The sequence below is a fragment of the Monodon monoceros genome, unplaced genomic scaffold, assembly GCF_005190385.1.
Source record: "Monodon monoceros isolate NGI ecotype Baffin Bay Population unplaced genomic scaffold, NGI_Narwhal_1 Super_Scaffold_18, whole genome shotgun sequence".
NCBI lineage: Eukaryota > Metazoa > Chordata > Mammalia > Artiodactyla > Monodontidae > Monodon > Monodon monoceros.
Genome location: NW_021703774.1, coordinates 161,199,792 through 161,269,536, shown reverse-complemented (window position 1 = coordinate 161,269,536; position 69,745 = coordinate 161,199,792). Strand labels below are relative to the sequence as shown.

The following is a 69,745-nucleotide window of genomic DNA, read 5'->3' as shown; positions in this document are numbered from 1 at the left end:
AGTAACTATGTGCATTATTGATTACTACCAATACTGTATTAGTCTAGGAGGTAACTGCTCATAGGACATCTGATCCACCGCAGGGGCCAGTGGAGCTGAAAAGCAAGAGAATTCTACCTTTCAAGTCACCTGTGCAGCCTTTTTGAACTATCAAAAATAGCTTTGGGAGAGCATGTTACAACTTCCCAGGCCTCTATATAGCTGGGCCCCCGGGGGTGGGAACTGACAGCCTAATGTGCTCCCTGTTCACTCCATCCCGGCCGCCACACTGGAAGCCAAAAATGTCCTGAGAACCGAAGGAATTAGCCCAGCAGGGGCAGTGCAGGCAGCGTGGCAGGCGGTTCAGCAGATACCAGGGCCTTTGTGGGGGAAGCCCTGTGCATAAGGCTGTCTGCCCACTGATGAGCCCTGACTCTGAATAAACTGAATTCCTTGTGAGAGCAGCAGGGGGTGATGTGACACCCACCTGCTAGGATGCCTTCGGTTGGACAGAGCTTGGACCAAGTCACCTGAACTCTCTGTGCCTCACTTTCCTCATCTGTCAAATGGGGGTGATGAAAATGGTCCCCAGGTCACACTGTTGCTGTGAGAAGTCAATGAATAGGTACCTGCCGGGCACTGGGCTGGTTCACACTTCACCTCACCCATCACGTCACTAGTCCTCCCGGCTGTTTTAGGAAGAACATAAGAGAAGTAGGCTGGGGAGTTTGTTGCAAGGATGATATGAGCGAAGGCATGGGAGTCTCTAAGCTTAAATGGGTGAGTCTCTAAGCTTAAATGGTGGCAAGCACACTCACATATGTGTGTGTGTGTATGTGTGTGTGTGTGTGTGTCCACGCCTGAGCATTCACCCTCCCTGCCCCAAGGTGATCCCACCTCCCCAGGTTTTAGAGTTTAAACTTTTGTTTCTTTGCTGCTGACTCCAGCATCATTCATAATCTTCAGTTTAGGTCTCTCTCCTCAGCTCCAGACTTGTATTTCCAGATGCCTCTTGACAACTCCTCTAACTCAATCTGTTTAAACCGAGTTCCTAATTTCCTCCCAAACCTATCTTCCTCCATCCTTCCAGTTGCTCAGGCTACCCCTGGATCCTCCCCGACTGCTCTCTTTCTCTCACACTGCACATCTAATCTGTCAGCAAATCCGGTCAGCTCTCCCCCTGGAAAAACAAAATATTTCCAGAATTTGACCTGTTCTCACCTCCTCCACTGCTACCATCCTGGTCTGACCCACTATCCTCTCTCGCCCAGACTTCTGCAGGAACCTCCTCACTGGCCTTCCTGCTTCAGCCCTTGCCCCCCTCCCCATGGTCCAGTTTCAACAAAGCAACCAGAGAGGTGCTGTTAGATCACAAATCAGATGATGTCAAAGACTCCTGGTGGTTCTATATACTCCTCGCAGCAAAGAAAGGAGTCCTTACACTGTCCCACCAGCCTGTACACCTACCTCTCTGATCTCCTCTCCTCCTAATCTCCCTCAAGCAGTACCTCCTTGCTAATCCCACCAGGCACACTCCTGCCTCAGGACCTTTGCACTTGCTGCCCTCTCTTCCCCCATTTTTGGATAAACATTTTATTTTAGAACAGTTTTAGGTATACAGAAAAATTGATAAGATAGTACAGAAGTTCCTATACTCCCCACCCAGCTTCCCCTGTTATTAACATCATACATTAACATGGTAACTTTGTTACAATTAATGAACCAATATCGATACATTATTATTAACTAAAATCCACACTTAATTCAGATTTCCTCAGTTTTTACGTAGTGTCCTTTTTCTTTTTTTTTTAATTTATTTTATTTTTGGCTGCGTTGGGTCTTCGTTACTGCACGCAGGCTTTCTCTAGTTGTGGCGAGTGGGGACTACTCTTCGTTGCGGTGCGCGGGCTTCTCATTGCGGTGGCTTCTCTTGTTGCAGAGCACGGACTCTAGGCATGCGGGCTCAGTAGTTGTGGCGCATGGGCTTAGTTGCTCTGCAGCATGTGGGATCTTCCTGGACCAGGGCTCGAGCCCATGTCCCCTGCATTGGCAGGTGGATTCCTAACCACTGTGCCTCCAGGGAAGCCCTAGTGTCCTTATTCTGTTCCAGGACCCCATCTAGGACACCACATTACATTTAGTCATCATGTCTCTTTAGGCTTCTCTTGGCTGTGACAGCTCCATTCTTTCTTTTCCAAATGTCTGACTCATTTCCTTACCTTCTTCCTGTCTTTACTCAAGTGTCACCTTCTCAATGAGCCCTTCTCTGACCAGCTAACCAAATAGTCTCTATCCCTCTTCTCTGCTTTATTCTTCTCGGTATTTATTACTATCTATCACATTTAAATTTTTTACTTATTTTGTGGTTTGTCTGTTTTCCCTGACAGAAAAAGTCAGTTCCATGAAGACAGGGACTTTTGTCTGTTTTGCTCACTTCTGTATCCCTGGCACCCAGTATCATGCCTGGCACATAGCAGATGCTCCATAAATGTTTGCTGGATGAAAGAATGAGCACTAGAATCTGTCAGCCTCCGGATCCCCTTTCAATCCATATTCTGCACTCCCTCCCCAATAAACAAGAGAAAATCTCTCTGAGTGCTTCCCTCCTGGGGACCTAGGTCCACCTACCCTCATTCACTTCCACAACAACCCCAGGGGGTTGGTAGAGTTATCTTGTCCTCACAGGTGAGGAAACTGAGGCTCAGAGAGGCAGGGTCACACAGGCAGGGAGTGAAGCCTCTGGCCTCCTTCAGTCCACCAGCCTCCCTCAGATGCACGCCTCCTGCAGCCTGGGATTCCTCTGGCAGTTAGAGGGAGGGGCTTTTTCCTCCCATTATGGTTTATCACAGGATATTGAATATAGTTCCCTGTGCTATGCAGTAGGACCTTGTTATTTATCCATCCTATACATCATAGTTTGCCTCTGCTAATCCCCAAACCCCCAGTCCGTCCCTCCCCCCACCCCCTCCCCCTTGGCAACCACAAGTCTGTTCTCTGTCACTGTGAGCCTGTTTCTGATTCATAGATAAGTTCATTTGTGTCATATTTTAGATTCCACATATAAGTGGTATCACATGGTATTTGTCTTTCTCTTTCTGACTTACTTCACTTAGTATGATGATCTCTAGGTCCATCCTTGTTGCCGCAAATGACATTGTTTCATTCTTCTTTATGGCTGAGTAGTATGCCATTGTATACATGTACCACATCATCTTTATCCATTCATCTGTCAATGGACATTTAGGTTGTTTCCATGTCTTGGCTATTGTAATAGGGCTGCTATGAACATAGGGGTGCATGAAATTTTTGAATTATAGTTTTGTCCGGATATATGCCCAGGAGTGGGATTGCTGGATCATATGGCAACTCTATTTTTAGTTTTTTGAGAAACCTCCATACTGTTCTCCATAGGGGCTGCACCAATTTGCATTCCCACCAACAGTGTAGGAAGCTTGAGGGAAAGATTTGTGCATGGTGTTTGCAGAGAGAGAGAGAGAAAGAGAGAGGATGATTCAGCCTAGTCAGAACATCATGCACGGTCAAGGAGGGGTCTAGTGGGCAACTGCTTTCCTGGGCCCTGCCTGGGTCAGGCCCTCACCACAGCTCTGTGCAGGCGAGCAGACTGAGGCCGTGTCCGAGTTCCCACAGCCAACCAGAGCAGGAGGGGGCAGGAAGGCTGGCCTCCTTGATTTGGAGGGGCCAGCTCCCTGAGTGAGGTGAGAATTTATGGTTCTCAGCTTCAGGCGACAGGAGCGAGTAGGTGGAGTCAATCCACCAATGGCATCCTTCAGACCACTCTGATTGGTTCAGGGATGGAAACTCTAATGCATGAGGGCCAATAAGAAGCGAGGAGTCATTACCCACCTCCCACAAGAGCACTTCCTTTCTCTCCCACCCAAATTGCCACGTGGCGTGAGGATGTGGCATTCAAGGTGGCCTGTTGGCGGGTTGTCCACGAGGTGCTGGGTGAACAGCCTCACTCACAGCCTGACCAGGGTGAAGAGGGGAGACAAGGCAATGCTCGCCCACCGACCACAGGGCCTAGCACGCACTAAGGATCCCGTAGATACGGGGCATCTAGCTGCAGTAAACTTCTCCTGAATAAATGATCGATGGATGAAGAACGATGCCTTCCCTCAGCTCCCTATCCCAAATGAGCTGCTGAACTGGACTTATGTCTCCTTCAGTTGTGCCCCCATCCCAAATGTCTCTAGTCTCAGCTTCCTAATCTGTTTACTGAGTGTAATAATAGTACCTACCTCCTAGAATTATTGTGAGAACTAAATGACTGAGTGTAATAATAGTACCTACCTCCTAGAATTATTGTGGGAACTAAATGACTGAGTGTAATAATAGTACCTACCTCCTAGAATTATTGTGGGAACTAAATGAATTTAATATATGTCTGGCACATAGTCGGTACATAACAAATGTCAATTATTATTGTTACCATCATCATCATTTCCCTCTGGGAGCCTCAGTTTTCTCATCTGTGAAATGGGAATTCATCTGTTCATTCAACAAACTGTTGATCATCATCCATGTTCCAGGCATTGTGGTTAAGATCTGGGGCAGCTATACAGATGAATACGTCAAGGTCTGTGTCTGGAGGAATTAACCTTCGGGTGTGGCAGGCAGTCAGAGTTAAAACCCAGTGGGAGGAAAGCCAGGGAATATGGAAAATCTACTGTATAGGTGTGGGGTGACCTGGGGTGGTGAGACGCTAGCTCCAAAATTGGACTCATTGAGGTGAGGGATGGAACTGATTCCATGTCCCCTGCTCTTTCCAGTATGTTGAGTTGGCATGAAAACGTTTGGGATGGGCTCCAGTTGTTGACCCGAGCCAGACAGAAAGGGGAAGTTAGACTACCAGAGAGCCCAAGGTTTACGGCAGGCCTAGATAGATACAATTAAGGGTCAGGGAAGAATGAACCAACGTGTATCTCAGGAATTTTTCTCCTAAAATATTATCTTAATTTTAAAAATTATGTGAAATGATGTATAAATTTAATTCTTTAGATTTTTGTCCTTTTTGAAAAAAATGAGTGAAATTTTTATTTTAATGGAGGTCAATATCTGATAGGAGCAGCCAAATTATACCGCCACCTGGTGGCAGCATACTAAAATCACAGGTTTGTTTTATTTTGTTTGAGATGAACAAAACGCTGCAAGCTCGATTTTTGGATATGACCAGAGATATCAACGCCATTCCCCCCATTCCTCTTCTCCCCACCCCTTTACTAAAACCCAACTTCTATAGTTGATGCTCCCAATTTCCCAGCTTTTTGCCTGAGCCACACCTACAAGCCAACCAGCTCCGTCTCCCTGTCTCTTGCCCTTCACCAGGCCTGGAGAGCCTCAGGCCCATTTTCTCTCCAGCTCTACATTTGTGCTAACACATCCCCAAGCCCTTAGCCCAGCCTGAAAAGGGAATGTGAGTATATGGAGAGAACCTAGTCCAAGCGTAATGGCTGAGTGCAGATGGTACACTTGGACTGTTGTGGGCTCAAATCCCTGCTGACCACTTACTGGTTGTGGGTCTCTGGACCTCTCTAAGGCTTCTCTGAGCCTCAGATTCCCCATCTGAAAAATGGGACGGAGTCTGGATTCAACAAGAGACTTCTTGTTCTTTCTACTATATGTCTTTCTACTTCTCTTTCTACAAGAGCTGGAGTGGGTGGAGACCAAGCAATGATGGGGAGGAATGGGACGGAAGAGGAGCGCTTCCGCCTCTTGGGGCACCTATCCAGAAATGGCTAAGGCCTAGCCTTGCCTGCAGCTCTTTCACAGTCTCCCTCCCAGGCTCTCCCCATCCTAGTCTACCCAGTCTTCTCTAACAGATTCCTTCAGAGCCTGGCCCTAACACCTCGCACCCTCTTACAGTCAATCCACTTAGCACTCAAGGGGCAATGAATGAGCAAAGGTCCATTAGCCCCTCCTTGGGGCCCAGAGAGGGCAACGCTTAACCCTCTAAAATGGCTCACAAAAGGTAGTATTGCAGGCGCTTAAGAAGGGGAGAAGTTTTGGAGCTGGGCTTCCCCAACCGTGGCAACTACCAGAGCCCTGTCCTGAAGCACAGGAAACCAGCCTTCTGGCTTGATGCTGAAGCTGCCTGGATCTTGTTGTGTGGCCTTGGATAAGGCTTAGCTCTGTTGAGTCTCATATTCCCCATCTGTAAAACAGAGCACCGCAATCTACTTCAGCCCCAGCAACATGGCTGCTGGGGCTGCTGAAGAGGTGGGCAGGATCGGGGCATCCTCCCTTCCCCTGCCTCCTTGGGGAACCCCAGGACCCTGCTCAGAGGAGGAGGCGCCACTTCCCCTGGGCAGGTAGGTCCCAGGGGACTCTGTGATCCTCTCCCACCCTCGCTGTGGGCAGCCAGCACTAAGTGCTGTATTAATTGTTACCAACTCTCCCTTGGGAAGCAAATTCAAAATGAGGTCACCATGGTAACCCAGACGGTTGCAATGTGACCAAATTTTTAAAGTGCTCAACGTGTTCCAGGCACCTTACCTCTCAGTGGAAAAGAAAATACTGGGGCCTCAGTCCCATACTTCAGTGGTCTGGGGAGCCCTGGAGCTCTCCTGCACCAAGAAAGGGTGAGGAGGGGGCAGGGCAGAGCTGGGAATGACATCCCGGTCCCGAACGAGGCCTGACCGGAGAGCCAGAGGCCCTGGGTTTAGTCCCGGCTCTGGCGCCATCTTGTCTGCAGCTCCAGGCTGGCCTCGTCTTCTCTGGGCCTCCAGTAACGCTTCACCCAGCAGTATCTCTTCAAAGATCAAATAAATGAGCCAGTGGGTTGTTAACCTCACAGGTCGGGTGGAGGGTGATGGATAAGGCCAGGGAGTTTTTTGCTTATCAGGCCTCCAAGGCAGAGAGACCACCTGGATTCAAATGCTACCTCTGCTGCCACCAGCTGCGTGACCTTGGGCCCGGGATTTCACCCCTCTGAGCTTTGGCTTCCTTACCTATAAGAGAGGGGCTAACAGTAGTCCCTTCCCTTTGGGGCGGTTGTAAAGTTTAAATAAGATAACCCATGGAAAGTGCTTAGCATGGCGCCTGCACACAGTAGGTGCTAACGTCATCCTTGCTGCTGTGCCCGATGTGCCAGGCCCTGAGTTCAGCAAGTTACACATGATCTAGCAGTGAATCCTCACCACGTTCCTCCCATGAGATGCTTGCTGTTATTAAGCCCATTTTACAGATGTGGAAACTAAGGTTAGCAAGGTGAGACAACTCACTGAGGTGCAGAAACACCCATGGAGTGGGGCTTGGATTCTGACCCAGGTCTGTTCTTGAGTCTGAACTCAAACCCCTAACCACTCCCTACACAGCCTGAGGATGAAATGAGACGTGTGTTGAGTACCCAGCAGTTGGTGCTTATTAAGTAGCGTGTGGCATACAGCTGGTGCTCATTAAATAGTGGGCAGTCACAGGCACAACCAGGTTTCGTGTCATAGCCACTGTATTGCTCCAACCGCTGTCTTCTGGAGCTTGGGTACCGGATCTGGGGGGTTCAGAACTTCCATGGCTCAGGCAGTGATGGGGGAATGAGCAGGCCTCTCTTTAGGCCACTGCATCACAGTGGCCCTGCCTGTCCCTGGGGCCCTGGCTGCCCTCACACTGTGGGGACACAGACGGCCAGAAGCTGCCTCTGACCTCATCCCACCCTAGCTACTCTCTGGCCTTCACGGCCCCCACCTAACCCCTTCCTGCTGGGTCAGGCCCCCACCCCACCCTCCCCTCCCAGCCACCCCCAGGCAAAGCTGGCTTTCCCAGGACAGAATGGGGTCAGGCCTGCTGAGTGGTAGATGAATTTAATAACCAGCCATTCCTACCACCAGCCCATTTGCCCTCCACTGTCCCAGGCCCACAGACGGGCCAGAGTCAGCCTATCCGTCAGGGGAGAGAAGTCAGAGGGGTGGAAAACACCCTCCCAGCCAGCTCAGGGCACTCCAGGAGCCCAGAGCAGCTCAAAGCTGAAAACTTGGGATACGGACACCCTGGTTTTAGCCCTTCTCCCCGATGCTGGTATGGCCTTGAGCAAATCATTGCTATTCTCTAAGCCTCAGCTTCTCCATCCACAAAATGGAGTGGATAATCCCCACTGCCTGCCTGCTGGGGTTGCTGTAGGGCCTGAGCCAGTAGCAGATGTGTTCTCCCTTTGTAAATCCCTGTGCCCACATAATACATGATTCTGGTTATTGATAATCTTGGCTGCTATCTGGGTTGGGTCCCCCCAGAAGCAGACCCTGAGACAAGGATGAGAGAGGTGCCCTTGGAACTTCTTGGGCAGTATTGCCCTGGTGGGGAAGTGGGGAAGTGAGGCAGGGAAAGAAGAATCCAATTCAGGGATTCTGCAGGCTACAGAGAACAGGCTACATAGGATCGGCCCGTCTAGAGACTTCTGCGAGATAGGGTAGCACGGGCCTCAGATTCGTCCTACTCAAGAGGTGAGAAGCTGGGCTATTATCCACCAGCTCTCATCACCTTTGGTCGAGGACTGCTCCCTAAGACACTTTGCTGCTTCCCAGCACTCCCAGATGCCCTGTGAGGGAGCCAAGCATGCCCTCTGGGCAGGGAAGGCCTTCAGATAGGTTGCAGGTACTTAGATAGGAGGCCATCATGTGTACAGGAATGGTGATGCTGAGGGGATGCAGACAGGGTCCCACATGCATGATCTCATTTATTGTTATCCTCACATCAGCCTTATGTGGGAGGTACTATCAGGAATGGTGATGCTGAGGGGATGCAGACAGGATCCCACATGCATGATCCCATTTATCGTTATCCTCACATCAGCCTTATGTGGGAGGTACTGTTATTGGCCCCATTTTTCAGATGAGGAATGTGAGGCTCAGAGAGGTAACGTTCACTTGCCCAAGGCCACACAGCTCAGAAGGGGTGAGGCGAGGATTAGAATTGGTTGCAGGGTCTTTGGTCTTTCCACTGCCTCCCAAGTTGGCAGGACTCACTTGCATGTGGGTTGCAGCCAGTAGCGTGCTGATAAATGTTTAGCCACGGGAGAAAAAAAGCCCTGGCTTATAGTGTTTACTGGTTGCCATGGTATAAATACTCCCACCATGGCCAATTTCAAGCTACCAAAGCTATGTCTGTCACTGAACACAGAGCTGGGAAAAGATGCTAACAATTGGCTCTCATGAGCTGGTATGAGCTGGCTCCAGCACACCGCTTTTGGAACATTTTTGGTCTCACCTCCTACCAGTGTAGCTCTCAGTACTGAGCAGACTGAATTTCTCTCTAGGGTGAAAACACATCACACCTGTTCTAGCTCCCACCCCTTTGCCCTTACTATTCCTTCCCTCTGGGATGCCCTTTTCTTCTTCTCTGCGTTTCCAACTCTTATTTACCTTTTAAGAGCCTGCTCTGGTCCCACTTCCTCTAGGTTGTATTGGTCAGGATAAGTACCACTAGCTGCTATAACAAACAGCCCCATAATCTCAGGAATTTAACACAATCTAAATTGATTGCCCCTTCGTCCTGTAGTCCAGGGGAGGTTCTTTTCACCCTGGAATGCAGATTCCTTCCATTCTTTTTCCTTCCATTTTTAAATGCTACCATCATCAACACTTCATATCCAAATTCACCACAGAATGAGGAGAGATCAGAAAGGATCCCACAAGAGTTATATGGCCAGCCCTGGAACTGACGCTCATCACTTCTACCTATTTTGTTGATCAGAACTGCCCCTCCTGACTGCAAGGGAGTCAAGAAATATGGCTTAACTGGAAATGTGATTTTCTTACAAGGAGAAAATGAAACCACGAAAATGAAACAAAGTCAGCTTCTGCTTCTACTTCCCCAACTTCCACAGTCCAACCAACTTCTTTCTCTTCTAGATTTTTCCAGAACATACTGTCCAGAAACTGTTTTCTTTGGTCTTTGACTCAGACTGCCAGGCATGGTTAATGGGTCGGTCTTCTCTGCCTCCGTAGACTCACAGAGGCTGAGCTATGGAAACTCCCAGAAGCAGGGTTCCCAATTCTTGTTTCAGGTGTAAATCACCTGTGGATTCAGGGTTCCTGATAATGCAGGTCTGGGAAAGAGCCCAGCAATCAGTATTTTTAACCAGATTGTTAGGTAGTTCAGATATGCAGCAAACACTGGAACCAGTGATCTAGTCCAAAGGTCCCATTCCATGGATGTGGACACTGAGGCCCAGAGAGGGGGAGGAGTTTGCCCTAAGCCATGGAGTAAGTTAAAGCTGGATCTGAAACTCAAACCCAGGGCTCCTGACTTTTAACCCTGGGCTCTGTTTATACGCCATGGTGTGTTTCCACAAGGAGACCTGACCGTAAACTCTAACACAAGGCGCTGGTCGATGCTGAGTCGGTCATGAGTTATCAAGATGACTTTTGAGCTGAATGTGAGCTCTAGAGGTAAGCAGACCTGGGTTCAAATTCTACCTCTTCCACCTGCTTGTTTTGGGATCTTGGACAAGTCTCTCTACCCCTCTGAGCCTTGGTTTCCTCAGCTGGAAAAGGGGGATGATAAAAGCACCTATTCCATAGGTTAGGAGGAGAAAATGTATGAAAAGTGCTCAGCACAGCATCTGGTAAATTCTCAATAAATACTTACTGTTGGCTCTGGTTATCTGCCGAGGTGAGTTGCTGTTCTCAAGGAGCATGAGGAGCATCTGGAAACAACCTCTAGGATGAGGCTAATCCAGAAGAGAGCCTCTCCTCCTCTGGGTAAAGTTTCAGTCACTGTGCAGATCTTTCATGAAAATCAGCTCTCAAAATGTACATGCAGAGCCCTTGGAAACTCAAGCAGCACAGCTTGATCTTGGTTTTTATCCAGTTGGGCGCATAGCTAATTGCTTCAAAAATATACCCAAGCTGCATGGGTGCCTGTGCAAGCCTGGGCCTTGCTTCCGAGCACAGAGGCTGTATGGGTCCCAGCCCACAGGAGGGCCATGTCAGTCAGGGCAGGCCAGGCTCTGCTGCAGTAACAAATACCCTCACAGCTTAGAACTACAAAACTTGCTTTCAGGCACTCTGTGTGTTTATCATGGCTCGGCTGAGACTCTGCTCCTGGTAGGCCCTCAGGCACGGGGGCTGAAGGAGCAGCCACCAACTCAACCGTTGCTCTTCCCTGTGGCCAAGAGAAAGAGGGCTCTTCGGGGCTTTCCTCAGGCAATAAAGTGTTCTGCCTTGGAACGGAGTCACATTACTGCTTGAGTCCAGACGTAGACACCACCTCACTGAGGCAAGTCCCTGAGCCCATCCCCTTCCCAGTCTGCATAAAGGGGTGAGAACAGTACCTACCTCATTGGTGTGAGGGGCTACCTGACATGACACTGTGGAATTCTTAGAACAGAATGGTGAAAGAACTTGATAAATGATGGGTTTTAATAGCCAAATAGTGGAAACAACCCACACGTTCAACAACAGATGAATGGATAAACAAACGTGGTCTATCCACACAATGGAATGCTATTCAGCCATAAAGAGGAGTGAAGTACTGATGCATGTCACAACATGGATGAACCTTAAAAACACTTAGGCTAAGTGAAAAAGACAGTCGTAAAAGTCTTCTAGTATACGATTCTATTTATGTGAAGTATCCAGGATAGGCAAATTCATAGAGACAGAAAGTAGACTAGCGGTTGCCAGGGGCTGTGGGGAGGAAGGAACTAGGAGCTAATGGATACAAGGTTTCATTTTGGGCTGATGGAAGTGTTCTGGAATCAGATAGTGGGGATGGTTGTACGACATTGTGACTGTACTACAACCCACTTGAAAATGGTGACGTTTACGTCATGTGAATTATATCTCAAGACTATAAAAAATTAAAATAAATAACTAATGATAATAATTAATAAGGGAAGGATAAGAAATACTTCCCTCCCCCTACAGAGTTGTTTGCGCGCCCCCCAAACTGTGAGCCTGGTCTTTAAGCTGTCATTTCTGTGGACTGGCCTGTCTCCACTGGCCCAAGAGCCCTTCAAAGCCGCAGTGGAGCCTGGCTCTTTTTGTTCTTTGTGGTCCCTGATCCCGGCAGGCAGGGTCAGGTGTGTAAACTGTGCACTCTCACTCACAAAGCTGTGCCCACGCCCTGTGTGTGTGCGCGCTTCTGTGTGTGTGTGTGTGTGTGCGCGCGCGCGGGCACGCAGCTCGGTCCTGGAGCCTGCAGGGAGCTGGTCGTACACTGGCACCCGTGGCAGGCGCTGCCTCCCCTCTCTGGTCTCCCCGGGCGCTTCTCCTGCTGCCCCCAGGATCCTGGGGGATGCCTGCCTGGGAGGGAAGAGCCATCAGCGGTCCAGCCCCTTCCATTCGGTCGTAGGGAAGCCGGGCCCAGGGAGGGAGGGCTTGTCCAGTGTCACACCGTGAGGTAGCAGCAGAGCTGGACGAGGCCCCCAGGTGCCCCACAGCCCGCCAGTGCCCCTCCTGCGGTGGTGGCGTGTCAGAGGGTAGGCAGCGGGGCTGGACGAGTGCTGAGAGATTCCTGGGCCTTCTCAGAGCTCCTCCCGCCAGACAGGTGACCAGCGGTGCATGAGGATATGGAAGGGACAGAGGGCTGCTGGGGTCAGGCAAGGCTGAAGTCAGGCGGGGAAGGTCCCAGCCACTCCGTACTTCCTGTTTTTATCATTGCTCTAGTCGTGGGACACAGTTGTCACCACAAAACCACAGCAGCAAACCCTCTGGCTTCCCTTCGCACGTGCCTCTCCCTCCCAACAGTCTCTCTCTGGGATTATGTCCCTCTCTGTCCCCCTCCAGGCCCACAGAAGTGGGCCCCCCATGGCAGGGATGAGGCTGGACCCTGAGACGAACCAGCCCCTGGGAGCCATCGCTGCAGTCACGCCCACAGGCTCACTGAGGTTGGACCCATCCCCTCTTCCAAGGGCTCTATATTCATGCATTTATTGAGCACCTTTTGTGTGCCAGCTCCTCTACCACATGCTGAGGGCATCAACACCAGCCTGTCCAAGACTCACTTGAGACAGGCTTAGCCAGGCTGAGGCTGGGGGTACAGCTCGGGGCCCAGCCCGTACCCAGAGCCCCAGCTCCACCTCGCCCAACTACGAGAGGTCACTCTTGCTGTCTTAAGTTCAGGACTCCAGGGGACAGTCTTTCACAAGGAGGGGACACATTCATGAGATGGGCTAAGTGGGCGCACAGGATACGGACTCACCGAGGGAGAAAGTGATTCCATTTCTGATGAGAAAGGAGAGTCTCGGATGGGTGCTCTCCGTGTTTAACACCTTTCTGACCTCCGCTGACCTCCCTTCAAACACAGAGACTGGCCCTCAAATCCAGAACCCTGGGGGCACCAGGGTCCAGCTAGAATTTAAGAACACTGGTGATTAACGTCGTACTCATGCCATTACTTAGCTCCTGTTTATGGCAATCATGCAGTTTTCCATTTACGTAGTTTCCTTTGAAAATAAACTATTTAAGTGAAGATGAGTTGATTTTTCAAAAAGCACCAAATAGCTATCAGTACAGGCAAAAATGAAAGTGGTTTTGAATGTTTGCATGGTTTGAGAAACACAGTTCAAGGTTTCGGGATCTGGGAGGTGGGGCGATTTAATCCCGGTATCCTCCTGCTGGAAGGACCCTGGACTGAACGTGTCATAACTGACTCCCGGTGGCCTGAGTCCTTGTCTTCAGAGCATCTGGCTCCCTGACTCCAGAGCAGCTCTGGGGAGGGTGCTGGTGGCCCTGAAGGCGAGCTCCTGGGTGGAGGCCACCCTCCCTCAGGTGCTGCATCCTCCCTCCTCGGGTGAGCTCAGCCAGCCTGGCCCCGGGCTGCTGTGTCACCTATGGCTCAGGACCCAGAACCACCGTCCTCCTCTCTTCCCACCCCTCCCCCATAGCTCTTCCTACAACGCCCTCAGATGACAAACGAGGGGTCTGACTACCTGGCCCTCCCTCTCCCTCCCTACCTTTTCAGGTGAATTTGAGATTCCCAGCACAGAGCCTCTCCCAGCACCCGGTTCTCTGGACCGTGCCCCTCCTGCCCTGTGCCTCTTCTTCCAGGTTCACCGCCTCCATGACTCCTGGGTGTAGCTCTCTGCTGCTGAGGGAAGCTGCCCTCAGATGGTTTTCTGGCACCTTCCTTTAAAACACCACCACCTAGATCTGTGGGCATCCTGTAGGGCAGAGTCAGGACTAAGGTGAGGCTGGTGAGGTACCTAGGGCACAAAATTTATGGAGGCGTGCATTCTTAGTGGTCACCCTGAAAGTGAGTGCTTCGTTAACCTATGTGCCCCAGATACCTCACTCGCCCTATGCTAGTCCCAGCAGTGCCACAGAACATGAGGGAAAGAACCCTGCTGGTTAGAAGGATTTCCTGGGGGTCACTGGGGTTCTGAGTCCTTCTCACAGCAGTTGCCTCCTTGGGATCATGCGTGTCTCAGGGAGGCTGGTTGGCAAGGCGGCTGCCTAAACACGGCTGTGCCTGGTATGCACTTCAAAAGGGTGTGGAGTCAAGAGGTAAGGGTGGCTGAAATCCAGCCTGTCCCCACTCTGTGTGTCACCCTCTGTGTCGCGGGGCCTGCGTCAGCCTGCTGGAGGCGGCAACTTTCTGCATTTTGTCCACTGGTGAGGACGCCTTTCAGTACTTCCTACGAGGATATCAAATGCGCAAATGCGCTCGCAGCGGCGGGATTAGAGAAGGGGATTAAAGAGGGGCGGGTACTTGCCCTAGGACACAAAGCAGCAGGGCTGGGATTCAAGTTTCTTGATTCTTTACTCAATCTTCTTCCCTTTACTTTTTATCGCTCTAGTAAAATGCGTTAGAGAGCTATTTCCCACAGGCAGAGGTAAACCTAGAATATGGGGTCCCTGTTATGCCCTTTCTCGTCTGCCCCTCCCCCACCAGCGGTAATTCCCTCCTTGATGTCTTTTCAGCCGCTTGGATTCGCCTCTAATCCCGGGTCTGTGTGCCCCACTGGCCTGTGAATTCCGGAGCGCAGAGAATGGATCTCTCTCGTAGCCCAGTCTCGGCAGGCACAGTGCGCCGAGCATGGTAACCCACGTATCCTGGGACCCCAGGAGGCCCCCGTCTTGGCTCCAGGAGGGCAGAGCACTTCAGAAGACATAGACCATTAACCAAAAGTCATTTAAAAATAACTCCAACTGTGACTTGCGTCTAGTACTCTTCAAAGCTGCTTCCCTCCATGTCCCTGTCCCTTTCCTCTCACTTTCCCCTTCAGGCTCTCTCCACCCATTTTCTTGGTCCTGTGACACAAAACCTAGAAACCAATTTGTCCCAAACCCAGACTCTCTTCATAGAGAGAAGGCAGGTGTAAATCAGCTGGTCGTCTTCCCAAACCATCCTCTTCTTCCTCCATGGCAGGTGGCCATGCTGCTGGACAACATTTCCCAGCCTCCCTTGCAGCAGTGGCCATTAGAACGTGAATGGCAGTGATGGAGGCCACGTTCAGGCCTTGGCCTTCAGTCAGTGGGTGCCCTCTCTTTCCTCCCTGCTGGCTGAGACCAGACGTGGTGACAGTAAAGCCTGACAAGATGCGAGAGCCATGCCCTGGAAGGAACCTGGGTCTCTGCACGCTTGTGTGCCTCCCAGGCCTGGAACATTCGCCGAAGAGGTTTTGTGAGAGAGAAATACACTTCTGTGCTCTTTAAGCTGCTTTGTTTGGGGGTTTCTTTGCCTCAGGAAACAGGAGTTGAGCCTTATCCCTCAACAACAGAGAAGGAAGGGGGAGAAATGGCTGAATATCAAAACCAGAATTCTCCTTAGGAGAAGGGAGCAGAGTCTGGACCACTCCCACCCGACGAGCTGTGTCCCATCCCACGGGTGAGGAACGGCTGAGTGGCCGGGGTTGGTGGCAGCTGCAGGCTGTTTCTTGTGTAACTAAAGAGGGAGGGGAGAGAGTGGGGTCAAGCGGCACCGGGTTGCAGGACAGACGGCGACTCAAGTGTGAAAGAAGTAACCTTCATTGTATCAGCATCGTTCTTCCAAAGGACCCAGGCCTCTGCTGCCCTTCCCTGGGAGGAGGGCAAAGGCAGCCCCCCTCATTTCACAAGGGTCTCCCCAGAAGAGGGTGGCGGGCTTGCCCAAGGTCACCTTGGCCATTAGAGGCAGAAGGGGCCAAGGAAACCCCAAGAGGGGATTTGGAGCCAAAAAGGATTTGAACCTGGCAGCAGATGGGGAAACCAGCAAGGGAACCTTCCTGAGGTGGAAAGACCAACTCAAGAAGCTGCCGCCAAAGACAATGGATGGAAATGACCTAAGGAATTCCAGGAAGGAGAGAAACCTGTGGCCCAGGCATCTGGGGAGCTCTTACTGCGGCCTTCAGGGCAGCTGCCATTCACACCAGCAATGCTGGGACTGGCAGGAGGCAGAAAGGCTGAAGCACTGAGGTCTGAAAAGGAAATGCCGGAACCACAAGGCTCCGATGTGAGTCGTCTGAGCCAAAATGGGCCACGGGAGGGCCTGGAGCCCAGATGGCCAGGCAGTGGAAAGACTGATGGGCCCCAGCCTTCCCAAATCACATCCATTCATTCAACATTCCCCAAACGTTTACTGAGCACCTGCAACGTACTCGGCATCTCTGTACCCGGGGGATACAGCTGCGAACCAAACAGACAGAAGCTCCATCTTCCAGGAGTCCACATTCTAGTGGGAAGAGCAGACCATAAGAGACAACCATAAGAAATAAGCCAATCATGTAGCATCAGGATGCAGTGAGAGCTATTTAAAAAAACAACAAGACCAGGAATGATGGAGGCAAGGCCGACTATGTAATTTGCAGCGCAAAATGCAAACATAGGCTGTTGTTCAAAAAGAAGAGAAAAGGTATGGTACACAGGAAACTTCCTTCGTCAGTGTCTCTCTCTCATCACTGTGTTTCTATTTGCTATTTAATGTCTCTCTGAGTAAAGAAAAATTAAGAATTTAAATTATTAACATGAGTTTTACTATCCATCTTTATATTGGGCAATGCCAGTTTTAAATGCAAATGTCAGAGCATTTCACTCGTGGAATCATGGAAATCACACAATTGGTATTTCATGGCTCATTCCCAAGGGTGCCCCAAGCCCGCCAGAAGAGGCCAACAGGAAGACTGGAAGGAGGAAGTAACCAATGACCCAGCCACAGAGTGAGGGAGCGCTGCCGGCCACAGGAACACCCTCAGGGTGAAGATTCTCACAGGCACTGAGGGGCCCTGCCCCACCAACGAGGACACACCCTCTCTCTGGAGCCTGACAGCTGCCCAGTTCCCCCTCCCAAATCCTCCCTCCCGCCAGATGCTGGACTGAGGCAGACACCCCAGATGGGGGTTGGGGGTGGGGAAGTCAACCCAGGCATCTCCTTCCCACGGGTCCACGGCTCCAACCCTTGGCAGATGGGAGATGTCCTGGGGTCTTTAAATTTCCATCCCAGGATGTTCTTAGTACCTGGATTGGGGTCTTGCCCCCACTGAGATGTGGCCTCTGGCCAGTCACCCACAAGGTGTGCAGTGGTGCTGCCAGCCCAGGTTGGGGATGGCTGATGCCATGCCCTGTCCCAAGACTCTGTGGGGCACAGGGTCCTGCCAGGCACCAAAGACAGCTGCAGGGAGCAGAGGGGGGCCTGAGGTACTAACACACGGGGCAGCAGGCGGTGAGAGCTGGGACACATGTGAGCAGAGGCCAAGGCTCTGGTGCTCCCTTGTCCCATCAGACTTCTCTTACCAAACACAAATTCAAAGATAAAATTATTAAGAATTTCAAAACAGCAATGGAGGAGCAAAAAATGCCAAGTGTGGAGCCCTTCTGAGCACAGGGCCTGGTGTGCTCCCAGAAGCCAGCCCTGGAGGGAGGAAAGGTTATCATTTTAAATGAATGTTCAGAGAAAGTTTTATTCAGAAGGTGATATTTGAGCAAAGACTTGAAGAATGAAAGGGAATGAGCCTCTCAGATTTCAGAGGGAAGAATGTTTACAGCAGAGGGAACAGCAAGTGCAAAGGTCCGGGGTTGGGTACATGCCTGGGATGAACAAGGGACACCAAGCAGGCCCATGAGACTGGAGTTGCAGGGAGGAGGGGCCGGTTGTGCAAGGCCCTGGGGGACAGTTTAAGGACTTGGGGCTTTTAGTCTGAGAGAAGGGGGGAGCCAAGGAAGGGTTTTCAGTAGAGGAGTGACACGATCAGACTTAGGTCTTCCAAGGATTCCTGCTGGGTTGAGAGTAGACTATGGGAGTCAGGAGGGCAAGCAGAGGGCTACTGTCATAATCCAGGAGATGGATGATGGTGACTCGGACCAGCCTGGAGGGTGAGCAGTCAGATTCTGGATATTTAATAGGAACAATCTAACGAATATTTATTGGGCCCCCAGTCTGCTGCCTATGGTCCAAGCAGGAGAGACAAGGTTCCTGCTACATTCTGGTGACGTACAGGCAGGTGATTAGCAAAGAAAGGAAGAACAAGAAAAATATTGGACACGTTAGTGCTCTACATAGAATTAAAATCAGGTGACTGGAATACTTCCTCAGATGGGTGGCCAAGGAGGGCTTCTCTGACATGACATTTAGACCAAAATCTGAGAGACAAAATGGAGCCACTGTGAGAGCAGGGAAAATCATTCCAAGCAGAGGGCACAGCATGTGCAAAGGCCCTGTGTATTAGTCAGCTCAGGCTGCCATAACAAAATACTGTAGACTGGGTGGCTTCAACAACAGAAGTTTATTTTTCTCACAGTTTGGGACGCTGGGAAGTGCAAGATCAAGGTGCCCACCAATTCAGTTCCTGGTGAGAGCTCTCTATTCCTGGCTTATAGACCTTTTTTGCTACGCCCTCCATAGCCTTTCCCAAGTGTGTACACACAAAGAGAGAGAGAAATTCCTCTTTCCCATTTTACAAGGCTACCAATCCTATCAGATTAGGACCCCACACTTATGACCTCATTTAACCTTCATTTCCTCCTGAAAGTCCTATCTCCAAATACGATCACATTGGGGGTTAGGGCTTCAACACGTGAGTTTGAGGGGGACACAATTCAGTCCATAACACCCTGAGCTGGGAAACAAGCTCAGTCAATCCAAGGCAAGACAAAGAGAAGGCCAGGGGCAGGGGGAGAGTGCTTCAGGCTGAGGTGGGAGAGGCAGGCAGCAGGCAGCTCACACAGCCTTTGCAAGCCAGGCATTGGGATTCTCCTCTAAGTGCTGACCATTTCTGAGCACCTCCTATATGTCAAGCATGGTGCTAACAGCCCTGTGGGCATGAACTCATTTAATCCTCACAGTGAACCCAGGAGGTAGATATTATCTCTGCCCATTTTACAGGTAAGGAGACTGAAGCTGGAGCAGCAGTGTTCGGAGAATGGAGACGCCTTCCACTTACCTGTCAGCGCCCAGGCCCCCAGGAGGTGAGGACAGAAGGGCCCTTAGCTGAGCCAGGAAGATGGGTCCTCCAGACACGGTGGCCTCAGTAACGGACACTGGATTCAATACAACCGAGGCCTATGGAGACCTTGGTCCTGATGAGGGTCACTATGAGGCCTCAGTGTAAATCAGGCACAGTCCCAGCAAGTGAGGACAGGGCTTTTCAAGCTCAGGTTCTCAAGTCCTCTAAATCCAAATTTCCTGGGGCACAGATTCTTGGGCCTCACCTGTGGATACAAAAACTCTGAAAGTGTTGCCTAGGAATTTGCATTTTTAACAAGCACCCCAGGGGAACCACAGCTGTAGGGGGTGGGGGCAAGGCCTGTGGGCAAGCAGCCGGTAAAGGGGCCCCCAGGGAGACACGCATCCACCGGGTCCGCTGGCCTGGGAAGTATAGCTCAATGGCTTGGGCTGGGCACTGAAAGGGGAGGGCTCTCCCAGGGTGGAGCTGGGGGAGGGAAGGGGAGGGCATTGCAAGAGGAGGGAGCTGCCTGGGTACAGGCTGGCATGACTAAAGGAGAGAAGGGAAGGAGGTGAGAGGAGCTTGTACACAAGCTTTCTTGGATCCCACTGTGACCAAGGGACACTGGGACCGGGCTTGGTTTCATTAGCCTGCAACAGCTGGGGGGACAGGACTATAGTAAATTGGCCCCTGTTGGCTTCAGAGATAGCCCCCCCCCCTCACTTAGGCCCCCAAGAGCCACTGATGGATGGGTCAGCTGGGCCCACTACCCCAGCTTCTCTTCTTCCTTCTGAGGGAGGTCGCAGGCTTTTATCCCAGAGAACAAAGGGTCTGGAGGCTTGCGGGAGGGGGATGAGTAAGGACTTCTGTGTGGGGCATGACTGACCTTATAGCCCTTCCCCGGGTGGCCCTTGATGTGCTGGCCTGGCGCGGGCAGCCGGCAGGGGAGGCCACCTGTGATGGCTGCTCTTCTGCTCAGAGCAGTCATACCGGGAGGGGCGCTGGAGCTGGGTGGCTCACAAGAGCAGACTGTTAAATATTCAGGAAATTGGCAAGCTGGTTGTTAAACTTTTGGTAACTTAAGGTTGGCCACGGTGGACGTATTTACACCACGGACATTGGCAGAGCTGATTGATCACCACTCCACCGACAAGGGAGCCACAGCCATGGGCAACTCAGGGCAGGGAGCCTGTACCACACATAGCCTCTGGGCAAGCCCTGCACTGGGCCCAGGAAACACCCAGGTACATCAGACGCTCTCAAGTATCCCTGCTCTCAGGGAGCAAGCAGTCTAGTAGGGAGACAGAAAAGACAACCTGGGGATTTCTAGACCATAGGGATAACACTAACAACAGTCTCTCCCATGTGTCATGAGGCTGGGAACTTTTCACACATCACCTCTACTCCTCACCGTACACCCCACTGTACAGATGGGAAATATGAAGCCCGGTAGTATGAAATCATCTGCCCAGGATCACACAGCTGGCAAGGTCAGGTCTAAAATCCTCATTGTTCTGACCCTTGAGCCTGTCAGTAGCCTTAACCGCTGCAACGTCCTGCCTCCACGTTTCACGTTGCACTTGGAGCACAGAGCAGGGAGCACCTAACCCTGCCTAGGGCAGGTGCAGGGGTGGCATGGGAAAAGGTTTCCCAGGAGTGGACATTTGGTCTGGGTCTTGAAGGATGAATAGGAGTTTGCCAGTTTTAGGGCAAAGTGGAGAAAGGCATGCCAGGTGGAAGGAAAAGGCATGGAGTTGTAAGCGGGTATAGGAAGTTTGAAAGATGAGAGAACAGGGTGCTTTGATGAGAGTGTGTGATGGGGAAGGAAGGTTGGGATTTTAGTGAGAAGGGCCTTGAAAGCCAGGCAAAGAGATTGGGTCTTTATCCTGCAGGCTTTGGGAGCCACAGGAGTTGAAAATTCCTAGAACTATGGAAATATTATGGCGGGGTTTCTATGATGTCTGTTTTTACAAAATCCCCTGAAGCAGTGCTTATCAAACCATCTGTGGAGAAGGACTGTTCTTTAAAATTTTCTAATCTGTCACAGACCAATACTTTTGTTAAATACAAGGAAAATGAATTACTAGAAAAATAAAATTTAAAAACTACAAGCCTATTTTTCTCGTTATGAGATTCAAGACAAAATTACTCTATCAAATTGCTCTACAAGTTCTCAACCCTTAATTTCTGCACCCACTTTGATAGAGATGAGCTTGTCCAGGGATCTTTGTTACAGGCACAGGTTGAGGACAACACAGGTTCTCCTAGTAAGAGTTAAGTACTCTCAAACAAATCCCATTCTGGAGATGAGGAATCTGTTGCTCAGAAAAGGTAAGTGGGTGGCCCAAGATCACACAGCTGGTGAGGGACAGGCCTGGGATTCAAACCTGGGGCTTTCTGCCTTGGTGCACTCGACCCATGTGGCAGGTGCAGCCCAGTCGCTCTGCAGAGCCTTGTCCCAGTCCCTTAGCCTTATCCCTCCCCTTAACACGAGGTCAAGAGCCCTGCAGATGGGGAAATGGAGTCAAGGTAAGAAGGGAACTTCCTTGCCCAGGGTCCACTGCAAGAGGGTGGCAGAGGCGGCCAGCCTCCAGGTCTCCTGACACCAGCCTGTGCTCAGTTTCGCCACTCTGCCTACCTTCATGTCTGTGCAATGACCTCCAGGCCAGACAGTGCCAAGGAGGGCAGGGGTAGGAGAGGCAGGAAGAGGCAGGGAATGCCTCAGTTGCTGGCAATTACACGGTGCTTTGTTATTCTTAATTAGCTCAGCAGCTCTATAGCCAGAGACATCCCTATGGATGTCCAGGCTGAGAAGGAGACAGCTGCTGGTCCCGCCCAGGAGGGGGCAGTCTGGGCCAGTAGGGGCCCCTCAGGAGCACCTCCCCCAGCCCCTTTAGGTGCTGCTGCTTCTCCAACTGCAGAGGGTCACCCGCTTGCTGGGTGCACGCTAAGAACCAGAGGACAGAACTTAAGTCAAGCCCTTGGATGTGTACTGAGCACCTCCCCTGTGCCAGGCACTGGTCAGCTGCTCTCAAGTACCCTGGGGTGAGTGACGGTTTCCAGCCCCCGTGCTTGAGGCATGCTCAGCTGCTGGGGAAAGCAAACAGTTTCACCAAAAACCATAAAAAATGAATGATAACCAGTGTTACCATTTGCTGAGCACTTGTCACATGCCAGGCATGGGGCTAAGCATTTCCCATATATTATCTCACTGCAGCCTTGCAAAGCCCTCTAAAACACGTAATATCCTCATTGTACAGATGAGGAAACGGAGGCCCAGTTAGCTAAAGTTGCGTGTATATAGATGGAGGCTCTGATTTTAGAGCCCAGGTATATAGAACTCCAAGATCAAACAGTTGTCTAGGAGTGTGTGTGTGTGTGTGTGTGTGTTTGTGCATGCACGCCTACTGGGGAGGAAAGACAGGTGTGTGGGTAGCTGTGACTGTAGGTGTTGGGGAGGAGGCCAACCAGATGTTCAGGGCAAAGGTGAGGAGGTGACCTGGCTGGATGTTTCTGCACAAGGAAGGAGCATGGAAAATGTCTGAGGAGGGAAGGGTTCCGAGGCGATTGGTTGGGGCTGCTGGGACGGTGGGACACAGCAGGCAGGAGAGGAGGCCCTGTGGGCTGGGTGAAAGGTCAGAGTCAAGTCTTATCAGAAATCCCAGGGCAGTAACCCAGGTTCCCTCAGATTCCGTGGGAAAGGGCTGTCTCCCACCTGGGTTTGAGGGGAGTGGGGGTGGGGGGAGCAATGAGGAGAGGCTGAACTACCCACAGCTCAGACTGGGCCAGGCTGCTTCCAATCCCAAGAGAGCTCCCATCCCCGGGAGCCAGTCAGGAATTATGGTAATAATAACCACTCCATCTTCACTGTTCACCCAGTGAGGAAAGTGATTTTAGTTTTATTAAAATATGTGACATAAATAGCACTTATTATATGCCAAGCATAATTCTAAAGATGTCCCAAATGTTAACTCTTTTAATCCTTACTGCCACCCATTTTTACAGATAAGGAAACTGAGGACTGTGGGATTTAAATGACTTGCCTAAGGTTATAAAGTAGGGAAATGGGGGAGATGGGATCCCAGACTCCAGTGTTCATGGGTTTCACCACTGTGCTTTGCTGGTTGGCGGTGGCGGGGGGCGGGGGGGCGGGCGGCGGAACACACACTCTGCTGTAAAAACTCCCATTTTACAGATGGAAAAACTGAGACCAAGTCAGGTGAAGAGACTAGCTCAGGAAGACAGATTATTTGAGGACATCAGGGCTCCTGATCCCAGTCTAAGGCTTTGGTCTTGGCCTCACTGCAAGCCCAAGTGATAGCTGGAGAGAAGCCGAGAGCCCTCCCAGCTCCCTGGCACCCACTGTCTCACTGGGGTCCCATGAGGGCCCAGTGGGGGAGAAAACAGTAAGATTACAATTCTGATACCACTTTCCTAAAGACAAAAGCCAGTTATTCCCATAGGTAGCTTTTCCCTCCCTTTTATTTATTTTTTTCCTTTCTGATTATTAAAGAACATGTGATCACTGTAAAAATTTTTACAAAGTTAGATCAGATAAACAAAAAAGAAAAGAAAAGCCACCTTAAAACCCTTTCTTGAATACTGGTGTACTTTCAAGATTTCTTTGCTCCCTCTCTGTTTTCATAAGCATCCAAGCTAGGAGGCAAGAGACTTGGCTTCTGGTCCAGGCTTGCTGTGTGACCTTGGGCAAGTTTCTGCCCTTTTCTGGGCCTCAGGCTCCTCACTTGTGAAATGACGGTTTGGACATGGTGACCTCAGAGGAGGCCCCTCGCAGCTCTGACCTTCTGTTTCTGCTTCTGTTTCTGGGACTGGCAGACGGGGCACAAGCAGCCTGCCCCTCTGCGGGGGACGCGTGGCTGACAGCTCCCAGCAGGTCACCTCCGGCAGGAGGAGATGGCCCTGGAAACAGCCTTCACTGTGGCACAGAGTGCCCAGGCTTGCCTGCTCACCAGGCCCATATGGTACCCCCTGCCAGCCGGACACCACCAGCTGCCCTTCACCAGCCAGCCCTGGGTGATTACTTTTCCTTCAGGCTCCAGAATGTTCTCTCTGCCCCAGGGCCTAGCTGGCTCAGGGCTGGGGGACTCAGCCCTGGGGACCTACCTACACATCACCATAGCCCTTTGCAGGAGAAGTTAGCCTGATGTGGTGAAAAGCTCGAGAGAGGATGGAAGGGAGGGAAGAAGGGAGGAAGGAAAGAAACACTGACTGTATTCCAACTCCATTTGGACCCCTTGCTAGGCATTTGGGATTCAGAGATAAATCAGAAAAACGTATTGCCCTTGAAGGACACAAAGTCTGGTGGAAGCAAATAGAGTAGAAATGGGCAGCTGCAATACTGCTGAAAGCTCAGGCCTGTGGCATACCACAAGGAGAAGTCTGATGGATGGTAGTCGGGAAAGCTTCCTGGAGGAGGCAAGTTTATAGGTGAGTTCTTCTTAAGGAGAAGACTCAGACTTTCCAACTCATGTTATTTATTACAGACAGCCCTGTGGAATAGGCATTGTTGCCCCTTATACAGATGAGGCTCAGAAAGGTGAATTCACAACCACCAAAAGGAGGAAAGCTGAGTTCAGACTCCTGGCATTCTACTCTAGCCTAAGGCACTGGGTTTGAGTTCGATCCTGGCCTCTGACTTGCAGAGACCTGCAGTGAGTGCTTCTCTCCCAGGCCTTGGGCTCTTATCTGTAAAGTGGGTCTACTGCTGGCTGCAGTGTTGCTGAAGCAAAGGACAGAACGGCCGAAAAAGCACTTAGTTTATAGAGGAATGTCAGCCTCCCTGTCCCGCTGGTGACAGCACAGTCCTGTTTTTCCCCCAACGTGGGAACAGGACTCCTGCCTTCTGAGCCAGAAGCAATCCCAGAGACGGAAGGTCACCTTACTGATGCAACATGCCCACCCCCCAGAAGCCAGGCTGTGGCCTGGATATATGTGCTCTCCTTTTGACTCCCTTTGGTAAAGCCTGACAAGAAGGTACAGGATTCTAGAGAGAATTCTAAATCCTGGACTTAGAACATCTGTGCTTGAGGAATTCTAGAATCCAGACTCCTCTTGAAGTGCCTCCTATCAAGCAGGGCAGGCTCTGGGTCAAGGTCTGGTAGATTGGAAGGGTCACTAGAGACAGGATTTCATCTCACTTTACAGATAAAGATTAAGACCCAGAGAGGGGAAGGATTTGTCTGAGGTCAGTCACACTGAAAGTCAGTGCTAGAACTATGACTCCTTTCCCCACACCTCAGAGCATAACACCAAGACCACACCACCTCTGAGGCTACTTGGGGAGTAGGGTGGGCAGGGGGCAGCCCAGAGTGCCCAGGTGGTGCCAGGGAGCAGGCTGAGTCTGTTGGGCGAGTAAAGTGCCCAACGGGTCTTGCTAAGGCAAACTTTATACTCCGGCCTGATTCCCAGCAAAGTTCTACCACCGTCAGCTCTCTTTCCAAGCCTCCCACTGCAATGGGCATCACCTTCCTCTTGTACAAGCCCATTCTCTCCCGTCCTCAGTCTCCCCATCTGTAAAATGGCCTCCAAGTAACTTTCAGCTGTCTAGAAATCCTAGGCCAGCGCCTCCCGCGGCGGGAGAAGCGGGTCTCGGACCCTCAGCCTCCTACCTGGTGGGAAATAAAGGGTTTGGGGAGATAGAGGAAAAGAGAGGGCGTCGAGGGCTTTCGGCTCGCTGCCTCAGGGGCGCCCTTTGTCCGGACAGCCTTGGGGAACTGGGGCAGAGACCGGGCGAGGCGGGGCCGGGGGCGGAGCCTGGCCGGCCCTCGCCCCGCCCCGGCGGACGTCGGCGCGGAGCTCGCGCGGGGGAGGGGAGGAGCGCGGAGCCCGTGAGCCACCCGGCCCCGGCTGAAAGTTTTCCCTGACGGAGTTTTGGCTGCGGCGGCGGCGGCGGCGGCGGCGGCCCGAGCGGCTATGGACGCACTCAAGTCCGCCGGGCGGGCGCTGATCAGGAGCCCCAGCCTCGCCAAGCAGAGCTGGGGGTGCGGCGGCCGGCACCGGAGTGAGTGCGTGCGCGACCACCGGGGCCCGGCGGGGGCCGGGCGGGGGTCGGGGCGCACGGACGCCCCTCCTCAGAGTCCCGGGACGGGGCGGGGAGAGGCAGGGCCTGAGTCGCGCCCTGCGGTCCGGAGCGACCTTACCCGGCCCTGCGGGATTCGGGGTCGCCGAGGGTCAAGCTGCGTTCCTACTCCCGTCCCCATTCTGTGCGGCTGGGGAGGAAGGGCAGAAGCTGGGGGAAGAAACCGGAGCTCGGGGTCCCCAGGTGCGGGCTGCAGTCGGAGGGAGGTTGCAGGTCAAAGGAAGAGACTTGCGCGACCCCAGCACGTCCCCTCTTTGGACAGCCAGGGGAGGCAGGAGCTCAGCGTCGGTACCCGGGGAGGGAGCAGGGGGCAGAGGCTTGGGAAGATACCCCCATCCCGCACCCCAGCACTCTGGCCCCGAGGTCAGCGGCCGGTGGGAGCCCCCTTGCCCCCTTCCCCCACCACGAGGTTACCTTTTGACTCCCGGGCGCCCAGAAGCCGACTCAGTGTGAGCCCGGGTTTGCAGGTACCTACTTGAAGTTGGGGGCGAGGCTCAACCTGGGGTCTCGGGAGGTACCTACCACACACCGGCCCATTTAGACCTCGTTGTCCCCTCCTCTGGCTGGGTCCAGGTGCCACGGCCGGCCTCCTGGCTATTTTTGAAACCTGTTTGTTTCTCGCACCTCCCCGCTTGATCTTCCGATGTCCCTGGGCGCCCGGGGGGAATGGCAGACTCTGCCGCCACCTCTCCCAGGGGCGTCTGGGAGCCTGAGAGGAACCTCATCCGGCTCCCCCTCCTCTCCCTGTCTCCAGTTACTCTCAGGGAACCCGTCACCTGGCACCCTCCCTTGAGGCCTGAGAAACCCAGCCCTTTTCACGAGGAGAAACGGAGGGGCTTGTCTGGGGTCACTCAAGCCTTCCTGGCAGATATGGAGCCAAAGCCAGGACTCCTGCACACTGCCCCCCATGCCCCAGCCGCCTGGGACCCTGGCCTCTCCAGGCACCAGGAAGCCGCTGTCAGTACAGTCACACCCCACCCCCTTCCCTCTTGGCCTTCCAGGGCTCCACCAGGGGAGCCCTAGTTCGCTAGGCCCAGGGGAGGCCCAGGAGTGCCAGCGTGTCTGGGCCTAGGGAGCCTGCCCTGTCCCGCCTCTTGCCCGGCTGTGTGGTTCCAGCTGTGCCTGCCTCCTAAACCAAGACAAGACTGGCATTGGGAATGTGGGCTGGTGTCTGTTGGTGGGGGTGGGGTCAGAGACCATTAGGACTGGACTAGGCCAGGGATGCACCCGTCTCCCACATTTATTGACTCCCAAAATAGCTCCTTTAAATATTTGTGGGATTTGATCAGAACTGAGAATGACGGACTGTTCCAGTGGGGGAACCCTGCAGTTTTCTCTAGGGATAAGGGAGGGGTGTGGGGCTCTGGGCAAGGGAAGGAAACTTAGGAGCCCCCCTTCCCTTGGAATCCTTCACTCGATATGGTGAAGGGTGAGAGTTAGCCACCTTGGATGGTGCAAAAGAGTTTCTCCTGCCTGCTCTGATGTTGGACAAGTCACTTTTCCTTTCTGAACCTCAGTTTCCTCATCCGCAAAATGGACATAACAGTTCTAACCCGGTAGGGATGTTGAGAAGGTTGTTGACAGTAACACTTCCTTCTGGCACCTAACTGGTGGTTTCCTTCTCCCCCATTCCCCTTCCCGCTGCCTGTCATGTGGACCTTCAACATGATACTTAGTGTGGTGGAAAGAGTTTTGGGGGCTCAGAGCCTGTCTACGTCTGTGGAGGAAAGAAGAGGAGAGAAGAGCCTTCCTATTAGGCAGACCCCAGTAAGCCCAGAGTGCCATCCTGGAGCCTTCTAGACCCAGAATAAGCGAGGTCGAATCCCCACCTGTCCCTGGTTATTAAGTCAGTTTTCTGATCTGTAAACTGTTAATAACAAGGAGTACCCACCACAGATTTTTTTGGGGGGGTGCAGGTTAGCTGAAATCATGTTTTGCCTGGCATAGAGAAAGATTTCAGTAAATGCTAACTACTGCTTTTGTCCCTCTACCTTTTACATAGTGTTTTTGCCTCCATTAGTGCATTTGCTCCTCAGAGGTGACAGAGCAGGGATTCTTATCAGATTCGTTTCTCAGATAAAGGAGCCTGAGGCTCAGGGAAGTGGAGTCACTGGCCCCGACATGGCCACAAGTAGAGAGAGAAGCCATGCGGTGTGTCTGGGGTGGAAGTGCTGGGGCAGCCTGGCCTGTGGTGGTGTCCCAGCCAGGCCTTGGACCCAACCCTCAAGAAGGTCTGAGCCCTGTGCTTGAGTTTTGGGGTCAGGCTGAAGCCACTGGAGTTAAGGTTAGATTTTTTTTTTTTAATGTTTAATTTTTATTTATATTTTCTTACTAGTCACCCATTTTATACACATCAGTGTGTACAAGGTTAGATTTGATACCTGCTGTCGGCTGTGACTTGCTCCTCACCCCTCAAGGCCCTCAGCTGGGATCAGCGTGATCATTGTTTTATTTGCAGAGAAACTGGAGCCCAGAGAAGGACTTGCCTGAGGTCCCAGAGCAAAGCCAGCGGCAGACAGCTTTCTTTGCCCTGAACCTCATGGCTCCCTGTCTCCCAGTTAGTGCTGACTTTGAAGGAGGGCTCTCTCCTTCTCCCACACATGGCTTTTCCCCCCACCTCTTTGGAAGCCATAAATATTCTGTCTCAGTCCCTGCCCTGGGTATTCCTTTCATCCAGCTGCCTGGAAGGGTGGTTCACCCTGGCCCCTCAGTACCCTTATTTCCAAGAGGAGTCCCTCTGGCCCTCGGGCTCCTCCACGGGTTGTCAGAGAACTCCATGAGAATGGGTAAAAACAAAGCTGGTTTCAACAAAGCTGGTTCATGGTGGTAGGCGCGGGACGGAAGATCTATTCATCCTTATTTATAATGTTTATAATGAAAAATATAAATAAAGCCCAAACCATAATATGTATTGAGCACTGACTGTGTGTCGGGCACTGTTAGAGGTGTGGGCGAGTCTGGGCAATGCGTCCATCTCTCTTCGGATAGCGCCAGCCCTCTGGGGGAGGAGGTAGACAGTGTGGCCAGGGTGCAGATAAGTGGGGTGCTTGTGGGTAGTGGTGACGCCAAGAGGAGAAAGATAAAGCGGGTGAGGAAATGACGGGCGGTGTCTTGTTTGGGTTCTTCTAGAAACAGATGCTGAGACAGGGATCTGAGTAAAGCCACTTATTTGGGAAGAGATCCCAGGAAATGTTCGTAGGAGAAGCAAGAAGGGAAAGGAGTCCGAAGAGTGGACAACATGAAGCCAGTTTCCATTGTGGGCGGCTGGGATGCCACCTGTGGGGAGCTCTGGAGCAGTTACTCCATTTGAGGGGCAGTTCCTGTCAGTGGTGGGAGGGGGCTGCTGGGAACAGGAGCTCTTACTGCCCCAGCCCCCATGGGCATCTGAGTCTCCGGCAGCCAGAGAGTGGCGTGTCAGGTGGCATGTGTGGAAATGGTACCCACCGAGGAGATAAAGGTGGGGCACTGAGAGAGTCAGTGCAGGGGGGTCAGGGAAGGCCTCTCGGAGAAGGCGTGGAACACACATATGAATACAGTACAAGGAGGGAGGAATCTGGGAACAGCATTCCAGCCAGAGGGAACAGCAAGTGCAAGGGACATTTAACTGGAGGCTGGGACGCTGCTTCTCACAGGTCTGGCGGCAGAGGGAGGGGTGTGTGGCTTGAAGGAGTCAGGTCACCCACTGCCCACTGAAAGTGAGCCAGACGCTCCTTTCAGGCAGCCTCCAGGAGAGGATACCCGTTCTTGGATGACCCCGAGCCTGTCCCTGCTCATGGGAAGGGGCTTGGCGGGCTGCAGGAGAGAGCAGAGAGCACAGCTATGGATTCAAGGCCCAGCACTGTGGATTATGAGTCATGGCCAGACACCTCTGAGTGTCTTCATCTGTGAAATGGGAGTCCTAATATATCCTTGACTCTTCTCATAAAGTACTGCAAATGGCTATGTACGCATTAAAGCTCTTTGCACTTGAGCCTTGGTAATGACACAACACTCACACTTGGTATCTACCAGGTACCGTTCTAAGCCTACCTCGTGTATACTAATTTCATCCTCACAGCAACCCCATAGGGTGGGTACAGTTGTTGTCCCCATTTTTAAATGACGAAACCAAGGACCAGGGAGGTAGAGTGACTATGAACCCCACAGCCCGTCTCCAGTCCTCATCATTTTAACCTTGACGGCATATTTTTTTCTTACAGTATAAGTAGGTACTTAGGAATGGTAGCTGCTGCTATTATCTTTTTTTTTTTTTTTTTTTTGCCGTGCCCCACAGCTTGCAGGATCTTATTTCCCCAACCAGGGATTGAACCCGGGCCCCCGCAGTGAAAGCGCCGAGTCCTAAACACTGGACCGCGGGGAATTACCTTTTTTAAATTATTATTTTCTTTCGATAGTCTTAACGACTTCTCAAATTTGCCTAGCACTTTTCACATGCTGAACCTTTTTCTGATGATGCTCCTGCAGGCCTGAGCCCATTTGTCAGATAAGGAGACTGTGGCCTAGAGAAGCAGCCACACTCCAGGTCACAGCAGAGCTTGGGTCCTCTTTTGAGGTGTCACTCTGTGGCTCCTGAGGCCATATCCCCACCAGGCCAGACGAGGCTGGAGGCCAGGACCCCTGCTGGAGGTTCCCCCCTGGCCCATGGGTTTGGCTGCAGCTCTGATGTTCCAGGCACCAGCCAGGCTGGGTCTCCCAGGGCAGCAGAAGGGGCACAAGGGCACAAGAGCTCTGACGCCTGGGCAGGGGCCCGCTTAATAAGAAAAGAGTACATGTTTGCAGCTACAAGTTAGACTGGGCATATGGTCCATCCATCCCCAGCTAATTCTGACAGCAGGTCATCTGTAAAATCGTAAAGTTAAAATAGTGCAGTCATTACCCACGACCCGGCCAAAAATAACGAGGACCGGAACAGCGCTGTGGACTCAGGCCTGTATTTGCCTGGGGGCCTCCGGGAGCTCTTCCTGAAACCCTGGGCTCCTCCTGGGAAGGAGCACATGGCCTCCAGCCTATCCGAGGTGGCTGGATGGTGACCGGGCCGGTGTGGCAGTGAGCCCTACCTCTGTCTTTATTGAGTGCTCTTTGGTTCCGGTTTCTTCAGGGAGGGAGTGGGGTGTGAGAGAACTTACACCTCACTGAAGAGATGAATCATGCCCAGAAGTATGGGCGCGGAGGCATGGTTCCCTGGAGGGGCAGGAGGATCTCTGCTGGGCCTGGGAGGGGCAGGGAGAAGTAGAATGAGACAGCAGCAACATTGAGCGGGGATGCCCCTTCTCCATACTAGCTCCTGGGGGAGGCAGACATGCGTGGCAGTCCTTCAAGAGGAAAACACACAGCAGACAGCTGCTTGGTGGTTGTGATATGGCTGTGGGAGGAAGAGAAGGAGATCCATACTCAGGAGGGGCAGAGAAACCCCTGACAGCAGGGACAGGCCCCAGGAGGCAAAACCATGGGTGGGGCCCTGTGCTAAGCACAGTACATTTTATTGTCTCATTATCTCATTACATTTTATTATCTCATTATCTCATCAAAGGGTCACCACAGCCCTGTGAGCTGGAGACTTTTGCTTCTCCCACTTTATAGAAGAGAGAGCTGAGGCTCAGGGAAAGTAATTAACTTGCTCAGGCTCACTCAGTGGATTCTAGGATTAAGGCCCTTGCTCTTAACCACTAGGCCATACTGCCTCAAAGAAGGCCTTCCTGGAGGAGGCTGGGTGTGAGGGGTTTCAATCAAGCAAAGGGAAGGGCATTTCTGGTAGAGGGAGCTCCTTGAGCAAAGGCAAAGAAGTGGGAAAGTAAATGTAACGTCATGGGAAGAAGCTGTGTCTGATTGGATCGTCTGCTGTGTGCGTGCCTGCATGTGTGTGCGTGTGCTTGCGTGCAGGGATATTGGGGGGGAGACGAGGCTGGGCAACCTATAATTTCACAACAGTCCTTGTGGGAGTTGCCTGTAGTGCTTTGGGAGCTGGGGTCCCTCTGATTGCTGTGTGACCTTGCACAAGTCCCATCCTTCTCTGGGCCTCAGTTTTATCATCTGTCAAGTGAGGAGGTTGGGCAGAGGGTCTCTGAGGCTGATGAGTGGCAACCAGTCTACCAGGGCTCTGTTCCAGGAGGCCATAGAAGAGGGGAAGGGTCAGGCCAGGGAAGGAGGATTGCAGAAAAATGCCGAGTATTTCAGAGGTCAGGGGGGACTGGGGAATGTTTTGACAGCAAAGAGGTCGTCTGTGACCTTGGCAAGCTTTGGCCCTTTTGGAATGGAGGGAGCGGAAGTGGCTTTGGAGAGGGGCCAGGAAAGGGCTGAGCTGGTGGAAATGGGAGAGAGAAGACATGAAAATGGGGAGAGGAAGGATGTTTGCTGTGGGGCAGGGATGGGTAATGAGATGAACAAGGCCACCCCTGATGGATTGGTATTGCCAGCCAGGAGCCTTTTATTGAGAAACAGTCGGAAGGCTTTAAATCAGAGGGAATAGAGCTGCAGTTGATTAGCAATGTCTGCCACGGACACAGGCGACGGGCATGGCAGCACATAGTCTGCCGCCCTTGCTTAGATGAATATCGAGTTGAAAGTGGTGGTCTAGGCATCTCCATACAGAGAGGAAGCCTCAGGAATTAAGAATTATGGGGGGAAGTACCTCTGGCTCTAGGAACTTCTCCATGACCTTTTGCTAAACTGAGGGTAGTTTGCCTCATGGCAAGATAGCGTTTGCCTAATGGTTAGGAACTTGGGCTTTAAGTGTCAAATAGACAAATAATTTGGCAAATTACTTGTCCTTTGAGCCTCAGTTTCCTCCTCTGTGAAATGGGAATGAAAGAATGCCAGCTTGCAAGGTAGCCGTGAGTGTTAGAGGTAATGGTAAGAGCTGCTCCTTTGTTGTTACTGTAGCTCTGTTTTGCCCTGATGGTGGCAATATTCTTGGTTTCTTTGAGAGCAAGGCCCATGTCTGAGTTGCTCCAGGGTTCCCATCACCAAACCCAGGACTGGGACACCTCGGGGACTTTCTGATTCTCTTTGGAGGATCAAATGAAATAGACTCATGGTTGATGGGACAGAGGATGGGGTCACTTTGGGGTCTTCTCAGTGGGGGTTGGCTTCATGTGAGGTGGAGGCCTAAGGGCAGAGGCTGGAGGGCAGTGGTCCAGGGTCCAGAGCTGAGGATGGGGTTGGGGCATTGCAGGCCTGAAAGCCTTGGGGCTATCTGGGTTCCTTCACTCAGGAATGCCAGCTGCATGCCAGGCTCTGGATGACAGGTTAACAAATTCCTCCTCACCTGGGTCTCAGTTTGGGAGACGAGGTACTCCTGTGAATTCTTGTATGACCCCTCCCACAGTGAAGACCACACTTCCCCTCCTGTCCCTCTGCCTGCTCAGGGCCCTCTCTCATGTGGGTGGGGTGAAATGGAGGCCTCTTTCCAACTCTCCCTCCTGGTCTGTTTCACCACCCAGTGAGCCAGGCTCATCCCCTCATTTCCCAACCTTCCTGACCTCAGTCGTGATCAGAGCTTTCAGAGGATCCTTCCCATGTGTCCTGCTGTGTGCCATTGCTGTAGCCCAGGCATTATTAGTCTCAAAGAGGAGAGGGGCCTTCCCCAAGACCATGCAGGTGGGGGGAAGCAGAGCTGGGATTTGAACCCAGGTCTTCCAGATTCAGTGGCCTTCATATGATGGTTTTTGAGCAGTCACCTCCCCCTTTCCCCACTAAGCCTTACCCCACGCCCACCCTCCTTGGGCTGCTGTCTCTTTCCTGGTCTCCCTCCTCCCTACCTTTTGGTCTCTGTGGCTGTGCAGATGGAGGAAAGCAGGCCAGGCTGGGGCCATGGGAACCACCCAGTTTTGAATTCTGACTCCAACCCTTTACTCATTGTATGTGGCCTTTGTCTGACGACTTCACCTCTCTGAGCCTCAGTTTCCTAATCCGTAAAGTGGGAATAATACCCATCTCACCGGATTGCGTTGAAGATTCAATAAGAAAATGGCATGGTTTGCCCTCAGCAAGTGTTAACGTTGAAGTTAAGAGTTTGGGCTCCGGGTTTGAAAATAAGAGTTTGATTCTTGGCTGTTGCACTTGCTGGCTCTGTGGACTTGGTCATGTGATTTCGCCTCCCTGGGCCTCAGTGTCTTTGTCTGTAAATGGGTATGATAAAAGTGTCTGCCTCATAGGTCCTCCTGAGGGTCAATGAGAAGATTTTATGTAACGCTTCCTACCGTGGTGCCTGGTACGTACTAGAAAATGTTATTTCTTTATTAAAGATAAAAGTAATGATAGATGGGGGGACCCCAGTGTCCCTGCTGGGTCTTCCTAGGAGACGGGGCCTGCAGACGCTGTCGCTGTGGTGGGCCCTGGCCAGCGGGGTCTGAGCGCCTATCCTCCTCTACCCAGAGCTACCCGAGAACTGGACAGACACTCGGGAGACACTGCTCGAGGGCATGCTCTTCAGCCTCAAGTACCTGGGCATGACGCTGGTGGAGCAGCCCAAGGGTGAGGAGCTGTCGGCCGCCGCTGTCAAGAGGATCGTGGCCACGGTGAGCCCAGTCGGGGTGGGGTGTGGGAGCACAAGGAAGGGGCAGCTCCTTCTGGGGATTGGGGGTCAGCACTCGTCCCCTGCACATCACCCTGACTGAACGTGTTACAGCTGCCCTCCCCTGCGTCCCCCCGCATCCAGCTTAGAGAGTCGAGAGGGCAGCCGTTGGGCTGGCAGGGTCCGGCCAGTGTCCTCCTCTCCAGCTGCTGTGGCCGTGGCCTCTCTAAGCCTCCCCTCCCTCAGCTCAGGCCACCGGCCTAGGGTTGGTAACTTCGTGCCAGGGAGGGATAGTGGGAGGGTTGCTGGCACCCAGCCACTTGCCCTGTGGCCTGAGGGACTGGATTTCCTCCCCAGCTCTGAGTGAGCACGTGCCCTATGAGTCCACCCCTCTTGGTGGTCTCGGCCCCCTCTGCTCAGGCCCTGGCAGGTACAGTGGGTGGAGCGTGGAGTCCCCATCCTGCTGGGCTGTGATAGCGCGTTCAGCCCTCAAAGTCTGAGGTCCCTCCTAGCTGTGTGTCCTTGGGCAACTCCCTTAACCCCTCTGAGTCCGGTTTCTCCTGAGGCAAATCCCTGCCGCCTGTGAGGATGACTCGAGGTCCCGTGCTTGGCAGACAGCAGGTACTCAGTGAGTGACATTTGTCCCTATTTTTATTAGAAGAAGGTGTTCGCTGAATTGTCTTCCCCGGTCACCTAAGGTGAGGCCTCCCGTGGGCCTCGCGTCTGGGGCTTAGAGCAGCTGGGTGTAGCCCACGAGGGTGGGTCCCAAGTGGGTAGGTAGGCTCCTCTGACCCACGTCTGCCCCAAGGCCAAGGCCAGTGGGAAGAAGCTGCAGAAGGTGACTCTCAAGGTGTCGCCACGGGGGATCATCCTGACCGACAACATCACCAACCAGCTCATTGAGAACGTGTCCATTTACAGGTACGCTCAGCATTGCCCACATTCAGTCTGCTGCTCGGGGCAGTGGATGGAGTGCTTTGTCTGAATCCAGACCCTACCACTTCCTATCTGGGTGACCTTGGGGCGTTAGTTTCCTCATCTGTGTGTGGGGTTGGAAACAGGTCCCGCGCGGTGTGTGGTTTTGAAGCCCTGGATGCCCTGCGCCTGGCTCACAGTGAGCGTGTGGCTCATGGCAGTTGTTGCTGCCATTATCACTAGTTGCAGCCGGCCTGGGACACCCCTGCCCCCCACCCCACCCCCAAGTGTGCTGCTGAGTCAGGCTTGGAGCGGAGAGCTGCACAGTCACTGCCTTTTTCGCCGGGAATGCAGCAGCTCAGCTCTGGACATCTGGCCAGGTGTCCAGGGAGGTCTCAGGCAGAGGCTGAGGCCAGAGTGTAGATGATCTCTGTAGAGGGTGGGCGCTGTTCACAGGGCAACAGGCCCGGCCCTTGGAGCCTCAGGCTGTGCCCGCCTCTCTCTTAGCTGGTCAGTTGTAAAATTTCAGAGCTGGAAGAGACAGGCAGCTCAGGTCCATTTTCCAGGTGGGGTCGCTGAGACGCAGAGAGGGAATTGCCCAAGGCCACGTGGTGAGATAGTGGCCGAGCTACGCCCAGGACACCGAGGCCAGAGTTCTGTCAGGCCTCTCGTCCCTGCACTCTCTTGCCTTGTCTCCGAGCAGGTGGCTCAGCTGGCTGGAGCAAAGCCAGTACTGGGGTTGGGGGGGGCGGTGGTGGGAGGGTGGATGTGTGTTGAGGACGTGGTTTTAGAGTTTCTAGCTGGTGTCCAAGTACCTGCTCTGCTGAGGTCTGTGCCGGGTGAGGAATCAGACCCAGCCCCTGCCTTCAAGGAGCTTCCAGTCTAGGAGGGGATGGAGCAGAGGACATGGGAGATAGAGTATAAGTGTTTCCCAAGAGGGCAGAGAAGGAGAGGCCTGCCTGGGGAAACTTGGGAGGGCCTGTCACGGGAGGAGGCGCCTTGCTGGGGCTTGAAGAATAGGATCTAGTTGAGTGATACCGAAGACCCAGGGCATTGAGGACAGGAGGCTGGATCCCCTGGGTTGGAGAAGAGGCAGTTGGGAACCTGGCACCCCCTCCTTCTGCCCACCTGGGGGTTTTAAGTGGTGATGATCCCTTTGTCAATGCCTGTGATTGAAACTGGGGCCACATGAGGTGAGGGCATCTGCTGAGCTTCTGTCCCACCTCTGGGCTGCCAGCTCCTCTTCTGATTGGGATTCCCAGGATGACTGGAGACAGTGGGGAGGGATCAGACAAGGGGGGAGAAGGTGTTTCAAGAGGAGGGAGCTGCTGTGTCTCCCTCCTAGGCCCCCGCCCTACTCCCAGCTCCTTTTCCCCTGGCCACAGCTCCAAGAGAAGCTGTCATTAGTCTCAGTCACCCTGGGAGAGATGGGCCTGTAACTCATCTGACCTGTGCACAGGGGTGTGATCAAAGGGAGGGCAGGTGGGGGACACTCAGGTGAAGGGCACTGTGGGCAGGGTAGTGTCCTGCCCCCCTTTCCAGCTGGTTAGCACAAACTCTTAAGAGGCAGCATGGCAGTGGTTATGGCCTCCGGAAACTAGCCTGGTGGTCTGAGACTCTTAGCCTTAGTATTCTCACCTGAAAAGTGGGGATAGTACTAGAACGCATCTCAGAGGGCAGTGAGGTGATATCTAGAACGTTGCCTGGTGTACAGTAAGGGCTCACCTACTACTATTTAGGGATGTGGCTCAGTAGAGGGGGGATGTGCCCTTCCTCCAGTTTTCTGTTTTTTTTTTTTTGGCTGTGTTGGGTCTTCATTGCTGCATGTGGGCTTTCCCTAGTTGCAGTGAGCGGAGGCTACTCTTCATTGTGGTGCACGGGCTTCCCATTGCGGTGGCTTCTCTTGTTGCAGAGCACGAGCTCTAGGCACACGGGCTCAGTAGTTGTGGCTCGTGGGCTGTAGAGCGCAGGCTCAGTTGTTGTGGCGCACGGGCTTAGTTGCTCCGCGGCATGTGGGATCTTCCCGGACCAGGGCTCGAACCCGTGTCGCCTGCATTGGCAGGCGGATTCTTAACCACTGTGCCACCAGGGAAGCCCTTCCTCCAGTCTTTACCACCACTCCTTCTTGCCTAGCCTGGGCTTCCCCACTCTCCCGCACCCCATGGATGGCCCAGGATGCTAGGCCCAGAGTCCCACCCTGGTGTAGTGGGATGGCAGGCTTTCTGGAACTCAGGGGAGATGCTCTAAGGGGCTTTCGGGATGCAGTCAGGCCCCTGTGCCAGAGTCTGGTGACACTTGCCACTTGCCTTTCAGAATCTCCTACTGCACAGCAGACAAGATGCATGACAAAGTGTTTGCGTACATCGCACAGAGCCAGCACAGCGAGAATCTTGAGTGCCACGCTTTCCTCTGCACCAAGCGGAAGATGGTCAGTGGGGAGAGGCTGGGCTTGAGCAGGCTTTAGCCTCGCCTTGGCAGCCCTGCCTTGGGGGCCCTGACTGGGGGGAAGGCAGGACCCAAAGGTGACATCAGTTAAAGAAAGTCTGAAGTCCCTGGGAACCTCAAGTGGGTGCTGAGAGCTGAGGGCACCGTGTAGGGCTACAGTCAGGTGGGCCACCTGTCAGGATGGGCTGCCCTCGGCTGGCCTGTGGGCAGCGACAAGCCCTCATTCCCAGTGAGTGCCCTGAGCCACTTCCTCTCTATAATGTGATTTGATGGATTTGAGATCTGGGGCGGGAGGGGGTCTCCTGTCACTATAAGGTGCAGGGCCTTATAGGGATTAGTCTCTAGAGACTGGTGATCAGAGGTGCCCAGTGTGATCAGAGGTGCCCAGTGTGAAAGGCAAAGGTGAGGGCCCTCAGAGGACCTGGCTCACTGTGGCCGGAGAAGGGAGGGAAATGGCCATATTTTGGTACCTACTCTGTGCCTGTTTCAGTGGTAATCTTTAAGGTACAGTCTCATTTACTCCTCGGAGCAACTCTGCAAGGTGGGCGCTGTAACTGCGTTCATTGTTTTTATTTTTATTTCTTTTTTATTTTTTGTTAATTTTTTTTTTTATTTTTTTGCTGTATGCGGGCCTCTCACTGTTGTGGCCTCTCCCGCTGCAGAGCACAGGCTCCGGACGCGCAGGCTCAGCGGCCAAGGCTCACGGGCCCAGCCGCTCCGCGGCATGTGGGATCTTCCCGGACCGGGGCACCAACCCGCGTCCCCTGCATCAGCAGGCGGACTCTCAACCACTGCGCCACCAGGGAAGCCCTCATTTTTATTTTTAATGAGGAAACAGCCTCACAGAGGTCAGCTCTCTTGCTGAAGGTGAGGTAGCTAGCTGTCATCTAGCAGAGGGTGCCGTTAGCTAGCCGAGGGTCTAAACCCACGTTTCTTCTCTCCCTGCATGGCTGTGAGGAGCCAGGAGTCCCTCACCCCATTTCCAGGCCGCCCTGACACATCTAGCTGGGACGAGCTGGACCTCAGTGGTCTCTGGGCTTTTGTCTTGAACTTCGTGGCAAGCAGCTGGAGGGAGTCAGCCTTTGTCATTGAAGTTTTTGTTTCTGAGGCCCCAGAGATCTGAGCATCCGCCCTGTAAGGAGGTTCCCGACATTTATTGATTTAGTATTGGCCTCTGTTAACCTCTGTGTACGAAGCCCAGAGCCCCAGTTCCTGTGCCCTGTGGTCCTTGTAGCCAAGGAGACAGGATCCGTTCCCCTCCCCATGTCATCAAGGACATATCCAGGACATCACAGTCTTAAAGTGACCCCCGCCCCACCCCGGCTTTCTGCTACCCCTCAGGGCCCTCTTCTCCAACTTCAGAGCCAGTGGAGCATCTTCCGGTCTCCCTCTCTGCTCTGTCATCACATTGCTATTTCTGACTCTCACCCTCCTGCCTCCCTCTCATAAGGTCCTTTGTGATTGGGCCCGCTGGGTAATCCAGGATAATCCCCCATCTCAAAGTCCTTAACTTAATCACATCTGCAAAGTTCCTTTTGACATGTATAGTAACATTCACAGGTTCTAGGGATCAGAATGTGGACATCTTACCGGGGGTGGGGTGGGGTGGGGTGGGGTGGAGGGAGTACGATTCAGCCTACCACAGGTCTTGTGGGAGGAGCACTGTAGGAGGAGACAGACCAGGGGCCTGATCCTCTGTGACCGTGGATAAGACCCTGACCTTCTTTGGGCTGCATGCCATCAACAGAATGAGGAGGTCACCTCAATGACCTCCAGGATTGTTCTGAAAGGTCTCAGTTTCTTTCGTGCACCTTGTTTCTTTCCTGCAGACTCGATGTCGCCAGCCACTCACCCGGGGCCTCATGATGCCCTGGGTCCCTGAGCTGCGGTGGCTTCTCCCGTGACAGCCTTGTTCCCACAGAACAAGCTCATTATGTCCCCATTGTTTGTCTCTTCCTCCCCACTGACCAGAGCAGGCACTGGGCAGGGGCAGCTGGCCCTCAGCCATTGCTGCAGTGCAGGGGCTCCCAACATGTAGAGGCTTCCTCTGGGATGGGGAGGTCGGGGGTAAAAGAAAGTGGATGCTGGCCCAGCGGCTAAGGGAGCCTTGGGCCAGAGGACTTTAGACAGGCTTGAACAAAACCCGTCTACCCCAGGCCAAGAGGTCAGGTACTGGGGAAAACAGCCAGCCTGCTTGGTGCTGACAGCAGAGCCATCGGGCAGAGGGACGGGCTCCTGCTGGACACCCAGGGCCCAGACTCTTCGCTTTTGGCCCATTCTTATCTGCCTCAGGAGCGGCTGGATATTGGCTTGTCCATCTCCAGCCTTTCCCACCTGGCCTCCCCATTTCAGGGAGCCCTGGGGAGGTCCCTTGGAGAGACAGCCCAGCCCAGGGCGGTGTCGGTAGACCGCCTGATGTGTGTGGTGTCCTTGTGGCTCCCAAGGCCTCAGCTGAGCCCAAGCTGCCAGTGTGTTATGGCCTTGTGGTCTGGCCACGTTGGAGACCTTGAGACTCTCAGGGCGGAGTGGACGTCTCTGCGGAGGAGGCAGGAGGTGAAATGGGCGCCTCAGTCCACATCCTGCCTGCTGGTAGGTCCCTCCACGTGCTTGCTGCTGCCTGTCCCAGGCTGAGCTCTGTGTCGGGCACTGGGGACCCAGGGTGGCCGTGAAGATGCGAACCAGGCGACGGGAGAGAAGAGCCGGGATTCAGTAACGGGCATACAGGGAGCTTGGCTCTCAGGCGGAGGTTTTTAAGTCACTCTGGAGGTGGCACATGAAGCGTTCTCAGAGAAGGAGACATTTTGAGGTGGGCTTTGAAGGATGAGTAGTAAGTAGGAGTTTGCCAGGCCAAGCAAAATGGGGCAGGGTGGTGAGAGGGTGGGTGCACTCCAGCACAGGAATCAGCACGTGCAAAGACACAGAGGTGCAAAATGAAGTGGTATGATTGGGGGTTGGGGATTCAGATGTCACCAGAGCCTGGGTGGATGGCTAGGTAGAGTCAACCTCAGGGGAGCCTTGAATTTGCACGCTGACGTAGCCCTCAGTCGTTCTGGCCAAGGGCCCAGAGTTTCCACATCCCCACCCTTCCTTGCTGGGCTGCCTGAATGAGCAAGAAGCCTAGGACCCACCCAGATTGAGGGGCAAATGGGTCCCTTTCTGGGTCACCCACCAGTTCAGCTCAGCTCAGGCAGCCCAACCACCTGGCCTCTCTTTCCCTGTGGCTTCTATTGGGCATGGCCAGGATAAGGTTCTGTACAAAGAAATGTTTCCATCTGCCCACCTGGGAGGCCTCAGCCAGCACTTCAGCCTCTGGGCTCTGAAGTGAAGGTGCCATTGCTGACATCGGTGGGGAGCCCAGGGTTGCAGTACAGGTGGACTCCCTAATTCTACCTGGGGTCGGGTGCGGCAGGGCTATTCTCCCTCCCAGGCCACTGGCATTCCTCAGGTCATCCTTTTGTGCAGTGATTTATGCTTCTGGGCAGCAGGGCTGTACAGGGCACCTGGCCCGACTTGGTTTGAGAACCTGGTTGGGGTCCTTTATTCCGGGGTCCTGGCCCAGGTCTGCAGCCCTAAGCTAGACCTGGTCCCCGTGAGAAGCTAACAGCCTGGTTACCCAGAACAAAACAGGGACGTCAAAAGCTGGGCAAGGCAGTACCTGGTCAGGGTAATAAGACAGACTCAGAGGCCAGAGGCACTCAGGAGGGGCAGGCTCCTGGCCTGCGGAGTCAAGGAGGGCTTTTCGGTGGGCAGGCCTGAGCAATCCTTCCATCGCTAGTGCCCAGATTCCTGCAGTCGCCCAGGAAAACGGGGCCCACCCCCTCCCGGTCTCTGCCCAGCCTGGGCTTTCAGCCACCTGCATGCATCTGCGTCTTGAGTTATGTTTGGTTTAACTTGCAGCTCAGGACTCCGGGGTGAAAGGGCGGGGATGTATGCAAATGAACAAGCAGATTTATGCAAAAGCAGTGTCGGACTTGTGCCCTCAGATTTCCTGGAGGCAAAAATAATGGCGTTCCCATCTCCCTGCCACACTGGGTGACCAGCCCTTGCTTGGGTGTATAGTGATCTGACTCTGGCTGGTAATTAGCCCATATTTTTATTTCATGGGCAATTCTCAATGGTAACTGGGTCTATTAAACTTGATCCAGACGTGACAGCTTAAATTGTAAACAGCTGTGAAGAGTTTCATCCTTAATTACCATATTTAAGTTTTGCCATAAAGCGCCCGTACTTCCATCAAAAATGTAAATGACAGAGACATTCAAATGAGATTTTATACTTCGTGAAATTTAATTGGCATGGATCAGTCAGCTTGTTTAGGGATTTTAAATTTTAAAAGAATTTTAAAGGCAGTAGCCACAGATTCATTTCTCAATTAAATTGAGTTGTCTGGCGGAGGCGAAGGGAGTGGGGCCGAGGCGGGTTAGGCCTGAACGTGTCATACACTTCAAAGAGTCTGGCGGCTTTCTTCCCCAGGCCGAGCTTGCAGAGGACGCTACATGTCGCTTCCGGCTACAGTTGCGAGCTCTGGGACTTCCACTCCCAGAAGCTGAGCTGATTAACCCTGAACTGGAATCAGAGAGGAAAGGGCTGAGTTGAAGGTGGGCTAAGGGTAGGTCCTGGCTGGAGTGTAAGGCCTCAGGAGACCTGCCCCTGGGCAAATGCAATTCAGCCACCATCCTAGACACCCCTGGAGGGCTCTGGGAATCAGGGGTGTTCAGAGTCGATGCTTGCCTTCAGGGAGCACCCAGGTGGGGTGACACAGGCATGTGAGCTGGTGACACTTTCATATGCGTGACACCAGAGAGAGGTAGGCAGGGCTGTGGAAGCCCAGTGCCTGTGACGCGACATGACGTGACGTGAGAGAGGTGGTGACATTTGAGTTGGGTTTGAAGGAGTAGATGGGAGTCCCCCAGGTTCTTTACAGGTGGGTTATGGCACTGGATGGTTTTAGTCTTCTGCCCTGGGCCCTCATTGACATATTGCTCCTGCCAGGAAATGTAGAAGCCTCCTACTGCCTTTCTGGCATTCAGTTATAAGCCCCTCTGACCCAGCATAGTAGTAACCAGAGTCTAACCTTTGCCTCTCCAGCTGTGGCTCATTCAGGCAGTGGCGGGGCCCTTTCCAACTCTGGCTTTTCTGTTCTCTCATTTTAAGGACTAAGTTACTGTGTGCAGTCCTCAGGTAATTAGAGAGGACTTCTCGGAGGAAATAAGCCTCACAGTTAATTGCATTTAGGGGAACTCCAAGGCGAAGGAAAAAAGTAGAGGTGAATAGCCATTGCCAAGGTGGGGATTGGAGTACCCGTGGGAATCTTGGCTGGGCTCCACGTAGTGAAGATGGGACCCAGCTGCCTGGGGAAGGTGTGGCCTCATTACATCAGCTTTGGTGATGTGGGAGGGGCCAGGACTCTGCCTCTGCCAATCAGGCATTCCAGAGCCTGGGACAGCCAGGGTGGACCTGGCCTGGAGTCCCTGGGCCTCCAGTTGAGACTTGCGTTTACCTGCCTAACACTGTACCCCTCCCCTGACCCCACTTCCTGTTTTTCAGGCCCAGGCTGTCACCCTCACAGTAGCCCAGGCCTTCAAAGTCGCTTTTGAGTTTTGGCAGGTATCCAAGGAAGGTGAGTCTTGTTTGTGGACATGGTGGGTGGGGTGTACAGGGGCGTTGAAGAAGACCAGCAGAGCAGTAGGGGCGGGGAGGACGGTAAAGGCTCTGGAGTCAGGCCTGGACTGATCGTCAGCTTCATCGCCTATCTGGTTTGTGGCTTTGCACAGGCCCCTTCACCTCCGAGTCTCAGTTTCCCCATCTGAAGAACTGGGAGCAGTTGTCTCCCTCCCCCAGGGTCCTTGTGAGGATTAAGTGAAATATGCAGAGTTTCTTTTCTCCATTCTGGAGACCTAACACCTGCCCCCTGAGATTGGCCACAGCCTACCCCTGCCCAGTGATGGCTAGGGATGGAGTGCTGGGGTCGGGGGCTCCAACGCGCTGTGCCTTGGTCCCACAGAGAAGGAGAAGAGGGAGAAAAGCAGCCAAGACGGAGGGGACATCCTGGGGGGGGGCCGCCGAGACAGCACCCCTTCGCTGAAGAGCCGTGAGTCTTGGGCGGGGGAGGGGCTGCATGGCATGGGACCCTTCATCCAGAGGGCCCCCCTCCCTCCTGGGCTGGGGTAAACTCCGGGGTTTTTATCTTTGTTTTGGTGTTAAATACATAATGCTTGTTTATTATAGAGAAATTAGCAAATGCAGGCAAAGGGGAAAAATTACTTGTTTTGGTGCATGTTCCTCCAGATATGTCCCTATACAGGTATATAAATCTGTGTATACATCTCTCCCTATACACTTTACATCTTGTTGTGTGATCTCTTAAAAAACTTAATACCTGTTGTGAATATGGGTTTCAGCCTAAACCATGAGTGGGAGAGAGCTTCCCACCCTGTGGGCAGCTGTCCAGCTGCTTCAGGAGGTGCAAGGGTGGGGCTCTGGGTGGTCTGGGTGATAGGGCTGGAAAGGCCATGCCCAAGGAGGGAGTTGGGACCAGGGTAGCCCAGGAGGCTCCAGGATGGGGCTGGGAGACAGGAACCTCCTCTCCTCCTGACACACCTGACCCCTCATAGTGGTCGCCACTGGGAACCTGCTGGACCTGGAAGAGACAGCCAAGGCCCCGCTGTCCACGGTCAGCGCTAACACCGCTAACGTAGACGAGGCACCGCGACCTGAAGCCTTAAACAGCAGCAGCGTTGTCTGGGTGAGTGGTCGTGTGGCCTGGGGACCCCCCCAGGATCCAGTGAGCCTTGGCCTGATCCCTGGATGAGGCCTAAGGCAGCTCCAAGGTGCAGACCCTGGAGCCCGTGACTTGCAGGCCTCCAGGAGGGCCTGACCCAGCCTAGCAGCCAGACTCAGGGTAGGGGATGAATAATGTCCCCTTTGAACCTAGGGCTGCGTCCCCAACAGCCTTGGCTCCCGGCACAGCTGTCTCCTCACAATGCCTGGCCTCTTGGCCTGAGCATCCGTGGCTCTGCCCACTGCAGGACCAACCAAAGGCCCCCTTGTTCTCGGCATGGGCACTTCGCTCCTGAAGCCTCTCCCCCTCGGCCCCCTGAACGAGGAGCCTGAGACTCAGGCAGGCAGCCTGGCCCTTGACTCACTCTGTGACCCGGGGCAAGCACTCTGACCTCTCTCTGTCTCAGCTTTTTCACTTCTTCAGTGATGATGATGACCTCTGCCTGCAGAATCTCCCAGAGGAACATAATTTTTCAATTTAAAAAATTAGAAATTTTTTTCATTTGGAAATAATTTCAGACTGATAAAAAATTACAGAAATGGTACAAAGAATTCCTGTTCCTCTTCATACAGATTCCTCAATTGTTAACATCTTACATAACCACATTACAAAGATCAAAATTGTTAACATTTATGCAACACTTATATAATCTACAGACCTGATTCACATTTCTCCACTTGTCCCTCCAATGTCCTTTTTCTAGTCCAGGATCTATTGCCGAATGACGTGTTACTTTACTTGTCATGTCTCTCTCTTTTTTTTTTTTTACATTTTTGCAAAATCTTTTTTTTAATCTGTATTAGAGTATAATTGCTTTACACTGTTGTTTTAGTTTCTGCTGTACAACAAAGTGAATCAGCCACATGTATACATATATCCCCATATCCCCTCCCTCTTGAGCCTCCCTCCCACCCTCCCTATCCCACCGCTCTAGGTTGTCACAAAGCATCGAGCTGATCTCCCTGTGCTATGCACGTCTCTTTAATTTTAAAAATCTGGAACATTGATGGACTTGAAAACCTATCAAATCCCATTGCCTGTTGGGGGCCACCCAGTGTCCCCCAAGCAGGCACTGCGAGCCTGTTCTCTGCAGTCTGGGAACCAGCCTTGCCACCTGCCCGTCCTCCCGGAGGCTGTGGAGGGAGCCTTGCCCATTGTTTTCCCACCTAGGCTGTGGCATTCCTGCCATCAGCTATCCCTTGTGAGCTTGGAATTTGGGCTCAGCTTCTGAAAGTGGGTGAAAGCAAGAAAACCTTCTTCGCATCCTCCCTCTTGGAATTTGAAAGCTGTAGAGGTCGTCTGGTCCAACCCCCTCATTCTGTGGAAGGAAAAGCTGAGTCTTAAAGAGGAGCAGTGACTTGCCTAAGGTGTTGCTGAGTCGTGGCAGAGCTGGGAATTGAACCCCCAGGTCTTTAGGCACCTAGGTGCCCTTTCTCCTGTCCCACATCCCAGGTTTGGGTCCCTGTGCCGAGATGCTGGTGGCAGTAGCCAGGTGGAAGGCCTGCCTGTGCCTGTTCCTCTAGGCACCCACCAGACTCCTACGCTTGTGTGCCACGTCCCTATAGCTTACCCAGGGCTGGGACAAGCCCCGGCTGTGAGCACGGGCTCCCCCTCTGAGGGTTCTTATCTCCTGCTTTGTTTTCCCCAAGGAGCTGGATGATGGCCTGGATGAAGCATTTTCAAGGTAACGTTAGGTGGGCTCCTGGTGCTGGGGGAGGAGGCCTGGCACTTGGGGGTTGGTCTCCAGGGCCCTTTGCCATGTCTGAGAATGTGAACTCTGACCTTCCCCAGAGCAAAAATCTCAACTCAGATACCTCCAGGGGTGGGGAGCTCACTATCTGGCTAGGTCTGCCAGAAAGTTCTTGCTGTTGAATCAAAAGCTATTCCTGGTGACCGCTCTACCACAGGTTGAGCTGAACTGAACACACTACAGCTCAGGTTGGCTTCCTCTTCCTACACCTGGTGTAGCCTTCAGAAATGGGCTTTTTTGCAGGCTTTGTTCCTTCCAGAGGTTTTGCATTTACGGAAAGGGGCAGGGAGAAGGCAGTGTTTTTGTTTTTTTTTTTGCAGTACGCGGGCCTCTCACTGTTGTGGCCTCTCCCGTTGCGGAGCACAGGCTCCGGATACGCAGGCTCAGCGGCCATGGCTCATGGGCCCAGCCGCTCTGCGGCACGTGGTATCTTCCCGGACCGGGGCACGAACCCGTGTCCCCTGCATTGGCAGGTGGACTCACAACCACTGCGCCACCAGGGAAGCCCAAAGGCAGTGTTTAATTAAGCCCATGGAGCATTACGTAGAGGAGGGATGTGAGTCCCATTAGGAGATATTTGGTCTAACCAGAGGCTGGTGGCATTTCCCCTTTTCCCAGGGGCCATCTCTGTCCATGGCTGCCTTCAGCTTGGGGACACGCCACCAAGAAGGCTGGCTGAGGAGAGGCCCAGGCAGCTCAGGCTTCCGAGCACTGGGCCCTGGTCGGCCAGGCCTTCCTTTCTCCCTTGGGACCCTCAGAAGCCCCCTACAGCCCTCCCCCGCTTCCCCATCCCCTTCCTGCCAGAACCAGTGGAAACCTCTCGGTGCAGCCCAGGTCGGGGGAGTGGCGTGTGTGGCCCCTTCATGATTCTTTTTACCATCTTCCCAGCTTCTCTGGCTGACTACAACCCCCTTGATTGAAGGAAATCTTTCATTCACTTTTTCCAGATTACTAAAGTGTCTTGTGCCCTTAATGAACAACTTGGAAAATCAGCAAAGCGTTAAACAGGAAATAACACCATCCCATAATCCCACAGCCCTGACTTTGGGGCTTAATTCACGCTAATCCTATACATATACATTTTTTTTGCATTCATCAGCTCATCGTATTTGCATTTGGGGATCCTGATTTTCACTTACTGCTGGTGTATCAGGAGCATTTCTCCAGGCTGTTAAAAACTCCTTGTAAACACCTCATTCACTGACTGCCTCATGTTCTTTTAAGGACATGGGCCGTAATTTATTTAACTCTCCCTATTCTTGGTACGTTCAGTTGTGCCCCTTTTTGAATTTACTTTGTGAACAGCACTGTGTTGAACATAGTTAAAGCCAGTGGTCTTCCATGGTTGCCCCAGGCTCTCTCCCACGCATGCCCCTCTTGGCGCTGGCAGCGCTGCCCTTTCTCCTCTTTCCTGATGGAGCTGTGGATGGTGTGGGTGCCCCAGCCTCTCCGTGGTGGGAACGCCACTGCCTGCCCCACAGTTTTCTGAGCCCCTTGACCCTCAAGGGTAGGCTCTCTGGTTAGAGGCGCCACCTCTACTGACATCCGGGTCTTGCTTCTTTGGCCATGTGTCCTGCCGTTTTCCCACCCACGTCCTCTCACTTCTGACCCTGGTGCTGGCCAGGCTGGACCGGCTCCTCGGGGCCCCGCCAGCCCCTTGCCTGGGCCCCCAGCTCACGCAGCTCTGCCTTCCAGGCTTGCCCAATCTCGGACGAACCCTCAGGTCCTGGACACTGGACTGACAGCACAGGACATTCATTACGCCCAGTGCCTCTCGCCCGTCGACTGGGACAAGCCTGACAGCGGTGGCGCCGAGCCAGATGACCTCTTCAACTTCTGAGGCCTGGGGCTGGCAGGACACGTGACAAACCAAAGCCACCCATGTCGGGGGCGGGGCCAGCTCCAGGACCCCCAGCCAGTGTCCTTCAGTCGGCAGCGCTGTCAGTCTGCAGATCAGAGCTGCAACCAGTCAAGCAGAGGGAAGGAGAGATTCTTTTTTAACCCCTTTCTTTCTCCGAGAACTGAAAGATGCCTTGAATATTTATTCAGTGACTCCTGGTTCAACTCAGAAGCTGGTTTTGCATCAGGCACGAGCGCAGTGTTATAACCAGCTTTCTGCCCTCTCTTGAGCGAGCTCTGCTCCACTGTGGGTGTCAGGATGGTGGCCAAAGCATTTCTTGTCCCTTCTCTTCAAGGGCCCAGATTTCCCTGGAGGTGCCCTTGCTCCTTACTGAAAGTAGTCGGATCGTTCATTTCTGTCATCCTTTGAGCACAGGAGGGCAACACAGCCGCGGGAGGAGACTGTGACATCCAGCCCGCCTTCCGTGGGGGGCCCAGCGGGCCGGGGCTTGGGCTCCTGGCCCTGGGGGCTCTCAGAGACAGAGGGGCAGACCCTGACCAAAGACAACACGTGGCAGGCACTTTAAAGCACACACAGCAGGTGTGGCCCCCAGCTCCTCGATGGTGCTTCGTTGCGTAGAGCTTTCTTTCTGCCCTTCTTCCGAGAGACGAGGCCCAAAGTCCCCGGCAGTGCTTGGAACCGGTGTAAGTGGCTGCCCTGGACTCCCAGAGTCTGCCTGCGGCCGCGGGGTCATCTGTGTGACCGCCTCCTGCAGAGCTCCCGTCCCGCCCTTCCCCCTCCACGTGGATGAAGGTTTCCCGCGCCGCTATTTGGTCTGAGCCCCACCTCCCCGTACTTCCTGAGATAGTGCGTGAAACCTAACACCTAGATTTGTTTGCGAATGTTTGGTTGCCAGTTTCTAGATGAGGAAACTGAGACCGCACGCGTGGAAGGGGCAGAGTCAAGAGTAGAACCCAGATCTGGTGCCACAGCTGCCTTCTCACCCACACCTCTCAACTCACACCTCCTTTCTTCTAGCTTTGTTGTCCTCCCAGGAACCAAAAAGCCCCAGCTATTTTCTGACCAAAATGTGTTTCGTAACAAACCATCTGGTGCCTTTACTCACATAACTGGCATGAGCCTGTGTGCCCTGCTAGCTGTCTCGCTGTTGATTTCTGTGAAAATGGAAGTGTTTGAAGTCTGCTAATTTAGAGGGTGAAACAGAACCAAACTTCGTAAGCATCACGCTGTTCCTTCCTGATGCTCCGACCCCGGGTCGGGGACGTACCAGCAGCAGCCTGTCTTCAGAGTCTCCCCTCCTCTCCTATCACCCCCATGGGGCTCCCAGCAAAGCCGCCAGCACGTTCTTCGTCCTCAGGTGCCTCCCAGGCCTGGCTTTACCAAGCTTAAGTCTCTGGTGATAGTTGGAGCAGGTTTCACCAGCCCAGGAAACACACCGTTTCTTAGAATCTACTTATCTAACTAAGCATCTGAATCAAAACACAGAGACAGGAGTGCCTGGGTGAGAGGTGGGGTGGGATTGCCTTTATCAAAGTGTAAAGATAACTTCCGTTCCCTGGCCCAGCTCCTGCACCCCCGCTGCCCACCCCAGATCTCCTTGGTATCAGCCCCTGTATTTGTCGTGAGGCAGCAGGGCTTGGGCCTGACACAGGCCACCCTTGGCACAAGGGTCCAGGAGACCTGAGAAAGGCTGTGCTGTGTTTGTGTGAGTCTCCATGGGGCCTTCATCTGGTCTCTGGCCAACAGTGGTCAGTGTGCTCCCCTTGTGTCTACAGATAAGTTTTGTTGTGCTTTACTTTGTATTGCTGTAAAGGAAGTTCTAATGAGGAAAAAAATAAGTAATAAATGTTCTCTTTTTGAAATACAAAGAGCACTTGCATGGAGTGTCGTGGTAGCCACGTAGGAGCGTGGCCTTGGGCAGCCCCTGCCCTGGGTGGTTGGAGCAGTGGTGGCCACAGACCCAGACATGGGGGATAATGGTCTGTGATCCCCTAGATGAAGCCCGAGGGCCCCCTTTCCACCAGGCAGATGGGTTGTGCGATGAGGTCATCTCTGGATAGCTTAGTGAGCTCAGCACTGGAGAGGCCTCTGAAAACCTAGGTCAAGGCCTCCTAACCAGGGTCTGTGACCCCTTGAAATGTACATTATGCGTGTGGCCACACATACATTTTTCTTGGGGATGGTGTCTCTCATTTCCGTCACATCCTCAAATGAGTCCATGACGTTTATTCATTTGACAGACTTTGTGCTAAACACAAACCAGGCCTGGGATTCAGTGCTGGGGACAGCAGTCCAGACACCCTCCCTGTCCACGTGGACTCAGAACGTGTGGCTTGGGTGTGATTGGGGACTAGGGTGGGGGATGAAGGAAAGTGTGTTTTCGTGACTTGGGAGACCCAAGGTCTAGCTCTGGCTCTGCCACCTGGGACTGTGACACTGGATCAGTCACTTCTTTCCTTGAGCCTCAGTTTCCCCATCTGGGAAAAGGGTACAACAATCACCACCCTTTCTGCCTCCCTGGGTTTTGTGAGATTCGGATGACAATTATCATATTGTTGGTGATGTACTTAGATGGCTCAAAGCTTATCTCAGAGCAAAAGGCAATTGGGACCAAATACATTTAAGGAAGTCAAAGTAAAATTGATAATAACGGGGGCTACTGTTAACTGAGCTCTTCATCTGTGCCCAGGGCCGTGCCAGTCTCTCAACTCTAGCTCATCGCGGCGCTCCTGTTGAGCCCCGTGGTGCTAGCTCCCTTTCCTGCTGCAGGCACCGAGGCTGCAGGTGCTGCTGCCAAGGCTTGACAGACCACAGCCCAGACTCCGATCTCTGTGGCCCTTGACTCTGCCACGTCCTGATCCCCCGGGAGCCACGTCTGCAGTCATGCTGCCTGTGGCCTCCTGTAGAGCCGCGCAGAAAGGCCGCTCTCTTCAAGCTCCAGTGGGGGTCTTCTCAGACATTTATCTCTTTGTCCCTTTCAAATAGTGGTCATAAAAATACCCGGAACCCAGGGGCGGAGACCTCTGATATCAGCCGTCGGGCAGACTGGCTGTGAATTCTGAGTGGATGGTAGATGACTAAGAAATTCTCTCCTTTCTTCTTCTCCCATGATCTGAGAAGACACTCAACAAGTCCGTCTTTCGGCTTAAATCTGGCCAATGCCTTTAGTCTCCGGATGTCTCAAATTGCAAAGCCTGAGCACTCGCCATCTGCTCTTTCACGCGTAACGGGTGAAGCTGCAGAGAACAAAGTCGCCTTTCAGATTTGATGTGACCTTCAGCTTCGCGGGGTGGATGTCGGGCTCTCCTCTCCCAGGGGGAGAGCCCATCCCAATTAAATCTCTCCAAGGACTTTCTGACAAGCCCGGAGAGTGAATCTGGGCGAATTCTGGGCCCTCGGTGCTTGTCTGGGGTCTGTTCTTCACCTGGCCTTCTTCCCTCTACCACTCCCTGTGCACGGGGTACAGAGGTGGCCTCTTTGTTATCAGGGAGTGAGCTTTTCCCCAGGGCGTACATGCCAGGCCCTGTTAGTCCTTTACACCTAACATCAGAGATACTAGTCTAACAACCATGCCAGGAGGTGGGTGGTCCTAGTACCATTTTCAAGATGGGACAGCTGAGGGTCAAGGAGGATAAGTGAATTGACCAAAATCTCACAGCCAGTAAGGAATGGACCTTGGATTTGAACCCCAGTCAGCCTGACGCCAGAGCTTGTATATTTCCACAGCACTACCTACCCTGTAGAGTGAAGGGCAAACCCAAGCCGAGCTGCCCGTGTCCTGTTCTGGGGAGCCTCTACCATGGCACAGATGGGAGCGGCAGGGTTCAGGCCAGGCTAGGTACCTGGGGCAGGGGCCGTCTTCACAGACTGGTGGAAATAGATCTTTCCCACTGCTAGGGGGTGCCCCTTGGGGCTGCTTCTCTGGACATGACCAGTTGAGGACTCGGCAGGGCATGTCTCATCACATCAGGCCCCTGTCTTGCCCCCAGCCAGCATTGCCCAGCCTATGTTTGTGTGGGGTGGGCGGAGGCCCAGAGTGAGCTTTGGTGTCCCTCCGAGGGGGAAGGTGTCCTCTGGGAGCAGACTCAGTGTGTCGGGGTGGTGAATGCCAGCCTCAGAGGGCCCGGGAAGGAGGGGAACACATCTCTGGAACGCTGGCAGCGTCTGAACCCGTTAAATAGTTTAAGCTGCTGCACAGTGACTGTGCTAGGAGGCGTTATTAGCCCATTTTAGAGACGATGAGACTGAGGCCCACAGTGTTTATGTGACCTGCCAGCCTCACACAGCTGGGAAGAGGCAGGCCTGGGATGCAGAGCCCCTGTGTTCTCCACTGTCGCAAGGTGACCCTGCCCCTCTGCAGATTACTTGGAACGTTTGGACAACACAATGTCCTCGCTTACTTAGGAGCTTCTGAGCCCAACACATGGGTGCTGGGTCAAACTGGTGCCTTTGCTTCCAGCCAGGACAGATGTGGGCTGTGTCCTAAGTCCTTGTTGCCAAGCGACAATTCTGACCACAACTCCTGAGCCCCAGCACGGGGTAGGGCTGCCGGGACCTGTCTTGACCTCTTCACAGGCCAGGGTTTGCGGGTCCTGGTGCCCTGGAAAGCTCCTGGGCGTGGGCTAGGTTTGTACCACACCACGGGGACATTAGAAGTCAGAGCTGGAAGCCAGGGAGAATTCCTGGAAGAGCGGTGTTCCAGCTGGGCCTTGAAGGAGGGGAGAAAGGTTGGGAGCTCTGAGACGCCAGGGCTGGGTCTGATTCACCTGAACCTCAGTGCCCAGCATAGCACCTGGCACAGAGTGGCCGTCAGTGACTCGAGTCAGCTCATCAAAAGGGGGACAACCAGCCCAGCTTCCTGTGAGAACCTGCTGAGAGCAGGGGCAGCCTCAGATTGGCAGGCAAGGCTGGAGTCTCTGCAGCCCAAAGATCCACTTTGCAGGTTATCAGTCCTGAAGGCAAAGCCACTCGGTGGTCAACTTCCCCATGCACACCTGGCTTTGGCTCTCTGGGTCTCCATCACGCAGCCAGCAGCCACACACGCCCAGCCCAGCCTGGTTTAGTAAAACATGTGGTCCACTCCTCTGCCCTGACCAAAGATCTTGATTTTCAAAATGTCTTCAAAGCAGGAGTCTAGAATTTTCAGAGCTAGAAGAGCCATAATGGTCCTCCAGCCCACCTTCTTTGCTTATAGTCGGGGACTGGGGCCCACGGAGGGACGGGCCATGTGGGCAGTTGAGAAGCAGAGCTGAGATGGGAGTGTTATTCTTTTCCAGGGACCCCATGCCCTGTCCGCCATCCACCCCATAGAAAGAGAGGTCCCTTCCCTTCCCCACGTGTGCTGGGAGGGCCGATGTGCTTGAGGTCTGCAGGGCTTAATGATTATGATAAGCAGAGGCTGGAGAAAGGGCATTTGGTGAATCCTCAAGCATGTAATAAGCACCAGCTCATCACCCGTCTCTTCACTGCGCCTCCTCCAGGGCCCCAAGGTCTCATCTGCTGCCCGAGCTGCTGGCACAGACGCCTGGAAGAGAGAGCAGAGGGCTGTGATTATGAGCACGGCCCCTAGAGCAGACTGGGTTTGAATCTCAGGTTTGCCACTTATTAGGCGTGTAAATGACGGAAGAGCAGTTGACTTAATAGTCTGGGTCTCAGTTTACTCCTGTATAAAATAGGATGATAACAGCACCATCCACACGGGATGTTTTGAGGAGCTAATGAATGAGTTGGTACTTGTGAGGTGCTGAGAACTCCGCCCACTGTGGCTGTCAGTTGCTGTGAGGGCTGCTGGGGGAGGGGGGACATGCAGGACCAGTCTCACCACAGGGCTGTGGCCCCACCCAAGATGGCAAAGGCGGGCACTTCTCTGGCAGTCCAGTGGTTAAGACTCCACACTTCCACTGCAGGGGGCACGGGTTCGATCCCTGGTCGGGGAACTAAGATCCCTCATGCTGCGCGACACGGCCCGAAAAATAAAAAAGATGGCAAAGGGGGAGGAGACATGTCCTACCAGCTTCCATCCTGATGCCACCCAAGTGCACGCTCTGGCCCTTCCCTACCATCAAAGTGTGCCCCAGGAAAAACTCCAGAAACTTCAATATCCAGTCAGGATTCAGGCAAGAATACCTTCCACTCTAGCTGTTTCAAGTAGGAAATAAATCTCTTAATATATTCGGCTCACGAAACCACTGGGACGGCTGGGGGTGTGAAGGAGGCCCCGCAAGGGTTCAGGGAATCAGGAAAGGCTGGAGCCGAGGGAGCTGCAGCCAGTGGCCCGGCGGCTCTCTGCTCCTAAGGTTGGTTCTGTGAGATCCGATCTCACTGGCAGAAGCCGATGTGAAGCCTGCTGGCCAAGGGAGGTGCGAAAAGTGGTTCACAGGCGTCCAGCCTCCGAGAGGGCACGTAGAAAGGGAGGAAGAAGGCGCTGAGACCACCGGGCACCCCGTTCTCCCCTGACACTCCTGTGGGAGGTGGGGCACAGGGAAACCGGGGTGCTGGGCCAGAGGAAACCTCACCACCGTGTGGACCGTCAGATGCTGTGTTGAGAGCAGACACATGTTATCTTCGATCCTCACGACAGCCGTGTGAGAGACAAGACTGAGAGGTGAAGTGACAGGACCAGGGCTGGACCCCAGGTCTGTATGCACATCAGCTTGGACCCTGCCTCTGGATGCTCCCTGAGCAAGGCTGGCGGTCAGGAGTGATTCGTTCAGCACCCATTGACTGAGCACCAACCATACACACCAGGCTGGGTGCCGGGTGCTTGGAGCATGGCAACAAACAAAACAACGAAGATCCCATCCCACGGAGTTGCATTCCACTGGGGGAGGGGGATACTGACCCTCCCCGCTCCCCAAAGACGTAGAAGTAATCTGTGTGGTGCTCAGTACTAGGAAGAAAAAAAAAAAAGCCAGGGCTGGGGATAGAGGGGGAGGCGGGCAGTGCTGCTTTATACAGGGGTGGGAGGTCAGGGAGGTTTGAACAAAGGACCTAACGAAAGTGGGAGGAAAGAGCACTTGAGACAGAAGACACAGCAAGTGTACCCCCTCCTCGGCCCCGCCCCAGGCAGGGGGGAGAGTGAGATGTGAGAGAACAGAAGGGGCGAGGAGGTCAGTGTGGCCGGAAGGAGAGAGCTGGGAGATGAGGTCAGAGAGCAGGTGGGCACCGGGGACCTGGGGCAGGGGCGGGGGCTTCTGACTTCCTTGAGATGGAGTGGGAGGTCTGTGCAGAGAGAGACAAGATCACAGAGGCTGCAGAGACCCCCGGGGGCTGGGGCAGTCGTCCAGGGTCAGGCCCAAGAGAAAGCGGGCTCAGGGCTAGAAAAGGGGTGGGTGGGAGCTTGACAACGGGATGCACTTCCTCCTCTGTTTCCGACGGAGGCCTGGGTTTGAGGCGTCCCCGAGTCTGTGAGTCTGGGTCCCGGGCTTGTGCATCCTTGTGTGATGTGGAGGGCTGGTGTCTCCAGGTCCCTGCCGGCGTCAGGCTGTGGCGCGAGTGTCCCCGGGCACGTGTGTCATTCCTCTGGAAGTGAGCATGTGTCAGCTCTGTGGTCTGTGTTGTGCTGCAGGCGTGCGTATCTGAACGTGAGTATGTGGACGCCTGGTCTGGTGGGGAGCAAGCCTGTGTATTTCTTTGTGCATGTGTGGGTGCCTGCTTGTCTGTAGGGGGCAGCAATGGGGAATGTCTTTGATTTTGGCCCCTTCACTACTATCTAGTCCCCCTGCTTCCTTGACGTTCTGCAGAGCTCAGCTCTAATTTTTACAGCAAATCAGAACAGATGCCCCTGGGACCCAGGGGGGTTGGCATATGCTTCTTGGGGACTTGGGTTGAAGGTCTGTCCCGTGGGGTTATCTGACAGCTGAAGTAGGGAGGATGCCCAGCCCCTGGTTCCCGCATTGGCAGTGTTTTAAACCCAGAGGCCCCCTCCCTTCCCAGGGACCAAGTTGGACCAGGGCTTTCACCACCCAGTTAGGAAGACTGTCTGAAGTTTGGGCCCTGCCAGCCCTCAGGAAGAGTCAGATTCCTAAGCCTGGAGGCCTTCAGGAGAAGCCAGGACTTCAGCACTGTGGAAAGAGCACAGAATTAGGAGTCAGAGGGACCTGGGTTCAAATCCCACTTCTGTCACTTACTAGACATAGTAACTAGTTCATAACCATGGTCAAATGATGGCTTGGTTTCCATTCTGTAGAGTGTGGACCTACCTCATGATGTCATTATGAGGATTAAATGAGAACTTACTATGTGCCAGGCCCTGTGCTTAGGGCTTTGCATGAATCACCTCATTAAATCCTCACCATGACTCTCTAGAGTGGATGCTGTCCCCATTTTACTGAAGAAGAAACTGAGGCCCAGAGAGGTGAAGTTACTGGCCCAGTGTCACTCAGGGGGAATGGGAGAGCCTGGCTTTGAAATAGGCAGTGTGACTTCAAAAGTAGCAGCGTGACACAGTGAATATAAAGCCGAGTGCCTGACTTTTTTTTTTTTTTTTCCGGTACGCGGGCCTCTCACTGTTGTGGCCTCTACCGTTGCGGAGCACAGGCTCCAGACGCGCATGCTCAGCGGCCATGGCTCACGGGCCCAGCCACTCCGCGGCATGTGGGATCTTCCTGGACCGGGGCACGAACCCGTGTCCCCTGCATCGGCAGGCAGACTCTCAACCACTGCGCCACCAGGGAAGCCCTAAAGCCGAGTGCCTGACTTCTGGTAGGAGTTTGGTCAGTGGTGGTTGTTATTACTGATGCCACACGGCTATCAAATTCTTGACCCCCAAAGGATAGCTCTGGACTCTCTTTTCTCCTTTTAAATTTTAAAGAGGGCAGTGGAAAAGCACCAGACTCGGGAGACTGAAGTTCAGACCCTGACTCTGTGACTCATTCACTGTGTGACCTTGTACTAGTCACCTCCCCTCCCTGAGCTCCATTTTTCCTCATCTGTACAGTGAGGACACTCATTTCTGGCCTGCCTATAAGGATCAGATGTGTGCAAAAGAGCTTGCAGCCTAAGTTGACTGCGTCCTCCCCAAAAGACTTGTCCAAACCCCCAGGACGTCAGAATGTGACCTTATTTGGAAACAGGGTCTTTACAGAGGTGATCAATTAAAACAAGGTTATCAGGGTGGTGTCCTTATAAAAAGGGGAAATTGGACACAGGGCCAGCCAGGCGCAGAGCAAAGGCTCTGTGAAGAGACACAGGAAGAAGGGCATGTGAAGGCCAGGGTTATGCTGCCACAAGCCAAGGAACATCTGGGGCAATCAGAAGCTGGAAGAGGCGAAGCAGGAGCTTCCCCTACAGGTGAAGGGGGGGACACGGCCCTGCTGACGCTTTGACTTTGGTCTTCCGGCCTCCAGAACTGTGAGACAATACATTTCTGTTGTTCTAAGCCACCCACTTTGCGGTATAGGTTTCCGCACAATCCCAGAGTTCCTATGAAACCTTTTGTAAGCTGAAATGGTATAAAGCGAAGAAGCAGTTACTTAGAGCACATCTTACTAACGGATGCAGAACATAAATCCAGTTAAAGCACAGATGCTCTCAGACACAGTTCAAAGCTAAAGTGGCTTGAGCTGCTTTGATGCTGAGATGCTGAGGGTAGTTTCCTGGAAAGGAGCTTGGCGGTGCCACTATCACCCCTTGGGGTGCACGCTGCGTCTGTGACGGCTGCTGCTGCAAAACAAACGCTGAACGCTATTCTCGCTTTTTCGTAAATGCTAAAACCCTCTTTATTTATTTTATTCATCTTCTTTGGCTGCGTCAGGACTTAGTTGCGGCACTCAGGGTCTTCGTTGAGACATGCGGGATCTTTCGTTGTGGCGCAGGCTCTTTGCTGTGGCACAGGGGCTTTTTCTTGTTGCGGTGGTCGGGCTTCTCTCTAGTTGTGGCGTGCGGGTATTCTCTCTCTAGTTGTGGCACGGGGGCTCCAGGGCGCGTGGGATCTGTAGTTTGCAGCACACAGGCTCTCTGGTTGAGGCGCACGAGCTCAGTAGTTGTAGTGCACGGGCTTAGTTACCCTGTGGCATGTGGGGTCTTAGTTCCCTGACCAGGGATCGAACCCATGTCCCCTGCATTGGAAGGCGGACTCTTTACCACTGGACCACCAGGGAAGTCCCCGAAAATCCTCTTTGGATGTCTTTCAGTTAAGGAAAACAGGAACTAACATAGGTCTTTCGTAAACGTGAAGTGGCATAAAGCATACTTTTGAAAAGCGGGGGATACATGTTCCTTCTTACAGCAGCCCCAGGAAACTAAAACAGGCCTGTGACATAAGATCCATAATGCCCACCATTTTTTTCTGGGGATACAAGCATGCACCCCATTGACGCTGTGAAGAGAGCAAGGTTCAGAGAGGTGAGGTCATCAGCCCATCACACAACAGGTGAACACAGTGCCAGGACCAAACCAGGGTCCTCCTGACCCCAAAGTCAGTGCTACTCTGCCGAGGAACAGAGCCTGAGGCTAGAGGCCAGGTGACCAGGTAAGCCTGGGGCAGCCCAGGAACGGGGGCCCGGCCCTTCAGCTTTGCTCTGCAGCCTTTCCCCATCCTCCTCTGAACTCTGGGGCAGTCGCCCTGCCCCGCCTGCCTCCAGGGCTATTGGGTCTCACGGCCTGGGTCACTAGGACACACAGAGTATCCCCAGCCACCTGGCACTTGCAGGGGGAGGTGGCAGCTAGTGGCTCCCTGGTGTCAGAGCCAGAGAGCCAGGTTCAAGTCCTGACTCCACCGCTGCCTGATTGACTTGAGTTTGTCACCACCCCCCTCTCTGAGCCTCAGTTTCTCTGTCTGTGAAATGGGACCGTGAACCAAACTCTGCCTTCCCTGAAGGGTGGTCTAAAGGTACAGTGAGGTCAGGCGTGGGTAGAGCTCAGAGACTGCTATGACGGGGCTGTTGCCTAGGCAGGGCCTGTGAGTGGAGGGTATAAAGTCCTGCCTGGGGTCTCCAGGGCACTGTGTCCCCATTGCTGGCTGGTGGGTCTGGTCTAAGGCAGAGTGGGAAGGAAGATGGGCCAGGTTTGGGAAGATTCTAAAAGTTCTGCCTCCCCACTTCAGCTCCCCTGACCTGGATCCTCTCTCAGCCCCCTAGGGTTGCTGTGGCGAAGGGGAGATGGATTAGGATGATTCATGGTTATAACTTATCAAGCACTTAGTCTGTGCCTAATTTTTGTTTTAAGGTAACTTTACAACAGCTCTCTGCAGAGTAGGTGATGTTGGTCCCATTTTACAGGTGAGGAAACTGGGGCTCAGGGAGACAACGTGACTTGCCTCAGGAAACACAGCCAAGAATAGGCAGGGCCAGGATTTGAGGCCAGGCCTCACTCAACACACCCTGTCAGCCCGACATTTGGTGGAAACTGGGGTGGGGCCCAGAGAGGGGATGGACCTTGACTAAGGCCACATGGAAGGGCAGGGGTCGGACCTCAGGTCCAGGCCTTTCTTCCTCTTCAGAGAGCAGGGCTGAAGGGAGAGGCGGACACCCACGTGTTTAGCAAACCCCAGTTATAAGTCTGGAGCCTTTGCCTGCCCCTCCTGGTGTGGAGGAGGCCATGTGTTGTCAGGTGGAGGCATCAGGCTGGCCTGAGGCACAGACCGGAAGAGGGCCAGTGTGGCCAGGCCAGTGTTTGGGCTCTAAGAACAGACTGACTTCTGCCTAAAGCATGGCTGAAGGGTGCCTCACTCAGGGGTGGCTCAGGCCCATGGCAATGTCCTGTGAGCATGGCATTCAGGCCCAGCCCTGCTGAGTCACCCCCAGGCAGAAAAGGCCCAACGCCATGTCAATTCCACTGCCCAGGAAAGATCGGGAGATGCTGCAGCTTTATTGCAATAAGTTTGTCGATTCAGCTCATTACATTTAATTAGAATTATTTAATTAGAATCTTAATAAAAGAGTAAAACAGGAAGGAGGCTGAGAAGCAGAGGTAAGCAAATCTGTGCTGAGTGTATGCAGTAGACCCAGCTGGGCGGTGGAGTGGCGCAGGCGCTGCCAGGACATTTGCCTGGAAGGTTGGGGATAGGGGTGTGCATGTTCCGGGACCACCAGGGCCCAGGGATCTGGCAGTGGGGAGAAGGGAGCTGAGGGCCTGGGGCCGGGCTCTCACCCACCCATTCCGTGTGCCGGCTCCTGGCCTGAGGACACTGGGCCTGTGGAGATGAGTAGGACCCATTTCTTGCCCTCAAGGGAAATAGACAAGAAGCCAGACAGTTGCAGTGCCCAGTGCCCCCCGGGGGGCAGAGTTCACTGCAGCAGCCATAGACGGGCGTCTCACCTGGGCTGGGGGTGGAAATCCTTCTAGAACATTGATGCCTGCCTGCGGTGACACCTGAACATTGAGTTGCGGTTACGACGAGGAGGAGGAGAGCTTCGAGCAGGCTTGGGGGAGGCTCCTGTGGGAGGCAGGGAAGAGTGGAGGTTCAGAGTAAGGACCTGGATCCAGGTGGCTGGTTCCCCATCCCAGCGCCACATCTGTGGGCTTTAGCAAGTTACCCCACCCCTCGGAGCCTCATTTTCCTCACCTGTGAATGAGATCCACAGCGGAACCCGTCTCCTAGGGCTCTTGTGTAGTTAGATGAGCCGATTCACGGACAGCATTGGACCAGCGGCTGGTACATGGTCAGTGCTATGTGCACTAGCTCTTAAGATTCTTCTTCTTCTCCTCCAAGGTGGGATGTTCAGGGGTGGTCAGTTACACATGTCTGGGCGGGGGTCTAGCTCTGATGGTCATCAGTGAAGCCACGGGTGTGGGTGGGCATCTCAAGAGAGAATGGTGGGCACTGCTGCCACCCATCACCTCCACTTCCTCTTTCCTCATTCCCTGAAGGACCCAGTTTGTTCAGAGATCTCCCCCCAACAGAGCCCTTGCTCTTCCTGGCAGCTGATCCCACACCCCAGCTCCAGAGGGGGTCTGGTGAGACTCAGCCAAGCATGGTCCTGGCATTCCCCTGCTTCTGGATCTCAGTGAGGCTGGAGAGCCGGCCTGATTCCAGAGTCAGGGGAGGTTCTCCCTCTCCCCACCTCCCTCCCCCTGCCTCTCCCATCTCCCCCTTCCTCCTCCCCTTTCCCTCCCTGTCTCCTCACACTCTCCCTCTTCCTCTCCCTTCTGAGAACCTACACAAGCAGGTGGCTCCATTGCCACCCCTTAGGGAATGAGAGCTAGGATAAAGCCAGTGATGTGCTGGTGTTTTTTCCTCTCCAACTGAAAAAAAAAAAAAAAAAAGCCCTGATTTGTAGCGCTTGCTGATTTCCATGGTGTAAGTATCTCCTCCATAGCCAATTTCAAACTGCCAACATGATGCCACTGAACACAGAGTTAGGTTACACACAGTCACCTCTTGCAAGCCAGCATGAACCAGCTCCAGTACCGCTAGATGTAGTCAACCCGGAGGAGGGCAGAACTGAGAGAGAAGAGCATGGGCACCTCTGACAGCACTGGGAGTTGCTGGGAGCTGTGCATTCCAAGAGTCTGCCTTCCCTGGACCTCCACTGTCGCAGAGTTTTCTGTTGCTTGCAGCCAAATGCATCCCATATGCTGTGGGGATGCAGAGTAAGAAGAGAAGAGGACCCAGGGTCAGCCTCAAGGAACCACCAGCATGAATGCAGCGGGCAGAGGAAGAAGAGGCGGTGAACTCAGCTGCCACTGTAGTTTGACAATGCAAAGGATCATGCTTTGCATTTGGTTTTCCACAAACTTAATCCTACTGCAGTAAAAGATAAGAGAACTTTTAGTCCAGTTATAGAAAGTTCCTAGGCTCTAGTTTATGCCTTGAGTCAAGAATTTAGGTATTGAAGTTTGTTATTTTTTCTTTTAATTGTGTCATAGAATTATGAAATTTCTTTTCTAGTGTCATAGAAGCAGCCACCCCATCTTTGAAATCATGCCATTTTTGTGTTCAATGGCCGTGGCCACTGAGGCCCTCACAGCTTTGCATTCAATGGCACTTTTTTCCAGATGGCCACATGCCATAATTTAATTAATTAATTTAACTTAATTAGCTGTTTCACCACTACATACCACAGGCTGCTAGATTCTCATCCTGGATACTAACTGGATTTTGGCCACCTTCAGCCCCAACTAGAATAGATGATTATTTCCTTCCCTTCCCTGAGGGTGTCTTGTCTGAAACCCACCCGGTCAGACCAATTTCCAAACCAGTCAAGTTTCTTGGTTGAAAACAATGGAAACTGAGGGTCATTAATTTAAGCAGAACAGGAATTTATTGGAAGGATACCAAGGAGCTCACAGAATCGACTGAGAGCGAGGCTCAGGGAGAGGGCGGATGTGAAGGAGGCTGGCAGCTCAGGGCACAGGCAAGGGGCCCGTGTGGGCGGTGTGTGGTTCTGGTGCTGCTGCCAGGGCCGCCTTCGCTGGGCATCACGGCCTGGGCACGGCCTCTGGTCCCCAGGAATGACCCCCGCCCCGACTATCCTCTGTAGCACCGTAGTGGTCCCTGAATTCAGGGTGGGCTCCTGATTGACAGGTGGAGTCTTGTCACGTGCCTGGTCCTACTGACCCGGGGGCATGTCAGCCTGTGCAATGGGAGGGCAGAGCCGCCTTCCTCTAAGATTCACCCCACAGGGGAGTCCCCCAAACAAGAAAGGGGTTTGAATGCTGAGCAGGAGAAAAAACAAAATCATAAAAACGGCAAATATTCACCTTGGCTAGGCACTGTGCTAACGTTTTGCCTGATTTATCTCTTAATCTTCACAATTATTTTCTGAGCAGCATTGCTTCTATCAACCTCACTTTACAGTTAGGGAAACAAGCTCTGAGCTTCTTTATCAGTAATAACTCCAGACTTTTGGGGTACTGTGAAGACCAGCCTGGACGCCTCAGAGCCAGGCTTCTGGAGGGGTTGCCCTAAATGGGGCGTCACAGAGGTGGAAGGAACCTGTCCAGTCTGAGCACTGCTTAATTCTAGATGCTACTGCTGTTGGCCTGCCTGGGCCAAGGGGGCACCATCCTGGGGACGGTGGCAGACACAGCTGAGCCACCAAAAGCAAACGGTGTGTCAGGAACGTGTGCTTTCTGGTGGGCCTCAGCACACGGGCCGTCTGTCACCAAGCTGGCTGCAGCCAACAGCCTGAGGTGGTGCCCACTGCTATGTAAACAGAGATGCTGGGTTCTGAGAAACAGAGGTGTGAGCCCCCTCGCCCCACAACTAGGAAGAGGAGAAGGCATCTGAAAGGGAGAGAGAAGCCAGCCAAAACCCAAGCACTGACCCAGGAGCCTCCTGCTGGTGGCCCAGGTCTCCCCCATCAGACCAGGAGTTTCTGAACCTGAGTCGGGGCAGGGAGTCTCCCCGCTTAGACGAGGCTCCTGCGAGTGGAGTGTTATCTCTTCCAACATATCAGGAGGTCCTGTGTGCAGGGCTATGTCCCCCATTTCCGACTGGGGCTTCTAAGGGAGGAGTGTCTCTTCCTTCAGACTAGGGGCACCTGAAGGCAGGGCTGAGGGTTCTAAGAAGTCCATGTCAGCGAGAGCCGTGCAGTTTGGAGGAGCAAGACCAGCAGAGCTGGATGGAACCTGGTCACACTGAAGGGGAATTGAGACCCAGAGAGGGGCAGGGGCCTGCAGAGTTCATCCCCCAGGGGGTAGCTGTCCAAGACAATATCCTAGGACTCTTGCCTCCCAGCCAGGAGGAATTGGGATGACAGGGGAAGTGTGGCCTTAGGAATGCAGCTCCCAGAGCCAGGCAGGAGGGGGCAGCTCTGTGGGGACCAAGGCTTGGCCCTGGGCTGCCGACCCCACCCCTTGGAAACGCCTCCGGTTGTTCTGTCCTGGATGTTTGCATCCTTGGCCAGGTTCCTGGGCAATTGCCTCATCCCACGGTGGCCTACAGATGTGCACAGCTGGAGGAGGGGCTCTGGGTGGAATCCAGTCCTGCCCAGTGCCAGCCTGGGCCAGGGAGTTGGGACTCTGGGTCCCAGTCCCCGCCTCCACCTCTACCTGGTTGTGTGGCCCTGGGTAGGGCCGTGGCCTCCCGGGGCCTCAGTTTCTTCTCTGTCTCATGGGGGAGACTCTTCTTTCATCAGATGTTGACTGAGGAGCCGGGCACATACAGCGGTCCCTGCCTTCAAGTATTTTATGCTCCTTGGAGAGCTGACATCGAGCATCTGTAGCAGTTTGTGGAGCTCTCGGCATACAGGGGGCTTCACAGGAAGCGGTTTCATTTTTCTCCAATCTCTGGCCCCAGCTGTGCGGTGGCAGATCCCAGGGTGCTGTGGTCACTTTGTTATTACAAGGCCATCTGTTTGAAATCCCAGTCTCAGAGGCAATTCAAAGCTTTTCCTTCCTTTGTCCCCAGCCACCAGGCTTATGGGACTTGGAAAGTAGTGCGTATGTGTGTGTGTGCGTGCGCGCACGCGCGCGCGTGTGTTACCCCGCATGGGGGGCTGGCAGCAGGGATGCTGGTTCTTTCCTGGTGTCCTGAGTCTAGTATCTTAGAGTATTTGGGGTTCCATGGTCTTCTCCTGGGATACTTCCCCCCTCCATCTTTTTAAAATGAAATTTTTTATTTTTAAGAAATTGTGGTAAAATATACATAACATAAAATCTACCGTCTTATCCATTTTTAAGGGTACAGCTCAGTGGCATTAAGTACATTCACAGTGTCGTGCAACCACCACTACTGTCCATCTCCAGAACTTCTTTATCATCCCAGGGTAAATCCCCCTCATTTTAAAATGATAGCTGTATTGAGACATGATTCACATAACATACAATTCACCCATTTAAAGCGTACATGTTAGTGGTTTTGAGTCCAGTCACAGGGTTGTACAACCAGTATTACAATCAAATTGAAAACATTCCATCAGCCAAAAGGACATTCCCTTCCGTGAAACACCTCAACCCCATCCTTCGCGACCAGCCCCGCCCCTTAGCCAACCACTGATCTATGTTCTGTCTCTATGGATTTGCCGGTTCTGGACAGTCCCTATAAATGGAATCACACACCACGTGGCCTTCTGTGTCTGGCTTTTTTCACTTAGCATAATGACTTCAATGTCCGTCTATGTGGTAGCAGGTGTCAGTGCTTCATTCCTCCCTCTCCATTCTTAAGGTGTAGCCTCTCTGGTGTAGGGGCTGAGGGAATCAGGGCTCAGCAGGCAACAGCTCCGTGTTACCACCCACGGCCGGGCTCCTCTCTGTGGATTGATGCTGCTGGTGGCCCAGCCAGTGACCTCAGCGTGGCAGGTGTCTGAGTGCTGGCTCACCGCCTTGCGCGTGTGTGCATTCTTCGTGGGTCCTGAGGGGTCAGTCCCTCCCCTCTCTGATCGTCAGTTTCCTCATTTGTCAAATACCTTTCTGAATTTATTTTACTCCCATTTTACAGATGGCCCAGAGAGGGGAGGCAAGGCAGTGGCGCCCAGGCCCCCAACACCCAGCCCAGGGCTCTTTCCTCTACCCCTGGCCATTGTCCTCTCAGGAGTCTGGGCCGGGCCAGTCCCAGGGGACTCACAGTGGGCAGTGGATGTGGAGGCCCAGCTTTCTGAAGATGAGCGGCACTGGGGTTCTCATGATAGTCGTGCTGTGGGTACCGCAGCCTGAACCACCTCGCCTCTCTGCACCCATCTCTGGGCCTGCCTGGGAGCTGACTCTGATTGTCCTGGGGCTCCATCGATGTGTGTAGACTGTTCCCCACAGACACCAGGCTCCAGCAGTGCCACAGCGTTCCCAAGGGGCTCATACCCAGATCCCTGCATCCCATACACCACGTGGTGGGATCTGGGGCCCAGCATGGCAGTGGTGGTGCAGTTTGGGCTGTGTCTGGGCTCGCTGGGCCTCTCATGCCCACTCCTGGGCAGGGCTCTGCCTCCAGGCCTCAGGGCCTGGGAAGACAGAGACCTGATGGTCCTTAATCCAATCTCAGATGCAGATTCACATCCCTGAGCCCCAGCCCAAGGCTTAACCTTGACTCAGGTTCCAGGCTAAGATCCCAAACTGTCCCTAGACTGAGACTTGCCCCCAGCTCCATTCCAAGCCCTGATCACAGTCCCAGACTGAGCCCTGCCCCTGGTTCCAGGCTGAGCCCTTACCAAAGATTAAGCTCTAAACCTAGCCCCCAATCAACTTGACTCTGGTCAGAAATTCAATCAGGAGCCAGCTCTAATTTCAGTCCTGATCTCAGTCCTTGGCTGAACTGTGACCATGGCCACAGACTGATCTCTACTTTCCAAACAACAAACTAACCCTTGACCTGAAATGTAACCCAAGTGTGAGCCCAGGAGCCCTTCACAGGGCAGAATTTGTGCTGGACCTAGAAGGAACGTTAGTGCTTCACTGGGCAGAGTTGTGGGGACTATGTGCATGGAGGCTCAGAGGGGGAGAGTGCAGAAGGAAGTGGCATCTCAAAGAGGAGGAGGGAGTGGCCCGGGGAGTACTGCTGTCCAAATGGGGAGAGGGTGGAAGGACTCCGGACTAAGAATCCATAGCTGTGGATCTAAGCTAGGCTCCCTCATCTATTGTAACCTTATTTGGGAGGAAGCCGCTGGCCTCTCTGTTGTTGCTTCTTCATCTTAAAATGGATCCACCTGGGCTTCCCTGGTGGCACAGTGGTTAAGAACCCGCCTGCCAATGCAGGGGACAGGGGTTCGAGTCCTGGTCCGGGAAGGTCCCACATGCCACGGAGCAGCTAAGCCCATGAGCCACAACTACTGAGCCTGTGCGCCACAACTACTGAAGCCTGCGTGCCTACAGCCCGTGCTCCACAACAAGAGAAGCCACCACAATGAGAAGCCCACACACCACAAAGAAGAGTAGTCCCTGCTCACCACAACTAGAGTAAGCCCGCGCGCAGCAACCAAAAATAAATAATAAATAAATAAATATTTTTTAAAAATCATTAAAAAAAAAAAAAGGATCCACCTGCTTTCCTCTTGGGTCATGTAGCTCCCTGAGAGTGTAGTCAAGATATCTTGCCTTTAGGTCTTCTTACACACTGACCCTTTGCCTGGACCGCTCTTCTTTCCTTGCCCACTCCTGCATCCCCAAAGCGAAACGCCCCTTCCTCTAGGCAGCCTTCCTGAAGTGCTTTGTGGTGGACATAACATGAGCCTTGATCACCCTTCAGTGAAAGATTTGGTGTCCTGGGTCTGGAGCGCTGTCTGCAGGCAGCCTTCACATTTCAGCAGTCACCCACTTCAGGGCTGCCCACATCCAGTGACTGATGGCAGGAGGAGAATCAAAGACCTTCTTGCAGCCATCTCCGACGAACTCCAGACAACTCCCTTCCTGCCCCTCCCTTCCTCAGGTGTTGATCTCAGAACACTCCCTGCTAAGCACCTACATGCTGACCTCCATCTCAGATTCTGCCTCCAGAGAACCCAGCCTGTGACACCCCCAGGCCAAGTCCTAAATTACACCCATGGCACTTGGTCACCTCCTTTAGAACACTTATGAGAATGTAGAGTCCTTCCTTTTTCCTGTCTCCTTGTACTGGAATTATCATGCAGAGGGCATGGACACAGCAGTAGCACATGGTGCATATGGAGATCGCAGGGGGAAAGCTCAGAGGCAGAGACGCAGCAGGGTCTGCAGTGCCCTGAGCTCTCATCATCCCCCTCCTGGGTTCTCAGCACGGCAGGCACGTCCTCCACAGGGCCGGTGATGCTGCAGAGGGACCTGCCCCAGCCAGCCAGCTGGGCATGCAACCGCCGCCAAGAGAAAGGGCCCACTCCGGACTGTTGGCCAAAGAGGTAAGAGGGAATGCGTAATTTCTCTAAGTAACAAGAAATATAACAAGGGATGTCTGGGTGTTAGTGACGCTAGGGAGTATGCTTGCCAAGGCCCAGGGCTGCACCCCAAGGACGAGGAAGAGTCTTGAAGAGTGTCAGCAGGCAGGAACACGGATATGCACCAAAGCTGGGGTTGGCTGTTGCCTGCAGACAAGGCAGGTGCAGCCAAGCCAGCTCTCTGCTAAGCTACCAAAGGTGGGAAGAAAATGAGCCTCCAAGGCTGTTCAGACTTGTCTCTCATCAAAAATATATGCTTTGTGAGGGTAGGAGCTGAGTCTGTCTTGTTCCCTGCTCAATAAATTGGATGTGTGTTATGGATGAATAAATAAATAGATCAAGAGATCAGGGATGGAAAAGCAATTTACACTTCTGAAGCATTATGCGAGACAGGGGATAACTGGGGAGAAAGGCTTCTTCTAGAAGTTATTCCTTAGGAGAGGCCAAAAAAAAAGTCTATTAATAGATTCAATTAATAAACATCAGCCAAGGTAAAGGTTAACAGGAAGCACCTCCGCAAATGTTGGCGGTCTCTCAGGCAGGGCTCGGGGTTGGCTGGCACGCAGGCAAAGAAGGCATCCTCCCTCCTGTTTGCTCAGAGCACGGTCTCAGCCCTGGGGGAGCCTCATCCCTACATCCTGAGTGGGGGCCACAGCCCAGATGCTTCCCGGAAGCTCACCCCACTCCAGCCACGCTGGCCCCTTCTGTGTTCCGTAAACACACCAAGCCTGTTTGTACCTCGGGGTCTTCCCCCTTGCTGATCCTATTGTCCCTCTTCCCCTCACTTCCTTCAGGTTTCTGTGCAAACATCACCTCCTCGGAGAGGCATTTTCTGACCCCAGTCTAAAATAGCAGCCACTGTCCCCATCACTGCCCATCTTTAAAAGAAAATTCGGGCTTCCCTGGTGGCGCGGTGGTTGAGAGTCCGCCTGCTGATGCAGGGGACACGGGTTCGTGCCCCGGTCCGGGAAGATCCCACATGCCACGGAGCGGCTGGGCCCATGAGCCATGGCCGCTGAGCCTGCGTGTCCGGAGGCTGTGCTCCGCAACGGGAGAGGCCACAGCAGTGAGAGGTCCGCGTACCGCAAAAAAAAAAGAGAAAATTCCCTGGCTCTGTTTTAATTTGAGAGGACTTGTTACAACCTGAAATTGGGTATAGAATATATATGCCTTTTAAAACATTATTTGTTTTGTATTTTTGTCCAACTCCCCCCTCTAGAATGAAGACAGGGAATTTTTCTGTCCTGTTTACTGCTATATCTCCTAGAAGAGCGCGTGGCCCTTAAGTAGGCACTCAGCAAACTGCTGAATGAATAAGTGGGGGGTGAACTGGACAGAGTCCCTGTCCTCAAGGAGCTCCCCTTCTAATA

General features: G+C 53.3%; 1 protein-coding gene across 3 annotated transcripts; it reads left to right on the top strand.

Annotated features, from left to right (window-relative positions):
* The first annotated feature begins 26,134 nt into the window (after positions 1-26,134).
* Positions 26,135-50,519, top strand: LDLRAP1 (low density lipoprotein receptor adaptor protein 1). 3 transcript variants are annotated; one of them, XM_029229076.1, is made up of 9 exons: positions 26,135-26,312; positions 34,764-34,906; positions 35,711-35,823; positions 38,131-38,245; positions 43,810-43,882; positions 44,267-44,353; positions 44,877-45,007; positions 46,696-46,727; positions 48,489-50,519. In XM_029229076.1, the coding sequence occupies exons 1-9, from the start codon at positions 26,225-26,227 to the stop codon at positions 48,631-48,633; spliced, it is 927 nt and encodes a 308-aa protein (XP_029084909.1). In that variant the 5' UTR covers positions 26,135-26,224; the 3' UTR covers positions 48,634-50,519. The 3 variants fall into 3 exon arrangements, with proteins under 3 accessions (XP_029084909.1, XP_029084908.1, XP_029084910.1); XM_029229075.1 differs by having other exon boundaries at positions 46,693-46,727; positions 48,489-48,837; XM_029229077.1 differs by having other exon boundaries at positions 26,208-26,312; positions 34,665-34,906; positions 46,693-46,727.
* Positions 50,520-69,745: the final 19,226 nt, after the last annotated feature.

What these genes read in the sequence shown, in the direction of transcription:
- LDLRAP1 (XM_029229075.1), top strand. Translation starts at nt 26,225, where the DNA reads ATGGACGCACTCAAGTCCGCCGGGCGGGCGCTGATCAGGAGCCCCAGC. An exon ending in TCTGCACCAAGCGGAAGATG is followed by an intron (nt 38,246 to 43,809) that starts GTCAGTGGGGAG and finishes CCTGTTTTTCAG; the next exon opens with GCCCAGGCTGTCACCCTCAC. An exon ending in TTGGCAGGTATCCAAGGAAG is followed by an intron (nt 43,883 to 44,266) that starts GTGAGTCTTGTT and finishes TTGGTCCCACAG; the next exon opens with AGAAGGAGAAGAGGGAGAAA.